Source organism: Hibiscus syriacus, unplaced genomic scaffold, assembly GCF_006381635.1.
Source record: "Hibiscus syriacus cultivar Baekdansim isolate YM2019G1 unplaced genomic scaffold, ASM638163v2 tig00110332_pilon, whole genome shotgun sequence".
NCBI classification, from domain to species: domain Eukaryota; kingdom Viridiplantae; phylum Streptophyta; class Magnoliopsida; order Malvales; family Malvaceae; genus Hibiscus; species Hibiscus syriacus.
Genome location: NW_024062688.1, coordinates 1697346 through 1769434, shown reverse-complemented (window position 1 = coordinate 1769434; position 72089 = coordinate 1697346). Strand labels below are relative to the sequence as shown.

Sequence of the window (72089 nt, the reverse complement as noted above, 5' to 3'; positions counted from 1 at the left end):
TGCAATCCTTTCCGTCCACGTGGCGCATTCAGCTTCGTCTCCCACCCTCTATTTCGGCGGCGACAATTTCCTCCCGATCAAATCGGAGTGCAGCGGATCAATCGCGGAGTGCCTGATGGTGGGCAACGAGGAATCATCGGACTTCGACGCTGAGTTCGCCATGGGATCCGAGATCTACAGGCGCATTTTAGCTAGGACCCGTTACATTAGCTACGGTGCGCTGAGGAGGAACACGGTTCCATGCTCACGACGTGGAGCGTCGTATTATAATTGCCGACCGGGAGCCCAGGCGAATCCTTACTCACGTGGGTGTAGTAGAATTACGCGATGTCGGCGTTAGATTTATTTATTTAATTTTATGTCCTTTTTACTAAAAATAAATAAATTCTGTTGCCTGTCTAATTTTAAAGATGTAATATTTTCTTCTATTTCTTCCTACATTTGATTCATAAATAATTTTGTGTATTGCTGTGGATTGTTGGGTTCCTTTTTTTTTTATCAACCATAGGTATATCTTTTCGAGTGAAACAAATAAATATAATAGGGGTTATATTTAAGTTGCTAATATAATAACGTAATTAATTATACTATCTTTAAATATATTGTATATTTATATTGTTTTTCAATTTTAGCTTATTTTTGTGGCACCAAAATTTTCAATTTTTTTCTTATGAATATTTAGCTATCATATTTGAAAGGGTAGAATCCGGTTTACATGAACATACATATTTAATTTTCTAAAATTTTATGATATATTTAACGAATTAATATATTTCAATCAGACCTCCAACTCCAAACTAACCTTTAAAACATGAAATATATCCGTATTAAATATATACTCCTATCTTTAGGTTTAATTATCGGTATCCAATCGACATAATATCTTATCTCGCTAAATTAACTTATTGATAACATATACTCGTATAAATAAGTATGACATCTCAAATGTCTATGAGAAAAACAAAGCAAAAATAAATAACTATCTACAGAAGTTGAAATCAAGACCTTTGCACTATTTTTCTCTTTTTTATGCTTAGATATTATAACAAAATTTGGATACTTTATTAATCTAATTACTTGGTGGATAACCTGAAACATAATGAGATTCCTCGAGCATGAACTCGTCTACCAAACTAGTATTTTCTATATATAAACCAATTCCACTTTTCAGGTATATGTTAATAAGACAGCTCATCACAATCATAAAATTACCATAGACTTAAACTACTAATGTCAATAATGTTTAGATAGGCTTAACCATATTATATTGAAATAGAAATTAGAGGAGACATTAGGCAAAAATATGATGTATATGTGTATGTAACTGGTTTGCCATGTGAGAAAAGATAGTGACCAAAAGAAACACAGGGTCTAGAAATACCGTGCTGCGAAGTCGGATTTAAACCACTAGGGATCTTTCGGAGACTTAGAATCCTCCTTTGGCCCAGAAGGAGACTTATCTGCATCCATCTCTGTTCGGAGATCATTGACGCTTTGCTCTAGATCATCTATCTTGCTGCCCATATCATCAAGTGCATTAAAGTCAAGGAAATCAGAAAATGCTTGCAATTTAGAGCATGGATATATGCATCCCATTCAGATTAATTGCTTCATTTTGGCTTGAGAAGCACCTAAAGAACAAGGTTAACTGAAATGGAATGAAATGAAATTTGGCAACCACCCATGGCTACTTTCCCCAACAAAAAAGGTTTCCATTTTGCTTGTTGCAAAGCGAATTCTTTAACAAAACGACAACTATTCTTTTTGATGAAGAAACTCATCCCCTCAGGTTTAACTAGATAATAATAAAAAGGATATTCTTGGTAATGATGGAGTCAGATATTGTTTGGAACCTTGATTGCTGCAATATGTAATAACAGAGCCAAATTAGCTAAATCTGCTTAAAGTTCATGAATTCCATATATAATCTAAAACCAGTTCAAAATAAAACCTCACCATCTGTTCAAGTAGATTCTGGACCTGAAAAATAATTAGTTCAGTATAATCTGGATGACAATGAATTAAACCACAGAACCGTAACGTTGAATTTTTTTTGAAACATAACATAATGATATCTCCATGAAGCAACCCATTCTATTTGAGTGCAATGTTCGGAATACACCAAAATTTGTGTGCTCTGAATAACCATGAAGAGAAGCAAACAATCATAAGCCTATCTGCAATATATGAACTTGATAAGTAACTTACAAAAGCTGCCATATCCGCATTGTCTAGTTTCTTTTCTCCAGAATCACTGCCATCCTGCTAACTGAAAGAAAAAAATGAAAACTATACAACACAAAATGCTATCAAGAGTTTCATTATCAGACACCATATAAAATCAAAACACATGATATTTGCTGAAGAAAGCAAAATTTTCTTCCATGAATAAGTTCAAGCCTAAAATTGATGATGGGATATCAACCAATGTTACTTGGACTCGGGTCTGAAGACAAATATGGTTATGTTTAATCTTTTTTCAAGTTTCTTCATGCATTTGGAGAGTAACATAGAATTATAACTTGATTAGACCCCAGAAGTAATCACTAGTTAAACCTAAAATTAAATGCCACTGCAACACAAAAATAATTAAAACCAGGACTACATTTAAACAATTTTTTCGATCGTTAAATTCAAGCTGCATTAACAAGCCGAAGAACGAGACATAATGTTATGAACAGGTCAGTTTCCACATAGTTTTAGTATTTGAATCTAATACGCGGATTCATTATCCCAAGCATTCCGAAACATTTATTGATCGTAAACAATCCTCCATTTCACATTTCTTATTTTGAGAAATAGATTACAATAGAACGGATCAGATCCAATGACGGGAAAACTCAAAACCCTAATCTAATAATGTACTTTGGATAATTACAAAATTAATGAAAACAAGGATTAGATTAAATTTAAGTAAAAAAATAGAGAAAATAATTCAATTGTGGAAAATGAAACATACCATTCTCAGAAATTTGTTGGAAGAAAGGCAATGGGTAACTGTTTGGGAGAGAGTGACTGAGACAGTGAAGCGCCAAGATGACTATAAGATTTGTGGAACTGGAATTACGATTTTCTCCCACTTTTTGCGCCGATTACATCAATGAGATATGATTGTCCAAGGATATTTTTGTACACATAAATAAATTAAAATGTATTTTCTTTTACTTAATTATAATTTAAAGATTTAATTAAAAAATAAATGTTTAAATTATATTTTTTAATTTACAATTTGAAAATGCTTCCGTAATGGAAAAGTTGGTTCTATACTAACCTCACAGGTTTAAATTTTTAATTTTTATTGCGAAAAATTATTTTTGAAGTGAAACTATTATTTTATTCTCAATTATTTAATTTTAATTAATTTTTAAATCAATAGACATACATGTATAATTATTTATTATTTATTATTTATTAATGCTTAAATTGATTGTCATATATAAACTAACAGAACTTTAAAGATTTTTTACTATAAGTACATATATTATTTTTTCGACAAAAATAAATTTCTAAATTATCACTTCGTAATAATTTTTAGTCTACATGTTAAAAATATTGATAACATATTTTTTTAACGAAACATTTCATATATAAAATATTATTACTAAGAAAAAAATATTATATTTCTAATTTACAACATAATGTCTAAAATATACATTTTATCTTTTTGAAATTATCTTTTAACATTAATCTTAAACAATTAAATTTTTAATTACACTTTTCAAAAATACATTTTAAAGTATTTTTAAATCACTTTTCAAAAGTAGTATAAAATAATGTTTAATTTATAAAAACCGTGAACTCATTAAGTGACTTCGCTGATAAAAGAAAATGATATTCTCCCTTGAGGTCTTGAGTTCGAACAGTTGCGTTTGAAGGGTGTGTATGTTATCAATTAATTAAGAAAATGTTGAACATATATTACTTTACAATCACCCTAAATTATTAAAATTACTAATAATTGTTATATAATGTTTTGATCTTAAATGTAAATATCTTGACTATAAGATGATTGGTGTCTGACATATGATGACAATAATTGTTTGTAGGATGATTCACACAAAATAATTACAAGCATTGAATGTTTGTTTCTAATAAATTATGTGAAATTGTCATATATCTCATCGTGGGATTGTTGTCATCTAAGGATTACGAGGATTACGAGGCTCCAGATGGATCCCGGGTAAAGGTGATTTTCGGATAACATTTCTAGATGATGTCTATAAAGATGGTATAACATTTGTCCCCTTAATCGAGAAACTATTATAAATTAGTATGATTCGATATTGGTAGAGAATATATCCTATATATGTTGATTTTATCCAATAACAGAGTTATTTCTGTGCTATCATTTTAAAGATAGAAGTAGCTCATTTCTCTTTTTAAAAAAGATCGGTCAATAGGCGGGATCGTCTTTGCATTGACAAAGACATCTCAATGCTTATGTTCAAATGGAGGATAATAGTCCTGAGTATGTCAATAAAGGATATGATGCGGAGGTAGCTTGATGCTATTTAATGGTAATTAATAATTTATTACTGCGGAAGGTAGACATCAGAGGTGAATATTCGATCGAGTTGAGTAAAAAAATTTCGAGTCATGCGAGTTGACGAGTCGCATTTTACAACTTGAACTTCACTTTAATTTTTTTTGAGCTGAGTTGAGTTTAAGAAATTCGAGTTGAGTTATTCGAGTTTCTATATTAATTTCATTATAATTATTTATAGTATTATGACAAGGATTTTTTCCAATTTTTTGACTTTATCTAACCATATAAGATATATATATATTATATTATTTTCACGTTAAAATGTTATTTAATCTATCAAATACAATCTAAAATTATGAAATATATTCATAATATTATATTTTAAAGAAAGGATTTTGAGGGTAAAATATTGATGAAAGTACAAAGGAGTCAATGAATTGACGGGAAGACAAAATATACAAACAATTATAGTCAAAAGAGCAAATTGAGTTAAATGCAAAGTTAAGAGACTAAATAAAAAGAGAGATATATTACATTTTTAGTAAAAAAAAAGTAAGAATTGAAGTTATATAGGTATTCTATTGTGATATATGAGCATGTTATTCAAATTTAATAAAAACAAATTTAAAATAATGATGAATTGAAGAAATAAGGAAATAATGAAAAATTGAGAGACTAAATTAGAAAATAAAAAGTTTGTTATCATAAAGAGGAATTGAACGTACATATGTATTCTACAATAGTTTAGGAGCATGTGGTTCAAAGTTGATAAAAAATGGACTTAAAATAAAGGATGGATTGAAGAAATAATGAAATTATAAAAAAATTGAGGAACTAAATTGAAAATTTGTTATCAAAAAGAAGATTGAAAGTACATATGTATTATACGATGATTTAGGAGCATGTAGTTCAAAGTTGATAAAAATTGGGTTTAAAATAAAAATTGGGTTTAAAATAAAAGATGAAATGAAGAAATAATGAAATTATAAAAAAATAGGGATTAAATTAAAAAATAAAAAATTTGTTACCAAAAAGAGGAATTAAAAGTACATATGCATTCTACGATGGTTTATAAGCATATAGTTTAAATTTGAAAAAAATACTTAAAATAAAGGATGAATTGAATAAATAAGAAAATTATAAAAAAAATTGAGGGATTTAGTCAAATTTTTAGTTTGTCGAGTAATTCAAAATTTTAAAATTTTAGCTCGATTTGAATTTAAAAATCGAATTGATAATTCGAATTGACTCGAATAACTCGACTTAAATAACTTAATTTTTTTTTAAAAAAATTGAATTGAATTGAATTTTGCTTATCCTAAAAGATATCTCAACTCTTTTGCCAAGAGAAAAGGCAATTTATCATATCCCAAGTGGACAACCTTACGCTAATAAAATAGGTATGTGCCTCTTAACATTTTTTTAAATTTTACGTTTTTGTTTTATTTTAGTCATATATCATTAAAAAATAAATAAAATTATTAGTATGATAATTTTTTATTTTTTAATGATGACATAATATTATTTTATAATGATAAGTCATCATTATTATTAATTTCTTAATTACGGTCTATCAAGAATAATGATAGGTATGATATTTTAAAAATATATTTTGATGATTAAAATATAATCATAAAAAACATGTGAGCGACTAAATATTTAATTTATGTTTTTTTTATAAATCTGCTAGGAGGCGTACGTTTCCAAAACATAAACCTAGAAAACGCAGCGTTCCAAAGTTGATTCCTTTTTGTCCATCGAAAGCAATAACGGTTATTTCCTTTGCAATTCCTCAAAATTTCCATATATATGTTCTTCCGCATTCTCCCCTTTATTTTCTGAAAATTTCTTGGCTTGTTTTAGTTTTAAGAAGAAAAATCCGATCCTTGATTTTGCTTTGAAGTATTTCGTCTTTTAAATTCTGGGTTTCAATGTTTTCACTTTAAAAGCACTTGTCCTGGGTTATAACATTAAAAAAAAACCCTAATCTCTCAAATCTAGTTTCATAGTTTTCGTTAAACGGGTATTCTGATTTTAGGGTTTAAAGTTTGTGAATTTCGTCAATGGGTGCTTTAGCAAGCAACCGTAAACGCGGGGGAGATGAATACTTCAATTCCATTTTCAACTACAAAAAGAAACCCCCGTATTCAAATTCTCTGGGTTACCAGTTTTGCAAAAAATCTAGATTGTCTTTGATAAATTAAAGCCTGGAAAAAGAAAATTTTCCTTCCAACAGCACTGTCTCTAGAATCTCTCGTTACCCAGAACCTAAGGTACCTTTCCCTAGAGGAGCAGTCCACGCTCCTGTCAGACATCTAAAATTTGGGTTACCCGCTTCACATCACAAACAGGATTTGATTGAAAGTGATTTAGGGAATCTCTTGATTTGTAGATTCAGTAATGTGAAAAGGCAAGCTTGGGATACTTAGAGCCATTTTAAGAAGGAAAAAGAAGTGATTTTTGTGGAGGATGATGAGAAGGAAGGAAAAGGGACGGTTGAAGATGATCTTATTGTTGAAGAAGTGGAGGTTATTGAGAAAGGGAAGGATAATGTGGAAGAAGTTAGGCATTTTCGGCTATCGTCTTCATCGGCAGTTACTGAGTTGAATAATGGGAATTTGAGAGTGGAGAGTCCGTTGGATATGTCGTATATGAGCGAGAAAGGGATGAAGACACTTTTGTTAAAAGAGAAGCTGCCGGATCTAAAGAGTGTAGATGTCGAACTATGCGAGGATTGCATCTTTGGCAAACAAAAGAAAGTGAGTTTTGCAAAGATTGGCAAGACACCCAAGGCTGAAAAGTTAGAGTTGGTTCATAATGATGTATGAGGACCATCTCCAGTTCCATCTCTTGCAGGCTCATTATATTATGTCACATTCATCGATGATTCTACGAGGAAGGCGTGTGTTTATTTTCTGAAGAAGAAATCAGAAGTCTTTGATACTTTCAGAAAATAGAAAGCCATGGTAGAAAATGAGACTGGTTTGAAAGTCAAGCGGTTGAGGTCTGATAATGGAGGAGAGTACAAAAATAGAAGATTCAGATATTTCTGTGCAAACAATGGGATCAAGATGGAGACAACAGTTCCCACGACACCGCAGCATAATGGCGTAGCAGAGCTCATGAACAGAACTCTGAATGAACGTGCCAGAAGCATGAGGATACATTCTGGATTGCCCAAATTTCTATGGGCTAAAGCTATTAACACTACAGCTTACCTGATCAACCGTGGGCCTTCAATTCCTTTGGATGGCAGAATACCAGAGGAAGTTTGGAGTAAGAAAAAAATAAATCTTTCACACTTAAGAGTGTTTGGTTGTATTTCTTATGTACACAAAGATTCTGCTGAAAGAAATAAACTTGATGCCAAGTCCAACAAATGCGTCTTTATTGGTTATGGTGGTGATGAGTTCGGTTACCGATTTTGGGACTATGAAAATCGAAAGATCATTAGAAACAGAGATGTCTTTTTTAATGAGAATGTGATGTAAAAAGAGAGGTCATCTGTAGAATCAAGTAGCTCCAATACCGAAGCTGAAACAAAAGAATTTGTTGAGTTCGAGGAGATTTTTAGAAATGATGTTCATATAAATCCTGAAATAGTTCAAGAAGAACCAGGCACACCAGAACTGAGACGCTCCTCCAGAATTCCTAAACCAATCCAACATTATTCTCCTTCTTTGCACTACTTGTTGCTAACTGACAATGGTTAACTAGAGTGCTATGATGAAGCAAAGAAAGTGGAGGATTTAGTCAAGTGGGAGTCTTCCATGAAAGATGAGATAGACTCACTTATGTCAAATCAAACGTGGGAATTAGCTGAATTACCACCAGGCAAGAAAGCGCTCCATAACAAGTGGATTTACATGATCAAAGAAGAGCACGATGGGAGTAAACGCTACAAAGCAAGATTGGTTGTGAAAGGTTTTTCAACAAAAAGAAGGTATTGACTAAAATGAAATTTTCTCTCCAGTCGTAAAACTGTCTACAATCAGACTGATGTTGAAAATTGTAGCTGCAGAGAATTTACATCTTGAGCAGTTAGATGTAAAGACAACTTTCCTTCAAGGTGATTTGGAGGAAGAAATCTATATGAGGCAGCCAGAAGGCTTCATAGAGGCATGCAAGAAAAACCTGGTATGCAGGTTGAAGAAGAGCTTGTATGGTTTAAAACAAGCTCCTAGACAGTGATACAAGAAGTTTGATAGTTTCATGAGTAGTAGTGGTTTTACTAGATGCCAAGCAGATCATTGTTACTACATCAAGATGTTCGAAAATAGCTTCATTATTTTATTGTTGTACGTTGATGACATGCTCGTTGCAGGCTTAGACATGCAAGAGAAAAGTGTCGAAGCAGTTTGCTATGAAGGATCTGGGCGTTGCGAAGCAGATTCTTGGGATGAGGATTAAGAGAGACACAAAGTCAGGGATTTTGATGTTATCACAGGCTGAGTACATCAACAAAGTACTCTCCAGGTTCAACATGCAAGATGCTAAACCAGTAAGTACACCTTTAGGTGTTCATTTTAGACTCTCCAAAGAACAGTCACCATAGACGGAGGAAGAACGTGCACACATGGAGAAGGTGTCGTATGCCTCAGCAATTGGAAGCCTGCTGTATGCCATGGTTTGTACCAGACCAGATATTGCTTATGCAGTGGGAGCTGTTAGCAGGTACATGAATAATCCAGGCAAGGTACACTGGGAAGCAGTCAAATGGATCCTCAGATATCTGTGGGGTACCACAAACAAAGCACTTTGTTTCAAAGGTGGAGATATGATACTATCAGACTATGTAGATGCTGACTTAGCCGAAAATGTTGACATCAGAAGGAGCACTACATGGTATATCTATACTCTAGGAGGAACCGCGGTGAGTTGGGTTTCTCAACTATAGAAGATAGTTGCTATCTCCACAACTGAAGCATAATATGTCACTGTTACGGAAGCCAGCAAGGAGATGGTTTGACTCCAAAGTTTCTTGGAAGAGTTAGGCAAGAAACAAGAAAACAATATCTTGTATTGTGACAGTTTTAGTGTTATTCATCTAGCAAAGAATCCGTCTTTTCATTCTAGGACGAAGCATATACAATTGAGATATCATTTTATCCGGTCTCTTATGGAAGATGGGATTTTGAAGCTTGAAAAGATTAGTGGAGCTCAAAATCCAGCAGACATGTTGACAAAGACGGTGACCACAGACAAATTGAAGTTGTATTCAGCTTCAGTTGGCATGCTAGAATAACAAGACTAGAAATGTTTCTGCATTGATCGAGGTGTGAAGAAAGATTAAAATCAGTCTTCAAATGGGAGATTGTTGGAAAGTCAGCAATGGGTGGCCACCAAATGTGGCAAGTTAGGCACTGAATGGTGCATTTAATTTTTGTTAAAAAAATGGTAAAAGGCATAAGTGCATTTTAGTCATTGCACTTTAGGGTATTTACAAGATTAGTCCTTAAGCTTCAACTATAAATACCCTAACCCATTTAGCTTCAAAATCATCCCAAAAATCATTTCTTTCTCCCAATACTAGAGAGCTTTCTTGTGAGTAGTAAGTGTTTTATAAACACCTTTAAATTTTCTCTCTTAGTAAAAGATCTGCAGCAGTCCGGAGACGTAGGCACAATTGGCTGAACTCCGTTATCAATTTTTTGAGTATTATTTTTCTATTTTTATTTCGTATTCTCACTAATCTGGTTATAGGGAAATTACTTGTTACTCGTTTATTTCCCAATAGGTCCGACAACAATAGCACTAGTGCACCTCAGTACCTCACTACGTCCGATGAGAGGGGACAACCCACAGGCCAATTAAACTTGCACCATAAGCCAATTTAAGACAAAGTAGTATTATAGATTGACTCTTCACACAGAGGCTTGTTATTAAAAATCACATCATTTCTACCCAACCATAAAAACCAAATGAAAAAAAAACTACATGTAAATTTGCTTACCGATACGGTTCGAAGGCGAATTTACCTATGCTATAAGGAGCGATTTGAAATCACCTGGTCAGACAAAGCAAATGTTCCACTCAGAATCCCACCTTTGTCACATTCTCCAAGCCACTATCCAATGACAGAATAAATGGTTTGAGGTTTCAGATGTTTTTTTACATAGCACACAAATCGTTGCGTCCACATTGCCAACACCACGCTTAACGAGTTCCACGAGAGAAGGGATCCTCTGCAAGGCAACCCTCCAATCAAATGCTTCAACTTTGACAGGGGCTAAATTCACCCAAGCTAGTTTCTAAAATTTATCCGACCTGGCAGTTTCTTCAACAAGGGAGCCATAGAAAGAACTTAGGGAATACAACCCAGTTGAGGAACCAACCCACCGCAATTTATTAGAATCACAACTTCTCATGGCAGCTCTATCGATCGTAGCCATGAATCCATCCTAAATGTTTAACTCCCACTCAAAAAGAAGTCTTCTAATTCCAATATTCCAAATCCAAAGGTCGTTTACCTTAGTACCGAATTCGATAACCTTCCCTGATTTTTTTTCAATTATTAGATTTAATTTAATGGTTTAAAGTGTTATTATACTTCCCAAATGCTTTTATTTATTTTTATTAATATGTGATTAATGTAGTTTTTTAACTATCATAATTGTTTAATTTGTGCCTAAATATCCTTTCTTTGAATCTTCACCTAGTTATTTTTTTTACAATAACTATATCATAATATATATACAGAATATTATAATTTAAATTTTAAACATAAATTTTGGCCCTTTTTTTTTGGGTGTAAGACCTAATTTCAATTCATTTTAATCTTACCCTTTTTTGGTTTAATTTCCTTTTAATTAGATAGTGACATAATTAATTTTATTGAATTAAATACAATAAAATTAATTATTAATAAAAAATTATTGTTAAAAATAATTAATAAAAATTAGATATATAATCATACTAATTTTATGGCCTTTTTCCCAAAAAATCACCGGTGACCGGTATATTTACCGATCTAACACCGGTCAGACTATATTTCTCGATATAACACCCTTTGCAGTAAAGCACGTCCCCTGTAGCGCGCTATACGCTAATTTGGTTCCATGTGGGGTAAGGCGCCCCCTGCAACGCGCCTTATGCTGACATGGATACTCGTGTAAACGGGCGGGGATAATTTGGTAATTAAGGGTATAGCGCGGCACAAGGGCCGCATCTTACCTGTGATTCTGACGCGTCAGAAAGGTGCGGCCCCTGACCCGCGCTATACCCTTAATTACCAAATTACCCCCGCCCGTTCACACCCACCATCCCTCCCTATAAATACCCCATTCTCAATCATTTTCATCACACCAAATCCTCTCTCAACTTCTCTCAAATACTCTTATATTCTCTTATTAAGGTATATTTTATTATATTTAGTATTTTTTAGTAATTTATTTAATTATTTAACATTTTATTTAATTAATTTTTTACAAATTTAAAATGGAAGGCGGTCTACTTTGGTTGGATGGAAATCATATATCTCGACACTTTGTTGATACGGTAACATTTTAACGTTTTAATTTAATTAATTAATTTATTTAATGCATGATTATTAGTTTAAAAATTAATTTGTGTAACTATTTATATTTTAGGAGAGAGACCGTATATTAGATCCTTTTATTTGGAACCTTAAGTTAGTTATACCTACTCGTGTAATGTCGTATTTAGTAGAGGCTGGATTCGGTCACCCAGGTAGATATCACGGTCACTGTAAGATAGAACCATACCTTATTTCTGCCTTAGTAGAGCGATGGAGGCCAGAGACCCACACATTTCATCTTCCGTGCGGAGAGTATACGATCACGCTTGAGGATGTTTCTATGCACCTGGGGCTTCCGGTGGATGGAGGTGTGATATCAGGGATAGCTTCCGGTTCTTGGACTACTTTGTGTCGGGTTAGTCTAGGACGTGTCCCGGAAAATTTTAACGGTGGACGGATACCGTTAAATTGGTTAGATGCCAATTTTCGGGAGTTGAGCGAGGACGCATCTGACGATGAAGTTAAACAGTATGCACGGGCATGCATACTGCAGCTGATAGGAGGGTTGCTGATGCCGAAAAAATCGCGCAACCAAGTTCATTGTATGTGGTTGCAACATCTTGGTGACTTTTATCTGGCCGGATCACTCAGTTGGGACTCGACAGTTTTGGCTTGCCTGTACAGGGAGATGTGTCGAGCCATTGACTACAGGCGTAATGCTATCGACGGATGTCTCCTGCTGCTGCAGTCTTGGGCATTGTATCGATTGCCCTTTTTATGTCCCGTTGTCAAGAACCCATTCGTATTTCCGCTACTCCTGGGGTAATTATAAAACTGATTTTGTATATTAATAATTTTATATAGTGAATAAGAAATTATTTTTCTTGAATAGGTGGTCTACTGATAGGAAAAATCATCAGGAGTTACATGATGATTTAGAAAAAAATAGGGTGTTAATCGATCAGAAGGCTAGCACACATGTATGAATTTTAATGTTTAAAATCGATTTTAGATTATAGTTATATAATTAGATTATTATTTTGATAAAAATTATATATATTTGTTTTAGTTTGAATGGGTGCCATATTCTACTGATGATGTGAGGGCGGTGATCCCACCTGAGTTGAGGGGCCCATCAGATGTTTGGATGACGCCTGTTATGCGACCGTCGAGTGGCACTCCACTGATCGCGTGCTCCGGCAATTTGGTCGCGGCAAGACAGATACAGATTGGCCGGTGAGGCATCATGCGTGGGTCGTGTTGTGGGAGGATCGACATCGACGCCTTCCCCGTAGAGAGCCCATTTTTGATGACCTCTTGATGGTTGCTGACGGTTATTACGAGTGGTTCAACAATAACGGGAAATCGTTTATGCTTCCTGAGGATGCACAAGGGCAGACCTTTTCGCGATGTCAACAGATACATTTACCGACACAGCACCATCGTCTCCCGACTCGTGGACGGAGAGCATGTGCATCCGGTTCATCCTCAGTTGCACTAGCAGGACCTTCACAGCAGCCACCGTATCCATCGACTTACATACCGTAGCCATATATGATGCCGCCACCGCCTTTCCATTACCAGATACCGCCGCCGCCGCCTTCACCTGCTTTTATGACTCTGCCGCCACCACCGTCACAGATGACCCCTCCTGGAGGCTATTATGGGTCTATGTTTGTAGATCTAACTTGGGGTTCATATGATAGATATTTGGCAGGATCAACCTCATCACCCATGGCCGCAACACAAACACCTCCTGTACAGTTTTCACTCTCAGTGATGTTTGGGTTTTATGAGTTTTTCCAGTTTTCACAGGCCGGTGGGATAGTCAGTCATACACCTCCAAGGTCCTTATTATATGGAGGTGCTTCATCGTCATCAGCTCCTCATCAACCTAATGTACCTACTTAGGATGACGACGACGACGACGACGACGATTATGGTGATGATGATGACAACGAGGAGTCACAACTAGTGATACGAAGAAATTTTCCTCGAGACCGACAGCCACCGCCTTGCGGAACACATTCGCGTCGCAGGCATCGATAGATTTTGTTTTTTATTATATTTGTATTTAGTTTATTGGACTTTTTAATTGTAATTTTATATTATTTCTCATTTAATACTTACTTTATTTTGTTAAATTTGTTTGACTTTTTTTTAATGTATTTCAGTTAATTTTGTTTATTACCATTTAATATCAGTTATTGTAATTTGGTTATCATTTACCATTTAATACTTATTGTAAGTTTGTTGTATTTAAAATTATTTTGAAATACCAAATTGTTCGATAACTTTCTTAAGTTTGTCATTTATTATCTCTTTTATTATAATCAAATAAAATGCAAACGTCTAATATCGTATTATTGTATCGTTTTTTAATCTTCATCAGTGATTATCGAATGACATTAACTTGAAGTAAATGCAAATTAAAGTACAAGAATTATTATTTGATGAATAAATACATCATTTCTTCATCAATTGTTACTTGATGGCAACAAAAGTTGACATGTTTTTCTAGTGTGTCATGGGTTTCTACAATGCCCACATCTTCTGTCTTGTCTAGATCTTTCTCGAATATTCATATCGTAATGAATTCGATTGGATTTTGGACGACCACGCTCCCTCAATAAACTCGGATTTGGTAAAATCGGAAGTCAATCTTGAACCTCATCAGGGCCTTTGTCATTACCTATGGGGGGAAATTCAAATTCGTATACCTTAAAAACTTCATATAGTAGGTATGCGGGATCCATAAAATGGTTATAGTCTTGACGTGTATGCGAGCAAGCTGCTATCACATGAGAGCATGAATACTTAAGAGCTTGAAAAAACCCGCAGTCGCACGTTCTGTCCCTTAGATTTACTCTTAACGACACAACTTTAATCCCTTGAAGAGGTCGCGATAACTCTGTGACATGAAACATTTCATGCCTTCTAGAGAAACTTGTTACAGACATTCCATTTGATGCAGAAATTTTTTTCTGTAGATCTGCAACTAATCTAGGGTGATAGACATGATCGCCTTGCATCCAGGTTTGAGCTTGTCCCCTGAGCTTTGCAAAAAGCGCCCCAAAACAAAAATATGTAGTCTTTACCAAACCAAAGCCGCTACTGGTAAGTGACGTGCACCCTTTAAAGTTGAATTGATTGCCTCTGCTAAGTTGGTCGTCATGTGTCCATATCGATATCTACCATCACATGCGTTTGTCCACATTTCTTTATCGATGAGGCTGATGTAATCGTATCCTTCCTCGTTCTTCACCCGCAAATCTTGAAGCATTGATTCAAACGTTCGAGGAAGTAGTTCGTAACCTGATCAAAAATGTATAACTTACTAACTTGTTTTCTTTGCAAAATTAAAATGATTGAAAGAAAACAAACTACATCAGTTTCACTTACCCATGCGCACAATTAATTGACGCTCATCATTCATCTTGTACCTTCCATGGTAGTTCGCAGCAATGTGTCAGAAACAATACCTATGTTAGACAAAGGGTGGTTGCCACATTGGACCCAAAGACTCCATTGCTGCTTTGATCCTAGCTCCGCGATCTGAAATGACACATATATTTTTCCTTGTGATAACACGTGCACATAAATTTCGGAGGAAAAAAGCCCAAGAATCTGTATCTTCTCCTTTGACAAGAGCAAAAGCAATTAGAAGAATGTTGCGATTGCCATCTTGGACAACTGCCAATAATAAAACTTGCTTGTATATTCCATTCAAGAAAGTCCCATCGATCTGGACCACAGGCTTGCAGTATTTGACAGCATTAACGCACTGTGGGTAAGTCCAAAAAACCCGGTAGAATTGGCATCGATCGCGGAGAACTCGATCATTATGGTATGCATAGGAGGTTTCAAAGTCCACAATTGTCCCAGGATTCAACCTCCGCACCAGCCTAAACCAGCCTGGAAGTTCGTTGTAAGATGCATCCCATTCGCCATGAAGTTTGACAATGGCATTTTGTTTTGCTAACCAAGCTTTTTTATAGGAGACAGTGTACCCATACTGCGTTTGTATAGCTGAAATCAACACAACAACAGTTGTATGAAAGCTTGTTTTTACCATGGGCATGATGGCTTGGCATATCACTTCAGAGTCCAAGTTGGGATGATCTTGGTTGATCCCTCCAGCACAACTTATGTGAGGACCGTTGTATACTGTTAGTTCCCATATGTTGTTTTTCCCCTTCCTCTTCGATACGCGAACCATCCAATTGCATCTGTTTTCGCGTCGGGCATAGTAGCATACATATTTTTCGGTCGTGGAGCGGTCGACTCTGGACTGAACAGAATTACGGATATTGTAATTTTTGATAGCCATCATCGCTTCTTCCTTGCTTGAAAACTCCATGCCTAAAGATAACTCACCATTATTTATTGATGAGTAATATCCATAGTCACCGAGATGAGGCATATCCGTAAATTCTGGCTCGTACATTGCATCATAATCAGCTTCATACATGTGTGCTAGAGGGTCAGTTTGTGCCACATTTGCTGGAACTTCATTTACTTCATCATCACCATTGAAGTTGAATTACGGTGATTCTGGGTGAATGAATAGTCCAGTCTCAGTACCATCCGCACCAGGCTTACGAAGCGGTTCTTCTGGTGGAGATGATAGTTCCTCCATGCTCTCCACATTTAGGTCGAAGAACTTACTACTTGCACGCCTTCCCCTTGAACTGGAAGGCATATCGACATTCAGATCAAAAAAGCTCGCAGTCGAATGCCTCCCCCTGGAGCTTGAAGCCATCGTGTCAAATGGAAACTGCACAGATGGTTGCGTCGATGGCATCTCCATATTAAGGTCAAATGGATTTGCAAATGAATGCCTTCCCCTTGAACTGGACGCGATGTTGCCATACAGATTGTTCGTCGACCCACCTCGGTACATATCGTAAGGAGTTGCGGATGAATGTCTCCCCATTATGGCATTAAAACCATTACACATTACTGTCGTCGGGCTGTTAACTTGATCAACTTGTTCAGCCAGCCCATAGTGGGAGCTTAATGATTGACCTCGAATGGCACACACTTGAATAAAATGTGCATACATCTCAATATCGGCGTCTGAATAATTACTTTGGGCTTCAACCATCATTTCAACATCATCATTGTTCAAAAGTTCGAACGCTGTATAAGTTAATGACAACAATGATGTTGGAAATCTGTACTACAACGACGACATTCTTCTACTAATTCCAACATGAATCTTCCTCGAAATCTTTGTTATCATCTCCTCAAGAGTTATATTTCTCTTAAATGATATTTTAACACGCTCATTTGATACGAAAACAACGCCGGTTTCATCTTCTCGAATTTCACTATCATAATAAACAATAGCTGAAAGTCGCGCCATTCTTTGAGTTTAAAAGTGCGACAATATTATATCTGCAAAAAAAAAAACAACTAAAACAATGCTGATTAAATAAATAATATATGAACGAAAATATAACCGAATAAAATTTTTACACATAAACGTAAATAATTTAAATAATATAATTTTATATTATTACCTGTACTGCAAAACTATTTCGACGTATATTCTCGCTTTCTAATTTTACAAACACATTAATTAATTGACAACAATTAGTATAATATTTTTTCAAATAATCATAATAAACAATAAATATAATAAAAAAAATTATCACAAAATTACCTTATAACGAAAAATTGCACGAACTTCTGAATAAAATATGAGAAAATTGTCAGAATTATTGACTCGTTGACGGAATTGTTGTATTAATTTATAAGTTGAGAGGAGAGATGTGAGGAGATGTGAGGAACTTAACCCGGGGGAGAAGGGTATTTATAGCCGAGAAAAGTTGTAACAATTATACAAGGCGCGGTACCTGCCCCACGCTATATATAATTATAAAGGTCAGGCGCGGCCCCTGACCCACGCTAAACCCTACGTGGCGTAAGGCGCGTCTTAGGGGCCGCATTATACCCACGCGTATCCATGTCAGCATAAGGTGCGTCGCAGGGGGCGCACCTTACTGCAAATGGTGTTAGATCAGGAAATATAATTTAACCGATATTAAATCGATAAATATACCGATCACCAATTATTTATTGGGAAAAATGCCAATTTTATTAACCCAGTGCAAATTATTAAATGATCAAACTTTAGTCTACCCAAATTTAGATTCTTTTGGCCATTACAAAAAGGAAAAACACGTGTCTACGTTCCTGTTGTATGGAAATCAAGACCCAAAGCCAGTAAAAAACATATGAAAACGGAGAATGCCATTCCAAAAAGGAGCCTTAACAAAACAAAACTACAAAAAGAAAACCCGTTCTTGTCAACGGCTGCATCACCGTCCCAGCCACCGTGCCACGGACTTGACAACCACCACACCGTTGATTAACTGTTCGACATAAAAGCAGACAACAGTATACAAAACAAAGCAGTACGACGTATAATTAAACAATTAAAAAGACAACTCAAATGACAAAAAATGCCCTCAATTGCTCAAATAAATTACTTTGATTAGTTGGGTATTCACGTAAAATTACAACAATCATACTACAAGAAAACAAAAATTCAAAATCTTCGCACTGCGTACAAAAAAACAAAAAAGAAGTCTTCGATAGATCGGGGAAGTCAATCGTCTAAATCGTCATCGCCGCCGAAGATGGAAACACGATTGTAGAGCAAGAACAAGATGAGGAGGAGGAACAAGGCAACTCCAAACGGAGATCCGCTGGCGCGGTGGATGGAATCGGGTTCGCCGGTGGAGAAGATGGCAGAGACGAAGGAGCCGCTGTCGGATGAAAGGAACTGGATTGTGAGGAGGAGGATAATGGGCAGGAGGAGAAGACCAAGTGGAGTTAAGAGGTCGGAAATGGCTTCGGTTATGGCCTCGCCTTGATCGCCGAACAAGAAAGGAGCTAATACTACGATGGCCACCACTACGGCTAGTATTACTCCATGGGGAGCACCGCCACCACCTTGTCTTTCCGGTGACATTGTGGCTGTTGTTTCGTATGGCCTGCCTTTTTTTTTCTTCAGGATCTAAAACGAGAAAAGTGAAGGGGCAAAAGGGCGTTGTGGGGATTGAAATAGTGCGCGGAAGAAGCGTCTTAGTATTCTTTTATGGGTTAAAATAAATATTATATTACTTAACTACTAATGAAATTATACGGGTAATTTACAGAAATTATCACTTTAGTTTAAATTTTATAAATTTTCCTTATTAAAATTAAAAAAAATAATTTCATCACTTTCATTTTATTTTAATTAAGATTTGATCACTTTTCGTTTCGTTTTAATTAAGATATCGGTTGTTAAACCTTTAATGGTTTACGTGACACGTTAAATATATAAAATTAAAATTACATAATTTCTACATAGATAATATGTGGATTAAGTTTTGATCACTTCCCTTTCACATTTATACACTTTTGATCACTTACATTATCGTTTTATTAAGTTTTTATCACTTTAAAACGAGGTACTAGAATGTTGTCGCGGTGGTGGTGGTGTGGCAGATCACGCATGTCGTAGGGTTAACGGTGATTCATAGGGATCTAGAATCGGAAAAATATTTGTTCTTGAGCAAAAACAAAGATTCGACGTTGAATATCATGAATTTTGGATTGAGTTCAGTTGATGAATTCACAAATCTAGTCGTTGGGTTGTTTGGACATATTGATTATGTTTCACCATAAGCGCTTTCTTATGGAAAAATCTCCATGAAGAGTGATATCCAATTATCGAGTTAATTTGGATACATTGATTTGTCTTCTTATTCCTTGTTGGATTCAACATTATACAATCTCTGGAAATTGAATTTTTGTTTGAATAACTGAGATTACTCAACTTTATTTTATCTCTAAATGCTTACCCTTTCATTTTTCTTTGAATTTGTGGTGTTATTGTTTGATTGAAACTTAGAAATCTTTCATTATTCTTGAAATGTAGCATGAGTCATTGAAAGAAGGCAAATGGAGCAATAAAGTAGAGATATATGACGAAGTAGTAGAGAGAAGATGAAACAATAATGGGGTTGGGAAGAAAACTTATTAAAAATGGATAAATTGAAATGTTAACCCTAAACTAATTTGAATTTACAAAAAGATCCATAATCAGCATTTTATCTAAAGTGTAGGGGTTAAAATAAAAATTAAATCATTTTACTAACGGGTCATGTCATCAAACTAACGACATTCAACGTCCAAGTGACCAAAACTTAATAAAACGATAACGTAAGTGACCAAAAGTATACAAATATGAAAGGAAAGTGAACTAAACTTAATCCATGTATTATCTATGTGGAAATGATGTGATTTTAATTTCATATATTTATCGTACCATGTCAGCAAACTGTTAAAGGTTTAACGACCGTTAATCTTCAGTGACCACATCTTAATTAAAACGAAACGAAAATGACCAAATCTTATGTTTTTTGAATTTAGTGAGGAAATGTTTATAAAACTCAAACGAAAGTGAGCATTTATGTAGTTTACCCAAATTACAAACACATTATTTAATTTTAGGCAAAAAGGCATAAGAGTCCCTTGTACTTTTGAAAATAATCAATATGGTCATTGAATTATTTTTCATCCAATATGACCCTCCAACTCAGAAAACAAACCCAATGTGGTCACCATTGTAAACATCCATGTACCATGTATCTTCACATCGTCACCGTAACGGTCAACAATGGAAAACGCTAGTCAAAGGTACACATTGAATTTGTTTTATTGAGTTGGAGAGCCACATTAAGTGAAAAATAACTCAGGTGCTAAGTACAAAGTTCTCCGATGTCTTTTTGTCTTAATTTTAAAAAAATATTAATAAAACTATAAACACAATATTTAATTTTAAAAACTTATAAATAAATAACTCAATTAAGAGAGAGACTCGTTGCTTATTTGAGTTGAATTTGTAATACATAGAATTAGGTGAATTGTAAGAATTTTTTTAGTTTAATCATATTATTTGATTTATTGTTTAAAAGATGTAATGGCTCATCTTATTAGACAAATTAATTGTTAATAAATTGTAAAAATATTATTAGTTAATGGAAGCATTAATATGATTAATGTGATGAAGGTTGTAATGAAAAAGTTAAATTTTGTAATGAATATGAAAAAGTCTGGGATGCATTTTGTGCTAAGTAATAATCCTGGTGTTAATTATTTATGCAATTGTCTTAAGGGGAAAAGAAATGAAAAAATAAACAAAAGGACAAGTGACCTCCATTCAATATAAACTTGAATTACACCTATATGAACCTTGGAATAAATATCGGCATCCCTAGTGGCTGCGTTTTCTTTCTGCAAACTAAGCTTTTACTTAAGCTAATTCTTTCCATCAATCCATGAGCTTTGTGAAAGCAATATCTGGCGTGCAGGTGATCTAGCTTATTTTTATTGTACCCAAATAAGATATGATATTGGTAAGTCACCTTCAGAGAGACTGTTTTGTAATTTTTTGCCTTTTGTATGGTGGGTGTCATAACCGGTTTTCGTCCGGGCACGAATTTTTTACTTGGCGGGAACAATAATGTGAATAAATGGGTTTTTAAAATAATTTGGGAGTCGCCATCGGCCTTTTGGATCAGGTAGGTCGAATACCTAAAAATCATCCTTTAAAAGAGTTTTTAACAAAACATCGATTAAAAAATAAACTTATCTGCGTTTTAACCAAAAATTCGTTCTTTTTAATAATAAAAAAGGATTCGTGGTCGGTTACGTTTAGGGAAGGATTAGCACCCCCCACAACGTCCAAAATTGATACTTTTTAATTATAAATTGTCTCTATTATTAGAAATTAAAAATTTAAAGATATATTTAATTTATAATCTTTTTTATTTCAAATTTATGATTTTATGAAAATATATTAATATAAATAAGATATTTATTTATTTAGAAATATCAGAAAAGGGCTTCTAGGTGCTTTAAGACAGCTCTTTTCTTTGATATAAAAATAAATAAAACATTTATTAAAAGTTAATATAGGATTTATAAAAATAGGATATTTAGTAAAAATATCATAAAACAGACTTCTAGGTGTTTTAAGACATTCATTTTCTTAATATTGAAAAATAAATATATATTAAAATATGATTATTAAAAGTAATTTATGAAATATAGGATTTTAATAGAAAACAAATAGAATAAATAAACATATATTATTATATATATATTTATTTATATAAATGATAGAAATAATAATAATGAAATAATAATTAAAGCAATAATAATAAAATAATATTGCAAATAATGATTAAAATAAAAGGAAGTAAAAATATAGTATTAAAATGTAAAATATTAAAAATAAATAGTCAAAAATGAAAATTTAATGATTAAAATGTAAAATTATAAAACTAGAATCCTAATTCGAAATATATAAAAGGTGGGCATTAAAAGTGTAATTTAACCATAATTCATAATACGGGATTAAAATAATAATTACTAAACTAGGAGGGACTAAATTTGATATTTACCTAAATATATATATATATATATATATATATATGCTGATAAGGACTAAATTAAAATAAAATAAAATTAGAAGACTAAATTAAAATAATCAAAAATTACTTTCAGTGACTAAATTGCAAGGTATACAAACTTGGAGCACTGCGGACGGGGTTTACCCTTTATGAAATTACAGAAATACCCTCCCCAAAACAGCGTCGTTTGGGAGAGGCTATTTAAATACCCGAAACGGCTGGCCCTTCGGGCCAGCTCTCTCATTTCTTCATTCCCTCTTCTCTCTAAAAAATAAGAGAGCCAGAATTTGTCTCTGGCTTCTCTCTAGCTTCCCTCGCCGGAGGGAATCCGGCAGTCGTCTGCCACCGTACACCTCCGACGCCGCCCACCGTAAATGGTGGCTGGAATTTCCAAAATTTCCCAAAACATAGATCTTGCCGTCTTAAAGACGATTTCGGTAACCTTTTTTCTTAAATAGCCCCCGATTGGAGCAGATCTAAGAAGATACCTTCGGTTTTCGAAGGTTTCCGGTGGCGTGTGAAGGCTCCGATGATTATCTCTCCGTCTTTTCCTTGCTATTTTGGTGTTTGTGGTTGCTGGTTTGCTCACTGTTTTTTTTCTTGCTCTCCGTGGCTGTGTGTTGGTTGCCCCTCTGTTTTTTTGTTATCTCCGGTTCTTCCTCTTCGTTCTTTATTTTGCAGGTGAGTCGAGGCTTTTATAGCCTCGACGAAACACTCCTCAGATCGGTCACAGAAGTGTTTCTCGGTGAGTCACCATAGCTATGGTGGTGACTCACCATAGAGCTCGACGTGGGGTGATGACGAGGCGTTTTTGGAGGCTTCTTTGAGGCGGCGGTGTCGTGGCTACAGCGGGGTGGAACACCTAGTAGAGGCGTCGGATGCTGCTGGAGACTATTGGAATCATCAGAGGCGACTGGAAGCTGAACCGTTGGCTGGGGCGGCTGGAATTTTCAGAAAACCCTAAAAGGGTTAAGGTTTCTCGGTCTGGGCCACCAAGTTTGTAATTGGGCCCCGATTTTGGCTTATTTGTAATAATAATTTAATAATAATATAATATAATAATAATAATTTTAATAATAATAATAAAAATAAAATGAAAAAAAAATTAGTGTTTACAGCTTCCCCTCTTTGCTTATTATTGTGTTAACAAGAATAGAGCAAAGACGGAAAAACAATAATTTTTTTTCATTTTTCTTCTTTTGAGTAAGACTGAAATGTTGAAAACATCATTCCAGAGGTCCTAAAAACACCATGTACTGTAGGACTTACGGATGACCCTAAGGCTTTAAAAACATCAAAAAGCTCCCGAAGGCTTTTTGAAAACATCATGCACTGCAGGACTTACAGATGACCCGAAGGTTTGAAAACATCAAAAAGCTCCCGAAGGCTTTTTGGAAACATCATGCACTGCAGGACTTACAGATGACCCGAAAGTTTGAAAACATCAAAAAGCCCCCGAAAGCTTTTTGGAAACATCATGCACTGCAGGACTTACAAATGACCCGAAGGTTTGAAAACATCAAAAAGCTCCCGAAGGCTTTTTGGAAACATCATGCACTGCATGACTTACAGATGACCCGAAGGTTTGAAAACATCAAAAAGCTCCCGAAGGCTTTTTGGAAACATCATGCACTGTAGGACTTACAGATGACCCGAAGGTTTGAAAACATCAAAAAGCTCCCGAAGGCTTTTTGGAAACATCATGCACTGTAGGACTTACAGATGACCCGAAGGTTTGAAAACATCAAAAAGCTCCCGAAGGCTTTTTGGAAACATCATGCACTGTAGGACTTACAGATGACCCTAAGGCTTTGAAAACATCAAAAAGCTCCCGAAGGCTTTTTGGAAACATCATGCACTGCAGGACTTACAGATGACCCTAAGGCTTTAAAAACATCAAAAAGATCCCGAAGGCTTTTTGGAAACATCATGCACTGCAGGACTTACAGATGTGGGAAATAGTTTACTAAGTAAAAAAACTAAGGAAATCGTTTTCTTACTTTTCAACAATTTCATTTTTAGAAAAGATTGAATGAGAAACTATGGAAATCGTTTTCTCATTATTTTTCAAAATAACATGTTGATTGGGTAACATGCCCCAATCTCAAGATAATGCTCATTTTTTGTGGATTGCGTTCATCTATTCTTCAGATGTTTGCGTGATTCCTGTATTTGTGGTTTTGAATACCTTCTTCGTGTAAGGTATTTTTTACCATGAATCTTCTTATTCTTTTGAAGATCTGTAAAACTTCATGTTTGAATGCACTCAGATGTATCAATGTAATGCATTGTCTATTGTGTAAATGATATTCTTATGAATGCATGAATGTTGATGCAATCTTTATTTGACTTCAAAGTGGTGAACTTGGTCTTCCTTCACTTCATCATTTATTACCAGGGTTATCTTTGGATATCAGTGTAGAAACTTATGCTATCAAGCTTTCATTTCTACAGAATCATCTGATCAACTTGTATCTTGGCGTCTTCTTTGTTTCGTGAAAGTCTCAGAAGAAATGTTTTATTTGTGGAACTCTTGTCGTAGTCAGAACTATGACTTTGATGCCCCATTTTATCTTTGGTAACACCGGCTTTCTTTGTCTGGACTTGTGTAGAAATCCAATAAAGCTTTCATCTTTGAAAAGAGAATATATCATCTTTAAAAAGAGAATCTATCATCTTTGAAAATAGAATCTATCATCTTTGAAGAGTGTAGATGTAGATATGCCTGACTCAGCAGGGATTAATTAGGAGAGTAGAGTCTGTTCTAATTTAACTCTTGAAACATATCACAATGAAGATTTATTCCAATTCCTTTCATGTCTCCACATCTAATTGGATCTCGAACAAAGCAACTCAAACCATATCATGTAAAGATGTTTAACAACAACCTATTGTTTGATCTTAGTTGGCTCCAATAGTTTCTTGTTGTTAAAATTTTAGCTCTCCTTCTGTGGAAAGAAATCTACATCATATCCCACTTCTAATCTTGGGGTTGAAGAAGACAAAATTAATTTTGGATCAATAAATGGAAACCATATGATCAGAACATTGGTTCAACACCATAATCATTGGTTCATAAAACATTTGACAACACATTCTTCATCTCATGTGGCTTCTGCTCAAATTACTGGTCAATGAAGCTCTTTGTATGGTGTTCAAAGTTTTTGTATGATGTCACAAGACCACTTGAGAACAAAACTCAATGGGAATACAAGTGAAATACTGGTATGACAAAAAGTTGATCAAATTCACAAAATGTGCTGGTGTCAAATTGAATAGGAGACACTAATTGATCTCGATATCATCTCGGGCAAGGGCAAGTGTAATACTGATCACGATTTCTTTTGTAATGAGCATTGTAGAAAGTAGAAACACTTCAGCTATAGGATCTATGTACAAAAAGATATCCGTGGAATTCTTGCTGCTGGGGATGAAACGCACATGATAAAACCCAAAATAGATAAAAAAATCAGTTCAGCCTGGCTGGTAATGATAACCCCAGTAACAGCGGGAATAACAGTAATATAAGTGAGTCGAGTCTACCTTTCCAATGTCATCGATTAAGCGAAAACTATTGTGAAAAACAGCTTCGTAATCCCAACAGTATGGTTGAAACTAACTGCCAGGAATCTCAAAGAAATATTTTCAATCATCACTGATACACATATTACAAAATTCAAAGCTGAGATCTTGAGGAACTAAACCCTGGATCGAGTAGTTTGCATGGGGACCATCTTTATCCATGATGTAGTTTAACACACTGTCATGTGATACATGGTTTAAGAAGATTGGGTATTTGAAACCATACTTGCTGAGTAGATATTTGTTCAACAACAAGATTCTAATGCAACTGCCTGATGAACGAAGCAATTATGTATAGTCAGCTCGACTGCCACTGTTTTATCATTTTCATTTTTCATATCTTTCTGTCTCATTGGAAATATTGTCTCAAATCAATGATCTTTAACACATGATGATATGGGCCTTCAGCATGCCCCAGCATTTGCTAATACAAATATTCAAAAATGCATCAACAATACTAATTCTGATTGAAATGGGCTTTCAGCCTGCCCTATCATTTGCTTCTTGCTGATTTGAGCCTTCAAAATGCCCCAACATTTGCTGATACAGATGTTAAAAGTGTGTTCACATTATTTCTTGTTGAGATGAGCCTCCAAGAATGCCCAAATATTCATATTGTTGTAAGCCTTCAAAATGCCCCAATATTCTATTTCTGGTTGAAAATGGGCCCTCAAGATGTCCCTCTAGATCTATATGAATTGGGCTTTCGAGATGCCTAAATATTCTACTTCTGATTCACTCTCAATGTATGTTTGACTGGAATATCATGATCCTCATGAGGTCCAATTTTGACAATGCACTGTTATGGGTACTTGTAGCTTTATTCGTGCCCCAAATTTGCTTATCTTGAATACTCTCATTCTGGTGTCACTAAACAGTAGTATTGTCAAGTAACTGGAGGAAATCTCTTCATGTTGTCACAAACTTAAGAAGTACTAAATCATTATGACAGAAACGTCTGAGATATGTTTATTCTGAATGAGGTGATCATTTTATGTATCTGGAGGGATTTAGTCAGACATTGCAGTAAAAATAACTTGGTAATCTGTTCCAGGCTGACACAGTGGCTTATCATCTTTCAGTGAAGGCCATCTCTGAAATATACTTTCCGTAGGAGAGTAACCAATTTATACAAATAGTAATCTGATGTACTGGCAAGACTACATATACAATGGTAAAGGCTCTTGAAAAATCCACACCCATGCAACATGTTGTTTCTGATAACAACTCATCTGATTATGAAGTGATCTTTCAGGATGATTTCACAGATATTGATAGTTCTTTCTGATACCGAAGAAATCCTGAATACTAATTCTGATGAGGAGAATAAACTGTTATACTTGACAAAAATAGATTCTCAGAGGTTAAGGCTTCAATAGCCATGGAGAGATGTGGTCCAGATTCATCAATTGCAGAATTGACAAATTTAATATGTGCTGCTCAAATGGCTAAGGTTGCTAACGCACTTCTTCTGATAGAAGATAGGAATCCATTATGCAATGATCCTAATTACAAGAAAAGGCAAAACTCGAGCTATGATTTTTGGAAAAGGAATAAGCAGAAGAAGCTTGAAAAGAAGCTTCTTAATGAAGACGATCATGCAGTTCATCTTTTAATTCCAATGATTGGTTCTGGGGTTCATACCGAACCAGATCAGATAACTCAAAGAACACTTCCAGAATATGCTATTTGGTCTCCTTATTTCTACTATGAGAACGTGGCACTTGCTCCAGTTAATGTTTGGACTGGAATATCACAATACTTATTTGATGTAGAGCCAGAATTTGTAGATTCGAAGCATTTTCATGATGCTACACTGAAAAGTGCTATATTCATAATCTGCCAATTGAGAACAAATTTCCTCTTATCTTGTTTTCTCCACGCACTATACATGATATTTTTCCATTGACAAAGAAATGATGGCCTTCCTGGGATCCAAGAACAAAGTTGAACTGTTTATAAACATGTACAGGAAGTGCCAAATTGACAGAAAGGATCTGTAAGGCTCTTGAAGCTTATGACAATGAGCCACCTTCGATTGTCCAGAAGTATGTTCTTGATGAGTGCTGAAAATGGAATCTGGTATGGGTTGGAAGGAATAAAGTTACTCCACTTGAACCTGATGAGGTGGAAATGCTTCTAGGTTTCCCTAAAAACTATACATGAGGAGCTGCTAGAGACAAGTTCCCCAGTGATATCAATGTCCTGTCTCTTTTCTCTGGAATCAGTGATACAGAGATTACCTTCTATTGTCTTGGCATACTTTTGAAAACAAATGTGCAAGAACTGAATGATGATCGGTTGGAGCAATTGATGAGTAGATTTGTCAAATTCGACCTTGTTGTTGGTAGCATCCCGTGTAACAACCTTAATGAAAGCACTAAACACCATCAAGATGGACTCGAGGATTTTTGTTGGTGCATTTCCTTGCAATGACTGTCACAATGACTGTCTCTTCTGCTGCTAAAAAATACACACTGCCATATCCCACTCTTCCTTAACCATGGAAAGGTTTAGTTGATGGTAAAACTGGTTATCTCAACTTTTGGAATCCTGTACAGCATACAAGTTTAGAATCTGTTCCAATGTCTTATTCTGTGCTACAAGTTCTCAATTTCAAATTCAACAATCTTCTGAAGGACATAATGGATATAATCATGACAAGGAAAATAATCGGCATGGAAGAGGCAGCAATGATGCATCAAGACTTGAACCAGTATCAAGGTATAACCAGAGTGCAGATGGTGGACTTGTTCATGGCTCTATGATGTGTTCTTCTAGAGAACATGAATTGATGGTTGGGGAAAATAATCTGTCTGGTGATGCTTATCGCCCTCAGCATGAAATAAACGATAATCTTTCCTGATGGATTGCTAATGATGTCATAGGAGAGTGTCACAAGTTCAATTCTCCAGACTTTTCCGGCTTCTTGGACCACTTGCCTTTAAAAATGTGAAGTGTTTCATCATTCTGGCCTCATTCATTCTTTTTCTACAACAGAGGTAGAATAAGCAACAATTGCTTTAAGGACCTTCCTCATTTGAGACTGTCTTGTTTGAAAATGTTTTTTCTCCTTTCTTTATTGAAGAATGAAAGAATTTTGTAAAGTATTACCCCTTTCAGGTTCACAATATAATCAAATCATAAATAATGAGTTTAATGAATATCCAATAAATCAACTACACTTTTAAATCATTCAAAAATCATAGTCCTATCGCAAGTGTCAAAACTATTGACTGATTTAAGGTGTAGGTGGATTCTGGTAAAGTAGGTTCTTTTAAGTTGGTTCAGTATGTCGCTTCGGGCTTTCACTAACTTGAAGAAATGGTTGTTATGCTCATCTTGTAGAGATGTTTCTCGTTTCCAGAATCTCAGGAACGTTTTTTAGATGTGTGGTGCTTCTTTTAAGAGCTTAAAATCGTCTCTTATGTCGTTGTTGCACCATTCAATATTCGAGCCACCTTTTTAGGTTTTCAACACGAATCCTTCTTTGGTTTCAAGATGTTTATTTAAAAATTTACATCTTGAACCCCCCTTTTATCATTTTTTTATATCATGCATTAAAGATTTTAAAAACCAATTTTTGCAAATAAAAATCAATCTTGAGAGGCGGAATGAATTCTGAAGATATTCTCTCTTAATTGGATGCCTTCAATTTTGCTTTGCTTGACTTGGATCTGCTTTGTTGGGGATTTTTCTATCATCTGGATCCCTCTAGACTGCCGAATTTTGGGTTCATTTCCATTTTCTCATATCTTCATCATTTCTTGCTCTTCTTGTTGAATATGAATATCTGAATTAATTGTACTTGATCCATCTTGTAACTTGAGGCTCCCTGGAGTCACCATCTTGATTCAATTTCTCCCCTTTTTCTTTTTCCTTTTTTTTTTCTTTTTTCTTTTTTTTGTTGGATTTTTCTTTTTTCTTTCTTTGTTGGATGAGTATATGACTTCAATTGCTTTGAATACCTCTTTTTCCTTTTTGTCCTTTTTTCTTCTTCAAGTATAATATTTCTTGACAGAATCTAAGTTTATTTGGTTTCTCAGAACTTTCTCATCCATTTTTGCCAAGATCAACGTTTCTCCGGAAAAAGTCTTTTTTACAACGTATGGCCCTTTCCAATTAGGCATCCATTTTCCCCGGAAATCTTTATGTATAGGCAAAATCTTTTTCCGCACTAGATCATCCTCTTGGAATTCTCTTGGATGTATTTTCTTGTCCGTTTATAATGCATTTGCTCATGGTAAATAGCTTTCAATTGATTCTCATCAATAAGGTTTAATTGATTAAATCGAGCTTAGATACATTCAGTCTTCTCCAATTTGTCCTTCTTTAGGATACAAAATGATGGGATCTTAACTTCAATTGGTAATAATGCTTCCATCCCATAGACTAAACAATAAGATGTTGCCCTAGTAAATGTTCGCACAGTAATTCAATATGCATATAAGGCAAAAGGTAGCTTCTCATGCTAATCCTTGTAAGCTTCAGTGATCTTTGTAATGATCCTCTTAAGGTACTTATTTGCTCCTGCAAATGCCCCATTCATCTTTGGGTTATATGACACTGAGTTGGCGTGCTTGTTCTGTGCGCGAAATTTAGTCATCTCATACATATAAGTCCTTGTAAAAAGAGGTATCTCCAGGGGGATGAATATTCAAGATTAACTTTACTTACATGAAAAAATGTAATTAATGCATGATATATTTATTTCAATCAATCATTTTCTTCTTCTTCTTTAGTATGCCCTAATCACTCGAAATCATCTTCAATGAGTTGGTCAATGATGCCTCATCTCGTCTCTTCTTGTAGTAAGATTTACGGATAATTGAAAGTTTGGTTCTTTTGAGGTCTTTTGGTTTATGATGGTTTTGTGTTCGGAAAGACAAATGTGTGACTTTTGAAGTCATGTATATGGTGGAATGTAGTATCATCAATCAACTCTACCCGAAAAGGTAAACATCTGGAGTAGGTGTCTCAAAAACAGGTGGAGACATTTCTTCGGAATCTTTGTAGTGTCAGGATTTAGTTTGAGTAATTGGCATTGGATGGGATATGGAAGATATAATTTTACAACTTGCCAAAGATCTATAACTCTTGAAAAATTAAAAGAATATTTAATCTACTTGATACTCAATAATCTCAAGGTTAAAACTTGATTCCTTGCTCATAACCATAAAAGCAACACACATTTATTTATTGCACAAAAGGTGGAGAAAGGAACAAAAAAACAAGTTCAAAAAAGATGCTGAAAATATAAAGTACTACAGTGGTAGATAACACTTCCACTTGTTTATGCATCATGCCTCATTATTCCTATAATGTTGGGTATGTAATAGGATCAGGTTTCTTTTCCTCATTTGCCCCCCATTTCTTGATCATTTCTTGTGTCAAAACCCCTTTGTCAACAAGCATCTCAATTTCTTTTAACAGTGACCTACAATTGCCTGTAGAATGCCCATTTACCCCCAAGTGGAAATTACAAACACTATCTTGATTATAGCTATGAGCAGAAGGGTTTGATGTCACTTTAGTTGGTCTTGGTGTGATGTATTGACCTTTAACCAAATGAGGATACAAGTCTGAAATGGAAGTTTGGAACACTTCCAAAGTTTTTCTTGATCGCATGACTTTCTTTGGTCGATCCGAACAGTTACTTGCTCTTTTTCTTTTGCAATTGCGAGGACTCTGGATGCGACACTCATTCACATGATCAGCTTTTGCTTTTTGATCCGTTGGGCTCTTGGATGTGACTTTTGAGTTTTCTTCATTGATTACATTCTCAATTAAATCTCCACTTGTCACAATATTCTCGAATTCCTTTGTCGGATTTGCCTGTATTAACTCGAAGAAAGGCGCTGGAAGGGAATCACGAAACATATGTGATATTTCTTCTTCTAATATGGGAGGTTGAACTTGTGCTACCACTCTTCTCCATCTTAAGGCATATTCTTGAAATCTTTCATTGGTTTTCTTCTTTACTCTTCGAAGATCCATACGTGTTGGAGCTAAGCCTTTAACATACCTATATTGTTCCAAAAATGCATAAGCTAAATCAACCCATCTCTTAATCTGTTCTTGGGTCAACTGATTGTACCAGACTACTGCTGGGCCAATAAGACTATCATGGAAAGAGTGAATTAACAGATCATCAGAACTTAAATATCCTTCCATTTTTCTGTAAAACATTCTCAAATGGATTAAGGGACAACTGGTGCCATCATATTTTTCAAAATTTGGCATTTTGAATTTATGGGGAATAATCAAGTTTGGAACCAAGCTGAGTTCTCTTGCTTCTAGTTCTTTGTATAAAGTATCAACACATTTCATATTTCTGATTGCTTCATCCATCCTCTTGAATCTTTCCTCATGTTGTGAATAATGAACAAGGCTATTCTTTGGGTTCAATTGGGATGCCCCAGAGTATGTTATCTTTCTCGACTCTTCAATCTAATAGCATGGTTGCTCTTTATCAATTATCTCTTCTTTATCATATGCCATACACTGAATAATTTGATTTGATCCATCTGGTACTGAATCTGATGTTTCTTTCCTTATATCCTGAGGTAACCCTGTCAATTATTCTGGCCACTTATCTTGTAGTCCCTCATAAGATTGCTCCATTGTTTTCATGATGATGGTAAAGTAAAATGAATGAATGACCTTGGTTTTACTGTTACAAAACCTTTCATTAATTACTTACATGTTTAATGTATATAACAATACTTTAAATAAAAAAAATGTAATGTAAATGCGAAAATGCATAAATGCCAAAAATAAAAATGCAAAATGTGCAATTCAAAGATATAAAAAGTAAGAATACAAAATGAAAATGCACAGATACAAAATGTAAATGCATGTATGAAAAGGTGTTACTCAAGAGTGATAATCTTAGAATAGATTTCATTGAACACAAAAGCTTCGGTACATCAAACAAAACTTTTACATGTAAGGGATAGCTTTCACTCCTAACTTCTCTATTTCCCTTAAAAGCCAAACTAACTTCCACTCATGCTCAGGTGTGGAGTTCTCAATCTGCTTTAATTCTCTCGTGAAACTAGCTAAGTCCACCAGCTTATAAGCCACATTGTTTGCTTGAGCAGCGGCTTCCTTCATGATATTGTCTTTTTCCTTCATCTTTTGCATTAACTCTCGAAGTTGTAAACAATATTGTTCATTTTTTCTTGTGAGAGAATCTTTATGTTCAAGGAGTTCTCGTACAAGATCTCCATAATCATCTACACATTTCTTTAATGTTTTGTTCTTGGCCATAGTGGCTTTTAATTCAGTATCTATCTCAAGTTGATGAATCTGATATGATGCTTCCATGTTGGTCATAGCACTATTCAATCTTTGATTTTCGACTTGACATCTTTTCAATTCACTAACAGACGTATTGCATTTCTCTTCTGCAACTCGTGAATTATGATAAAACTTCTTGGCTCGTCCTTCATGTATGTTACAGTTCTTCTTCAGTTTGGTGACCCCTGTTATCTACTCTTCTGGGGTGTTCCCTATACCAGCATTTTGAAAGGCTTGACTGACCTTCTGGAAATCTTCCTGTATGATTTCGGTGCTCAATTTATCGTTTTGATCATTCAAATGACATATTTGGGCTTCGAATCTCAGCAAATCTTCTTCCTTCTGGACGTCCCTACTGATGCTATTACCTTTGAATACATTTGGTGTTGATCTGGCAGGATCTTCAATTACCAAACTAGGTTGATCATTTATCATAAACTGCAAGATTCCCTGATCCAAAAGACTTTGGACTCTACGTTTGAAGGCAAGACAATTTTCAATGGTATGTCCTTGAGCTCCGGCATGATATTTACGATAAACATTGATGTTATACCAATTCGAATACGGATGTTGGAACGGTTTTATATAATATGGATCCACTTCTCGTGTTTCAAGTAACTTCTCATACAACTCTTTATATGATATGGGGATAGTATCAAGATGAGAACCACCTTTTATCTTGGATTGAACCTGAGTTTTAGACGTCGGGAGCATACCAAACTTTGATGATTTCTGATTACATGATTTCTTCTCATCTTTAGGAGCTTTTATAGTGGTCACCATTTCTTTGGTATCTCCAGACGATTTGTGAATACAAATGATGATTGTCTGCAACTTCTCAAATTGGTTAGGATCAGAAGTCCATTGCATATCTGAAATTGCATGATTATCTTCATTAAGCTTTCTCTCTTTCTGTGCAGGAATCTCTTCTCTTTTGGCCAAAACAGATATTCTATCCATCATCTTGGACATCTGCTCTCTTATTTCTCGTATCTCCTTTTGCTCTTCAAAGGGCATACGATATTTGAGTGCATAGCTCTTCTCTATCTTCAGAGTTCCCTCAGGATATCTTTTCTTAGCCGCATCATATTTTGTTTGATCATAGAACTTTTTGTCCATTTACGATTTCTTTCCAATATGATGAACAGTCTTTCAAGTAAACACCTTTTGGTTATGCCATGATCATGCAATGTAAACAAAAGAAATCAATATGAACAGATTAGAGCAATGTAACATGCATGAAAAAAAATAAGAAAAAAAATAGAATAGTTAGTACCAACTAATGGAAAAAATCTATCTATCAAGGTATAAATCTTAACCTCATGCTTTATAGTTCCATGCTTTGTTTGGAAAAAATTAACCTAACCGCAAGATTTCTAGTTCGCATGCATTTATTCAGAAAAAAGAAAAGGAAATAAAATAAATTAAAAGCTAGAGCTTATTTCTCCTTTGTGTATACCTACTGACAAAATTTCGGCATGGTTTCAGATCGGAGAGTTTCTAGGGTTTATTATATGCAGGTTTTCAGTTCTAGGAGTAAAGGTACTCAAACTGTCCTTGTTGATGCCCCCTTGGGCTGTCAACCCTCAATCCTAGTCCATTACAGACTTAAGTAGACCGAGTTCAATTCGAGGGGACACATTTCTCTATGCCTGACACGGAGAATAAATTCTCACGAAGACATAGAACATATGGACCCCGAAAGTTACTTGCTAGGTCTGACACGGAGAATAAATTCTCACGAAGACGTCGCTTTCACTCCCACTTAAAATGGACAAACTCAATTATAGAGCTTTATGTTATGCAATACAAGTGTTGTGTGTGAGGAGAAATGTTCAAACCTCTAACAAATAAATAATAAAATTTAATATTTGAAAATAAAGCATTAAATAACATATAAATATTATGAAAATAATAAGTATATATATAAAAAATTTGAAAAGAAAGAATTAAAAATTAAATATATGAATTTTTAATTTTCTAATTGATAGAGACAATTAATAATTGGTTTTAAAGTTTGACTAATCCCCAGCGGAGTCGCCAAGCTGTCGTAACTGGTTTTCGTCCGGGCACGAATTTTTTACTTGGCGGGAACAGTGATGTGAATAAATGGTTTTTTAAAATAATTTGGGAGTCGCCATCGGCCTTTTGGATCAGGTAGGTCGAATACCTAAAAATCATCCTTTAAAAGAGTTTTTAACAAAACATCGATTAAAAGATAAACTGATCTGCGTTTTAACCAAAAATTCGTTCTTTTTAATAATAAAAAGGGATTCGTGGTCGGTTACGTTTAGGGAATGATTAGCACCCCTACAACGCCCAAAATTGGTACTTTTTAATTATAAAGTGTCTCTATTATTAGAAATTAAAAATTCAAAGATATATTTAATTTATAATCTTTTTTATTTCAAATTTATGATTTTATGAAAATATATTAATATAAATAAGATATTTATTTATTTAGAAATACCATAAAAGGGCTTCTAGGTGCTTTAAGACAGCTCTTTTCTTTGATATAAAAATAAATAAAACATTTATTAAAAGTTAATATAGGATTTATAAAAATAGGATATTTAGTAAAAATATCAGAAAACAGACTTCTAGGTGTTTTAAGACAGTCCTTTTCTTAATATTGAAAAATAAATATATATTAAAATATGATTATTAAAAGTAATTTATGAAATATAGGATTTTAATAGAAAACAAATAGAATAAATAAACAAATATTATTATATATATTTATTATATAAATAATAGAAATAATAATAATGAAATAATAATTAAAGCAATAATAATAATAAAATAATATTGCAAATAATGATTAAAATAAAAGGAATTAAAAATATAGTATTAAAATGTAAAATATTAAAAATAAATAGTCAAAAATGAAAATTTAATGATTAAAATGTAAAATTATAAAACTAGAATCCTAATTCGAAATATATAAAAGGTGGGCATTAAAAGAGTAATTTAACCATAATTCATAATACGGGATTAAAATAATAATTACTAAACTATGAGGGATTAAATTTGATATTTACCTAAATATATATATATATGCTGATAAGGACTAAATTAAAATAAAATAAAATTAGAAGACTAAATTAAAATAATCAAAAATTGCTTTCAGTGACTAAATTGCAAGGTATACAAACTTGGAGTACTGCGGACGGGGTTTACCCTTTATGAAATTACAGAAATACCCTCCCCAAAATGGCGTCGTTTGAGATCGGGTATTTAAATACCCGAAACGGCTGGCCCTTCGGGCCAACTCTCTCATTTCTTCATTCCCTCTTCTCTCTCAAAAATGAGAGAGCCAGAATTTGTCTCTGGCTTCTCTCTAGTTTCCCTCGCCGGAGGGAATCCGGCAGTCGTCTGCCACCGTACACCTCCGCCGTCGGCCACCGTAAATGGTGGCCGGAATTTCCAAAATTTCCCAAAACATAGATCGGGCCGTCTTAAAGACGATTTCGGTAACCTTTTTTCTTAAATAGCCCCCGATTGGAGCAGATCTAAGATGATACCTTCGGTTTTCGAAGGTTTCCGGTGACGTGTGAAGGCTCCGGTGAGTATCTCTCCGTCTTTTCCTTGCTATTTTGGTGTTTGTGGTTGCTGGTTTGCTCGCCGTTTTTTTTCTTGCTCTCCGTGGCTGTGTGTTGGTTGCCCCTCTATTTTTTGTTATCTCCGGTTCTTCCTCTTCGTTCTTTATTTTGCAGGTGAGTCGAGGCTTTTATAGCCTCGACGAAACACTCTTCGGACCGGTCACAGAAGGGTTTCTCGGTGAGTCACCATAGCTATGGTGGTGACTCACCATAGAGCTCGACGTGGGGTGATGACGAGGCGTTTCTAGAGGCTTCTTTGAGGCGACGGTGTCGTGGCTACAGCGGGGTGGAACACCTGGTAGAGGCGTCGGCTGCTGCTGGAGACTATTGGAATTATCAGAGGCGGCTGGAAGCTGAACCGTTGGCTGGGGCGGCTGGAATTTTCAAAAAACCCTAAAAGGGTTAGGGTTTCTCGGTCTGGGCCACCAAGTTTGTAATTGAGCCCCGATTTTGGCCTGTTTGTAATAATAATTTAATAATAATATAATAATATATACAATATTAATAATAATAATAATAATTTTAATAATAATAATAAAAACAAAATGGAAAAAAATTAGTGTTTACAGTGGGTACCTAGTAGTGCTAGTGTTGCTGTTGAATTTTGGAGTCTAGTAAATGTAACATGTTATGCATTGTGCACTTTATGCACCTCTGTGGACTGTTGGTTTTAAGAATGAGTTGGAGCGTAATATTACTATCAAGCTTGGATATGCAAATGCAAAGATGAACGATGCCTTCGTCCTCAGTGCTACAAGTTGGTTGATATCTAGTAACTTTTTTTCTTAATGAATTTCCTGAGTCTTAATAACAACTGCAGCTGTGATCGACATTTTGTTGTTGTAGGGCTTATGGAAGTGGAAAGGAACATGGTCCTCTTTGCGATGTGTCTGGCTTTCAAATTCCAGGATGAAGTTGCTGAGGCATGTGTCCTCCTCCGTAGATTGCCCGGTAAGGTCCTAAGTGGTACCCTGTGGAAATGAGGTGATTATGTTTTAACTTTGCTGACTCATGCTTGCTCAGCCACTTTTGTTTTACTTCTCTAAAAGGGATTAGACATTTTGCATTTTGGATTTCTAAAATTCTTCTATATAAGAAATTTTTAAGTTTTCTTCAATGGTTCCAACAGGGTCATGATATTCTCATGACTACTATGCTTAATGGAGCGGCAATTATGAATGGTGCATTACTTCTCAAAGCTGCTAATGAAAGCAGTCCACAACCTCATGCGACTCCAGCATATCATAATTCTTCAAAGCAAGGTTGATCTTATTCAAGAGAATGTAGCTATCAAGCAGCATGAAGCAATTCAGAAGTTTATTCAGGTTGTCATTTTTTAAATAACAATTAAGTAGATGGACACTTCATTCTTTTCTTCTGAATCTTTTGGCTAAAGATTATTCATTGCAGGGTACGGTTGCTAATGGTGCACCAGTCGTACACTCGTACCGATTTCTGCGCAGCTAAAGTATAATATCGATGTTGTGTGTGAATACATTGCTAAGAAGATCCCAATTCCAGATAGAAACTTCATCTCCCCCCCCCCCCAACACACACAACATGATTGTCATCCGATCATTTGATTTCAATAAGTAAGGGTATGAGGTTATTGTTTGTCTTTATTTGGAGATGAATCGTGAATGTTGGGTGCTTATTTACGATTATTGCACAATTTAACATGCTAAACACTGGATGCCTATCTTACTTTTTTGCTTGTTTTTAACACTTTTAAGGTCAATTTTCCAAACAGCACATTTTAGAGAATGTGAACTTCTATTTTTTAATAGTTGCTACAGAATGGATTAGAGTGACCTTACGTTGCTTTGTTTTGTTAATATTTGTTTGGTCCAGGGTGTGAACCAGTTTATTGAAGTTCGTCCTGAGATTGTTGTTAAGGATGAAATTGGAAACAGAAAATGCACGCCCATATATTCCAGAATAGTCTCACTGTATGCAGAACAAAATGAGCTACAATTCGCTGTTCCGGGAGGTTTAATTGGTGTTGCAACATTGGGTGGATGTCAACCGGGGCACGAGTCGTAGCTGTAAAGAATGATTCGGATTGCACCAGCAAGGGAGAGAAGATTGCTCTGAGCAGGCGTGTCGAGAAGCATTGGCGTCTAATAGGATGGGGCCAATTCAAGCTGGAACAACCCTTGACGATCCACCTTGCCCTCTCTGAGCGCCTGTTTAGGAGATGTACACATAGCAAAAACATCAGTAGAACAAGGCAGGGAAATTTTATTATTTTTGTTGAAATGTGGGAGCCAGGCAATACCTTGGTTACTACTTTTGTAACTGTCAACACACCTTTTCGTCATACTAGAATTCAAACTCCTAAAGATAGGATAGAATTTTGCTAGGATTCAAAAAATAGGATAGAGTTCTACTATTATTTAAATTCCTAAAGATAGGATCCACAAGCACTATAAATAGCCATTGTAGCTCACTATTGTAACACACGATGGGCATACGAAATTACCAGAAAAAAAATACGAGCAAATAGATTGTTTTGAAGCTATTGTAAACAATTCAGGAGCAATAAAAGGTGAAAGCTTTTACCTTTCGCATTCTTTTCTTCACTTGCATGTGTTGTTATTCGTCTTTGTGCTTGAAAAAAACAGTTTTGGCCGAGGAAAAGGGGTTGTCGTTCGAAACTTTTCTTTTAGATCTACACAACCCCGAGACCGTTTTGGAAAAATACTAGAATATTTAAAACGATGGAAGAAAAGGCTTTTAAAAATCAAATTTTTTTCGAGGTTTGCCGCCGATGAACGGTCACTTATGTATTATTTTCATATTTTTATTTATTTCTTTTTGATAATTCGTATTATTAAGTATATATATATATATTAATTATTTTTATTCTAATATTATTTTAATGTTTTTTAAAGTTATTATATATATATATATATTTATAACTATTATATTTATTATTTTTACTATTAACGTATAAATATATTTTCTCTTTTGCTACTATTATTATCATTATATGTATATTTTTTATTATATTTTATATTTTATTTTTAATTTTTTTTAAACATATGCATATATATACATTTAATTATATTTTTATATTTTATACTTCTTTATTTTTTTTTGTTTTCATGTATTTATATTATATTACATTATTATTATTTTACTTTATTAAATTATTTTTTTTCGTTATTATATTTATTATATATATATATTATATCATAATATTTTTTTGTTTATTCATTCTTACTATATTATAGGGATACATCACACTCATTTATTAACTACGGTCCTACCCCTTATCGTCTTTTTTCTTCCCGACAGTTATACTTCACCAAACCTTGACTTTCTTTTTTTACTTTCTTTTGGTGTGATTGCGTTTTTTTATTTTACTACTTATTATCATTATTATTATTTTGTACTTAATAATTATATATTTTTATTCCTCTTTTAGTTTTTCATCATTTTTTTTTATTTTTTCCCTTCTATTTTCTTTATTTCATTTACTCTTATTTCCTTTTTCCTTTAACGCGTTTCTCGACTTTTTAAGGGTACTCTTTCAAATTGATCGGAGGTAAGTAATTTTGGATCATATGTTACCTTTAAATTTTAACTTTCGATTTTCTTAATTAAAAACAACTGGAAATTACGTAGTACCGAAAGGGCGGTTCAAGGGTGCTAATCCTTCCTTGACCGTAACCGACTCCCGAATCCGACATATCTTTGGTAAGACGCAGATCAGATAAGATATAAGGTATCCGATTAACCTATTTTTTTTTAAATAAATAATCGGTGGCGACTCCAATCACATTTTTCAAGTCGAAGCCCAATTCCGTGGCCCAACCGAAAGACGGTTACGACAGCTTGGCGACTCCGCTGGGGACACATATAAGTGAGTCAGGCTAAGGTAATTTCCAGTTGTCTTTTTAACGAAAAGGGTAAGTTTAAATTTTAAGGTAACATTTCGATCCTTATTACTTACATTTGATTATATTTTTTTGAGTAAATAGTTGAACTGACCGTTTTCTAGTGATTTCAGCTTTCCAAACTTTTTCATTCAAGGCTCTAAACCCGAGCTCCGAACCCGTTTTAAGTGGGGGTGAAAGCGACGCATTCGTGTGAATTTATTCACCGCATATGCCAAGCAAGTAGCCTTCGGGATTCATATACCTTATGTCTTCGTGTGAATTTATTCTCCGCATAGACATAAGGGAATGTGTCCTCTCGAGTTTAACGTAGTCCACACAAGCCTGTGATGGGTTTAGGACTAAGGGTCTGGTAAGCCCAAAGGGGCACCAGCAAGGAGAACTCGGGTACCATTTTTTTTAGAACTTAAATCGGGAGACTATAGAGAATTAGAGCCCACCCCAAAACCTCACTTCAAACCCTAGGCTATTTTATTTCATGCTTTACTTTCTGTTCAAAGCATGCGAACTAGACAAATATGCGGTTAGGATTTGTTTGAAATTAGCATACGGGATAGAGATCATGTCCGGGTAGGAATAATAAGCATGTGGGGTAGATATCATGTGGGGTAGGACTTTCATTTTTATGATCGTTTTTGATTATTTTTCACCTCACTAACTCTTTTCATCTTTATTTTATTTTATTTTCATCACTTGCATCATTAAAAAGAGGTCATTGATCCACTAAAACGTGTTTGTTAAAACTCGAATAATCTGAATCCATGGACAAAGGTGTTGTAATACAAGAGATGAAAATACAGGATAGTCTACAAGGCGACTATGTGTCACATTCAATCCAGAAGACGTGGTGCCCACAATTGAAGAGTATATCACTCTGCTGCATTATAAAAGACCCAAAATGAACCGGGTCTACATCAAGCACAATGAAAGCTTATCTTTGAAGACTGACTGGCAGAGGTTGCAGGGGCAAGATGAAGGTTATGTATCTCGGAAGTCTCTTTGAACACAACAATGGCAAAATGATAGCTGAAATTGGAGACCATTATCGGCGAATTCAAGAAACAGATTAATGAACTTCACATAGTTCCTATCAATTAAGGGCTCCAATGACGAATTCGTTGGGAACAGGCTCAACAAAAGTAAATGCTCGAGATGCGATCATTCGAGACTTCTTGGACCAGTACAAAAAAACAACTCAACATTTTCACGGTTCATCCAGAGAGGCCGGAGCGGTTCGACAGGTTATTCAACCGGTGAAAGACGAAAGCAGAAGACTAGTCAACATGTCAGAAGCTGTCAGGATATTTTTTTCTCTTAAAAGATAAAACATTTTTGTCCCCAATAAGGATTATTCATAATAACAGTCACATTTCTTGGATCAATGCCTCGAACATTTCATGCATTCTTGCATTCTTGCATCTTCATCTACATTTTTAAGCATTTTTATAAACATGAAATTAAATCACGGAGGATTCGATGAAGTGGTATTAACCACATTACACCACATGGAAGCTAGATTTTAACAATTAAAGAAAAACTGAAATCAGTACAGGGGGAGCTGGATCAGCTGATTGTAGGACTAAGCCTGCCAGGATGATCTGAGAAAATAGTACCCATCTCCTAAGGGCTACGATGTTGAAGTTGTTGCCACATAAGGATTCCCAAACATTCTTCTAAAAACTGTAAGGCGTTTGCCGAAGAAGGGGGCATGGCATATACCATTTGCACTTAGAGGATTATTTTGTTTGAACACATCTTTTAAACGATTGAATTCATGTTACTTTTTAAGGTGGAGCAATTGAACAAATTTTAATCTTTAGTTCTTTGAATATTAAATGAATTAAGGATTCTTTTAATTCTTCAAGAATTATAGATTTTTGACATATGACAAGATTAGACCTTTCTTACCCTGTCTCAAACCCTAGAATAAAACACATTGATTCTTTACCCAAAATAACTCATGGTCATTATCAAAAAACCAAATTTTGACATTACCTCCATTTGAAATTCTTGAACATTACCTTTATCTTTTTGATACACCCACATCTTTCTTTGAGTCAATAAGATCACACAACTGTCTTTTTAGACTCAAAATTAACCTTTTTTACCATTAAAACCCAAGGCATTGAGTTGTTCATTTGAACATGAGCATTCTTTCAAGATACAGTTTGGGGCATCTCGCTAGGAGCCTGAACATTGAGACCTGTTGGGAGCAAGGAGCAGAAAAAATAATTCATTCGAAATAATTCTATCATGCATTAATTGCACTGTTTTCATGTGAATAGAATTAATCCTGAAAATCTATCCCCCTGGGGATACCTCTTCTGTGAAGACTTATATGTATGAAATGATGAACGGCTTTCTTTCTTTATCCCTTCACAACAGGAGAAAATATATATCCCTTGCGTCCCTTTTTGAGCCTATAGTATTTTTTTTCTTCTGATTCAACCCTAACCAATGATCACCCTCTACACTGGGGGGCAAGGTGGAGAAAATCTGCTCACATGAGTGAAGACATTGATTCAGATGAGATACCGAAAGGTGAACCAAATGTCAAGTGCGATGATTCAATCAGAACAAAAAGGGCAAAAAGAAAAAAAGAAAAGAAGCAAAAAAGGAAAAAACAAGAACAAAAAAGAAAGAACAAAAATAAAAAAAAGGGGACAAAAAGCACATGCAAAATTCCCTAAAGAAAAATAGTGCATCAAGCTTCAATGAGATTGATCAAGCACAATCATTCCCGAATCACTGAATCCCTTCACTCAAAGATCATAGAGCATCAATAGAAAGAGACATTTTGAGCAAGACAAGATTGATGGCATCAGAATGAATTGATCCTTGGTTCAATACCCTGAAACACTTATTTGGGCCTATTTATCCTTTTCTTTCATAACCACGAACCCTGGCCTACATTACGTGCCTTAAAAGTCCCTTCTAATCATACATGGATTTCTAAACAGAAGAGACTATCTTCAGATTTCATCCCGCCCATCAGGATTAATCTTTGTTTGCAAAAAAACAATGTAATTAATGTATGGTAGAGAAAAATAACAAAGGGGGGTTCAAGACATAAATCCTGAATAACGTCTTGAAACCAAAGGAGGATTCGAGTTGAAAACCTGAAAAGGCGGCTCGAATATAAAAATTGTGCAACTGAGGTGATCACACAAATTCCTTGATAAGGCATCGCACAATCCAAGTGTGACAACGAAGGTTGGGAGTCAGAGAACACTTCCAGTAGAGAAGCATGCAAGCTACCCCATCAATCCTTTGAGCATCAAATACCAAACCTTTGAGCATCAAATGCCAAACCTTTGACCAAACACAATGACCTGAGACTTTTTATCCTTTCCTTACTTGACCATCTCTCAGAGATAGCTTTGATCTTGACACTTGTCAAATAGCTATAATTTATTGAAGGATTAACATTGTAATTAATTCTTTGATATCCAATGAACTCTAGCTTTATGATTCGTCTCAATTGTAAAACCGTGAAAGGGGAAATATTTTTAAAACTTGGGATTAAACATTTTTTGAAACTCTTTTAATTGATATTTTCATGACTTTGAAAATAAAAGAGAAAGAAAAACATTTTTTTTTCAAACAAGACAGTCTCTCTAGAGTGGATCTTGGTAAATGACATGTGACTCTTAGACACAAAACTCATGCTCAGAATCAATGCTAAAGCAAGAAATGAGGAACATTTGGGGCATCTTCGAAGATTCAACATGAAATATTGGAGCATTTTTTTGGGCATCTTTGGGGATTCAACATCCTAATGCGAATTATCAGGCCTTTTTCAAGAGATAAAATATAACCAATTCATGTTATATGCATCTTATGCATACATTTTAGAGCATCATTTTTTCCCACATACATAATTTTTGCAGATTTTAGAGTCAAGTTTCGACTTCAAGACGAAGGATACTCGAATCAAAAGCACCTTTAAAGATTTATGTTGGTTGCTTAACTCAGCAGCAAGAAGCTACACTTCAACCAATTTGACATATTGAAAGATCGACAGATCTTAGAATCAACTTCAGACGAGTTCGAGAGATAATTCAGAACCGATCCAGTTCGTATTTTCAAGTTGGATTTCAACTTCACGACGAAGGATATCCAATTCCTGGCTCAACTTCACGACGAAGGGGCCACCCACGATTTCAACTTCATGACGAAGGGAATCGTGCTCACCATTGTCTCTCTTGAGACAGTTTCCCTTGAAACAAACTTTGTCTCTCTTGAGACAGTTTCCCTTGAAACAAAATTTTTTCTCCCTTGAGACAGTTTCTCTTGAAACATAAACATTGAAAACATTTCCCTTGAAATGAGTTTTGTCTCTCTTGAGATAGTTTCCCTTGAAACAAAATTTTTTCTCCCTTGAGACAGTTTCTCTTGAAACATAAACATTGGAAACATTTCCCTTGAAATGAATTTTGTCTCTCTTGAGATAGTTTCCCTTGAAACAAAATTTTGTCTCCCTTGAGACAGTTTCTTCTGAAACATAAACATTGAAAACATTTCCCTAGAAATGAATTTCGTCTCTCTTGAGATAATTTCCCTTGAAACAAATTTTGTCTCCCTTGAGACGGCTTCTCTTGAAACACAAAACCTTTGAGATTGTTTCCCTCGAAACAAATTTTGTCTCCCATGAGACAGTTTCTCTTGAAACACAAAATCTTTGAATTTATCTCCCTTAAAACAAAATTTCGTTTCTCATGAAACAACATATATCTTTGAAATCGTTTCCCTTGAAACGAATTATGTCGCTTTTGAGGCAATTTCTCTTGAAGCGTCATCTTTGAATATGGTTTCCTTGGAACTAATTTCATCTCCCCGTGAGACAATTTCTTTTGGAACTAAGTTTTATCTCTCTTGAGACAGTTTTTCTTAAAACAAAATTTTGTCTCCCTTAAGACCGTTTCCCTTGAAACAACAGATATCTTTGAGATCGTTTCCCTTGAAACAAATTCTATCTCTTTCAAGACAACTTCTTTTGAAGCATCATCTGAACTGTTACACTCAGCTCAGGCACATACTTGAGATGGTCGAGAAGCATTTCTCAAATCAAAAATAGAATGTGCACATCAGATTTGAACATTTGAAGAATTCAAGATCAGGGATCAAAATTTGAAGATTCAAGAATCAAGATTCCAGACAGGCAACTGGAGATCGAGATTTCTCTCCAGAGCCCCAAGATAACATATGTTGCATATGCATTTTAGGCACACCTAAGAGCATTGCATCCATAGCATCACATATATGCATAACTTTTTCAGGTTTTAGCTAGAGTCAATTTCAACTTCGCGGCGAAGGATATTGCACTCAAAGCGACACAATTTGCTCGAGAGTGGATTTCAACTTCACGACGAAGGATATCTAGCTCGAAGCTAAACTTCACAATAAAGGGGTCTCCACGGTTTCAACTTCACGGCGAAGGGAATTGTGTCCACCCGCAACATACAATACTTGGATTTCAACTTCACGACGAAGGATATTCAAGTCAAGGCTCAACTTCACAACGAAGGGGTCATCCGCGATTTCAACTCCACGACGGAGGATATCGTGGCACTCGAGACAACACAAGTTCAACTTCACAACGAAGGGACGGCTGGTTGTCAACAAACAACTTCTCAATTTCAGAGCCAATTTCAACTTCACAACGAAGGATATTGGACTCCAGACAACGCAAGTTCAACTTCATGACGAAGGGACCGCTGGTTGTCAACAACAACTTCCCAATCTCAGAGCCAATTTCAACTTCACAGCAAAGGATATTGGACTCCAGACAACGCAAGTTCAACTTCACGACGAAGGGACCGCTGGTTGTCAACAACAACTTCCCAATCTCAGAGCCAATTTTAACTTCACAACGAAGGATATTGGACTCCAGACAATGCAAGTTCAACTTCACGACGAAGGGACCGCTGCTTGTCAACAACAACTTTCCATTCTCAGAGCCAATTTCAACTTCACAACGAAGGATATTGGACTCCAGACAACGCAAGTTCAACTTCACGACGAAGGGACCGCTGCTTGTCAACAAAATTTCATTCAGATTCAATTTCAACTTCACAACGAAGGATATTGGACTCGAGACAACACAAGTTCAACTTCACAACGAAGGGACGGCTGGTTGTCAACAAACAATTTCCCGGTTCCATAGCCAATTTCAACTTCACGAAGGAGGATATTGGACTTGGAACAATGCTACTTGGATTTCAACTTCACGACGAAGGATATCCAACTCAAAGAAAGATTATCTGCCACCAAAATTGTCGAGTTCGACTCCATTTAGCTCGATGGCACATCAATCACACTACTTTCTGGTTGCAGTCGAGGTTTTCAAGTCGAGAAGAGGACCTGGGTTAGCCGTGCCTTAGTGACAAGCAACCATTTTCAAACAGCATAGCTTAAGTCAAGAAAAAGCTATCTGTCAATGAAGATTTCTGAGTTCGATTCCGATCCAAGGTCTTTAAACCGAGAAGAAGGCCGAAGGGTAACGGGAAGCCACGTGCTGATTCAAATTCCGAACTATGGCTTTAATTTCATATCATTTCAAGATGAACTCGACTTCACGATGGAGGAGTCATCCGTAACTCAATTCGACAGGGAGTTATTGAAACATCAGAGTCAATTTTCAACTCCACCGAACGAAAAGTGTGTCTTTTAATCTTTGCCCTATCCTCGTTACACGACTATGGGCAAAGAGGGGCAGCTGTCAACACACCTTTTCGTCATACTAGAATTCAAACTCCTAAAGATAGGATAGAATTTTGCTAGGATTCAAAAAATAGGATAGAGTTCTACTATTATTTAAATTCCTAAAGATAGGATCCACAAGCACTATAAATAGCCATTGTAGCTCACTATTGTAACACACGATGGGCATACGAAATTACCAGAAAAAAAATACGAGCAAATAGATTGTTTTGAAGCTATTGTAAACAATTCAGGAGCAATAAAAGGTGAAAGCTTTTACCTTTCGCATTCTTTTCTTCACTTGCATGTGTTGTTATTCGTCTTTGTGCTTGAAAAAAAGTTTTGGCCGAGGAAAAGGGGTTGTCGTTCGAAACTTTTCTTTTAGATCTACACAACCCCGAGACCGTTTTGGAAAAATACTAGAATATTTAAAACGATGGAAGAAAAGGCTTTTAAAAATCAATTTTTTTCGAGGTTTGCCGCCGATGAACGGTCACTTATGTATTATTTTCATATTTTTATTTATTTCTTTTTGATAATTCGTATTATTAAGTATATATATATATTAATTATTTTTATTCTAATATTATTTTAATGTTTTTTAAAGTTATTATATATATATATATATATATTTATAACTATTATATTTATTATTATTTTACTATTAACGTATATAAATATTTTCTCTTTTGCTACTATTATTATCATTATATATATTTTTATTATATTTTATATTTATTTTTAATTTTTTTAAACATATGCATATATATACATTTAATTATATTTTTATATTTATACTTCTTTATTTTTTTTTGTTTTCATGTATTTATATTATATTACATTATTATTATTTTACTTTATTAAATTATTTTTTTTCGTCATTATATTTATTATATATATATATTATATCATAATATTTTTTTGTTTATTCATTCTTACTATATTATAGGGATACATCACACTCATTTATTAACTACGGTCCTACCCCTTATCGTCTTTTTTCTTCCCGACAGTTATACTTCACCAAACCTTGACTTTCTTTTTTTACTTTCTTTTGGTGTGATTGCGTTTTTTTATTTTACTACTTATTATCATTATTATTATTTTGTACTTAATAATTATATATTTTTATTCCTCTTTTAGTTTTTCATCATTTTTTTTTATTTTTTCCCTTCTATTTTCTTTATTTCATTTACTCTTATTTCCTTTTTCCTTTAACGCGTTTCTCGACTTTTTAAGGGTACTCTTTCAAATTGATCGGAGGTAAGTAATTTTGGATCATATGTTACCTTTAAATTTTAACTTTCGATTTTCTTAATTAAAAACAACTGGAAATTACGTAGTACCGAAAGGGCGGTTCAAGGGTGCTAATCCTTCCTTGACCGTAACCGACTCCCGAATCCGACATATCTTTGGTAAGACGCAGATCAGATAAGATATAAGGTATCCGATTAACCTATTTTTTTTTAAATAAATAATCGGTGGCGACTCCAATCACATTTTTCAAGTCGAAGCCCAATTCCGTGGCCCAACCGAAAGACGGTTACGACAGTAACGTAGAGAGAAAAACATAGTTTGGTTCAATACCATTTAACAATTGAACTTTGTATTCCTACATGCATGATGTTCGAATCTGATACTTCAAGGGATAACAATAAAAAATCTTTTGATCACTGAGATTACTTGCTTCGTACAGTTCGTTTCATTCATGTCAATTTTGATCTAATTTGGAAAAAAAAAAAGAAGAATTGCAAATTGGTTTGAATTTAAAATTAACCTGGAAATTTAATGCTAGAATTAATTCATTACAAAATTAATTATCAATGGACCTATAAGACGTTGAATTATAATAAAAGTTCAAGGAAACATAAATAAAAATAGGTTTTTCTAAACAAGAACGTAGAGATATTTTGATAGAATATTAGTTGAATGGAGGAAACTACAGGGATTGGGGAAGAAACCTACGAGATTACATCGAAATATAACCAAAACCTGCGTGCCACTCACAATTAATCAGAAACCTGATTCAAACTTCCTCCTATAAAAATGCTAATTTTGGATGCACTCTCGCAGCACTTGTATTGAAGTTCCAAGCGAGAAAGCTCTACCGCTGCACTGGATTGAGTGTTTTTGTTGAGTATTTCGATTTTTAAAAGTTATAAAATAGTCCTTTAATTATAAGACATTGTTTTTTTTTGAAATATTAATTATAAGACATTGTTTTGTTGAGTATTTCGACTATTAAAAATTATAAAATAGTCCTTTAATTATAAGATATTATTTTGTTGAGTATTCCGACTATTAAAAGTTATAAAGTAGTCCTTTAATTATAAAATATTATTTTGTTGAGTCTTCCAATTATTAAAAGTTATAAAATAGTCACCTGATTATTTATATGTTCCAAACTTGTCATTTTCTATTAAAAATGATGGTGTATGAGCTTGACGTTAATATGATAACTGATATATGATAAAATCTTATCCTAGAATCACAAACAACTATACAATTCAAACGATTTTGGAATAAGATTTCATCGTATCTCAGTTAGCAAGTTAACATTCAACTCAGACGATCGTTAGTTTTTTTAACGGAAAATGATGGGTTTTGAATATATGAATAGTCGGAGGATCATTTTGTAATTTGTAATAATCGAGGGACTCAACAAAGTAATACTCATAATTGGGGGTCCATTTTTGTACTTTACTCTAAATGTTTCTGGTTGAAACTTTCAAACCCGCCAAGCCTGCACGCTGTATTGGTGACTGCTAATTATCTCTTGCTGTTAACTTTCAACTTGAAAGTTATATAACTTTGGTGACTGCTAATTATCTCTAATTAAAGTCTTTGGACCACATGGGCAGCGTGATTCTTGGGTTTTAACCTATTACAAGTTGGTGTAACAATCTTAGTCCATTCAATTAATAGATCTGGTTGAACCTTGTCCAATTATGAAATTACACTAACCGACTGAATCAACTAACGTTGATATGCTTATATTGATTTCTCACTACTAGAAATCTATTAGTAGCATTGCAGGTAGGGGTTGACTATTTAAGACCTTTCATAACGAGATTTTACAAAATTCAACTAAAATCGTCGATCAATAGATTGGTTGTTAAATTAAAAAAAATTATAAACCACTTAGCAGGGATACACCACCATCGAGAATATGAAGAAACAGTAGGATTTTGCCTAATGAATCCAAATTGAAGATGAGTGCTGTAATGGACCACTGGACTGGAGAGGGAAGGCAACGGTGCTGGAAGGTCTTTAGTCTAATGGTTGAAAGTTGAAGCCAAATTAAGAAACTCATTCCAAGCTTGTCCCCATCTCAATATTCTGCCCTAACCCACGAGGAAAACGTCTTGTGGTAAGAAAAGATTAACTCATTCCAAATCAAAGAAAGAATGATATAAAGGGACCAAGCTATAAACTTTTGTGAATCCAGTTGGTACTGCAGCTTCAACTTCTATATAGAGTAGAAATCCCCCACACTGATTTTGCGATAGAGACAAAGAGACTGGAGAATCATTCTATCTCGAGTGAGGGAAGGAGATACTCTAGGGAAAGAAATGAGAGTATTTTTTGTCGGTCTAGAATCTATGACCTAAAAGAAAATAATAGAATAAAGATTAGAAGCTTGACTAACTGACCAAATGTGTTTGCTCCAAGTTTATATTATATTATATCTTTAACTTAGTTAATACTACTATTATAATATGATGATATATTTGGATTTGAGTGTATTTTGATGTGTATGTGTACATTGTTAGTGATTAATAAAAATTATGAATAAATACTACGTTATAATCAATCTTACAAATAAAAAATAAAATAAAATTCTCAAGACACTTTGGTGTTACTTTGTAAATTCAGTTTTCCAAAACTAAACTTTTTCCAACATGTATAACCTCAACCCTAAACAAAGGCCGGAGTGTAGGGGGGCAAGCTTAGCCCCCAACTTGGGTGAAGCCTGCAATGGTGGCGTGCATGGTGCTGATAGTGAAGCCCTCAACTTGTGTGAAAATTGTTTGGAGCAACTTGGCCTCTAAGTTTCCTATAAATACCACTAGGGTTTCCAACAAAATAGCAGCAAGTGAATCATCATCTTCATTGATTTAAGTGAGTCAATTAACCCAAGCAATGGCCATGGCCATGAAAACCCTTGTGTTTGTTTGTGTCTTGGTTGCTGCAATGGCATTGGGAGCTCCAATGGCTGAAGCTCAACTCGGTGGACTCATTAGCGGCCTCCTTGGCTTGATTAAGATCCAAGGGACTCTATTTTGCTCTTTCGATGGCAACATGGGTGCAAACGGCACCGCAACCCCAGTTTTCCCTAGTAAGTTTCTACTTTTCTATAGTTGTATTTTGAGCTAATTGCATCACATGCTCTCAAAGTATGACACTCATTTTAAGTTGGCTTCTAAACTCTTAAATGTTTCAACTTCAGCCCTAAACCATGACTATCATTTAAATTAGTCCTTGAACTTTTGACCATTTAAATTTCATGTCCAAACTATAGGCATATACTAATCACATCCATTGTTAATAAACTAAAATATTCAAAAGTTCAGAGGTCAATTTAGAAAGAGGTCATAGTCTAGGGATGTAATTAGAATGTTCAAAAATTTAAAGACTAATTTAAAATAATGGTCATTGTTTAGGGATGGATTTCAAAAGTTTAAAATAAGGGATGTAATTAACTCACGTATTTTCCACATAATTTGGTCCCTCTACTATGTTCAAATCTGAGAATAAATCCCTATACTTTGATTTGAAATAACTTTATTCCTTTACTTCCATTACTAACGTTATTCGTTAATCCGGATAGATAACGATGTTAACTATGTGAACTAAGTGATGAAATCATAAAAGTAAACTAACCAAATTATAACAACTAAATTCCAAATGTGAGCATAATGAAAAGAAAGTCGTAATTTTGGCCTATTTCCCTGGAAAATGATAACAAATGATAAGATTCAAAAGCTGAAGTTAGTATCATCTAATGTATTTGTTTCAGATGCATTGGTGCAACTTCAGTGCGGTGGAAGCGTGGTCTCGAGTTCAACAACAAATGGAAATGGCATATTTTCCATCTTATTGGATCCAATGCAGTTTCTTGTCCCTTCACTGCTCAACAACTGCAACTTAGCCGTCAAGACTCCACTCTCCAACTGCAACGCCTCGCTCCCATCAGTTGGGGCACTGTTTTCGAACTTACAACTCGTTGGAAACACCCTTATCGGACTCTTGAACATCACCAACATTGTTCCAGTCGGATTTGGGCTTTTACGACCATAACTGAACTTGAAAACAAGAAGGAGAATATCAATTGAACTAATGATAAATAAGGTGATGGTTTCTCAAATGTTAATGCCCCCCTAAGGTCGCTCTTTATCATATGATTATTGTTGGCATATAATTGGTTTATGATATAGTATTGTAGTTGTAAAATGCATGGTTGTAATGATATTTGTGATTCCTAATAGAATTTACCTATGTCATGCATGTAAAGTTCCAGTGTAATTCTATTATGTTTCAAGGAATAAATAAAGTTTGTTTTAGTTGCGTTGTAATACATAAACTTCTCATATATTAGTATGTTTAATGAGATTCATGTACTCATTTCTACTCTTATTTATGTCATTCATGTATGCATAATCAAACATTGAATTGTGACCTAGAGTTCTACGTAAGGACATGTTTTATCCAATAAATGAAATGAGAAAAACATATATTCTTGAAAAGGCGTTCGTTAAAGTACTGATATCGCCAATCCATTGATAATAACGAGGAGTGCCCTAAGATTTAGCGATGTTCTTCCACACCCAAGATTTATTGGAAGAGCCCATATTCGCTAATTAATAATAACGAGGAAGCCGAGTTCTCATACTTTGCACTAAGAATCTTGAGCCAAAGACTACTCTTTTCCATAATCTCCATATCCATTTATGAAGTAATGCCCTCTTCTTTAATTTTAAATCTACCAGCCAAGGCCACCCGAGGATTTCAGCTAACACGTTCTCCCACATGACCCAATGAATGCATCGGATATAGGAGGAGCATCGAATAAATATATTAGATGTTGACTCAAATTTTAATTAATAATTAAATTGAATTTTATTGTAATTATAATAATTGAGGAATACTTGATGATTAAGCTTATTTAAATTATAATTCTTATAATCGAAGAATATTTGATTATTAAGTTTATTTAATAAGTAAATATTTATTTGAGGTAAAAAAAAACCTTATAACCTTCTAGACCCAACCCAAATATTCTAATCAGATCTCATTAGTCACCTATTCTATCCAAGAAAATCTTATAAATATCCAGCTATTCATTAAATAAATTACATAGTATGTAAAATCCACTTAATAAAATCCATAATGATATGCACATAAGTATATTGATAGTAAAAACTATATGAAAATACCAAAGATAAAATTTCAGCAATACAAATATGCTTAATCAATTGTATAAAAACACCAAATATAAAATTTCAGTAATACAAATATGCATAATCAATAGTAAAAATTCATGTCACTAAAATATAACATAAAGGATAAATAAAAAAACTACAAAAAAAAATATAAAAATGAGAAACAATCAATTCTCTTGATATCAGGTCAAATAATCTAATGTCCAATAATATATGAAAAGAGTAAAACTATGAGGTGAATTAAAAAGTTCGGTACCCCTTAAGGTGTAAAAAACATATAAATGTTAAATACATCAGTAAAACTTTGTTTGTAATACAAATTTTAAAAATATAATCATTACTTCTATTAACTACACCAAAACAGATTTTTAACGGCGTTTTTTTAATCCTATAACGTCGTTTATAAGTGCCGCTAAAAACTTTCTCGGCGCTTGTAAAAACGCCGCAAATAGTGCCGCTATAACGAGCGCCGCAATTGTTAGTGGCGTTTTTTTTTAAAATGCCGCAATAGGTCGAGACATATAGCGGCGTTTGTCTTTTTAAACGTCGCTATTGACTGTGTATTTAGCGGCGTTTTTCTTTACAAACGCCGCTATTGACTGTGCATTTAGTGGTGTTTTTTTTACAAACGCCGCTATTGAATGTGTATTTAGCGGCGTTTGTCTTTATAAACGCCGCTATTGACTGTGTATTTAGCGGCGTTTGTCTTTACAAATGCCGTTATTGACTGTGTATTTAACAACATTTTTCTTTACAAACGCCGCTATTGACTGTATATTTAATGTCATTTGTAATTAAAAACGCCGTAAATAAGCCCATTATTAGTGGCATTTTCATCTAAAAACGCCGCAAATATCACTATTAGGAGTAGTTGCATAAAACACCATTAAAGACATTCTTTACACCCACAGTAATAATCAGTTCTACAATCAAAGCATATATTGCAGATATTAAAATAACTGTATTAAAATGTATCAAATAATTTAAAAATAACTAAAATGTAGCAAAAGTTACAAACGATAAATTAATGGTTACCAACATTGTATCGATATTTATCAAAATAACATAAAATGTACGTTCAATGGTTACAATGAATGAAAATGCTTCAAGTTCAATGGCAGATTCCCAGTGATGTTCACAAGTTCCACATTTCAAGTACTAAATGACACAAAGCTTACATCTGCGACAAACCAGTTGGTAACGAGCGAAATTATCGAATCATCTACTACAGCTTCTTTATCCCGGGAAAAGAAGGTAGAAGTGCGATGAGAGCATCGCCGTATCCAACGGAATCTGTCGTATTAAGCAAAGAAAGTTAGAATAACTGACCATGGGACACTGTAAAATACCGTAAGTTGAAATGTATATTGAAAAGATGGCAAATACATACCACCATCCTCCCTTAGAATTTTCCAGCTAAGTCCCTCACAATGTATTGCCGAAATCCATCAAGCTAAAACGGAGGCAGCAGAAAGAGTAGGAATAAATTTCAACATCTGCAATTGCTTCGATTCAAAACAAAACAATTCAAGTAGAAAATTCATTCACATTAATCAAGATATTTATGGCACAATAATCAAATCCACCTACTTTCAGTTCAAGCTCTGCAATAGAAGTTGTATCACATACATCTCTGGTTAGAGATTCCACCTGCAGTTAGAGATTATAAACAACAAACTTTTCAAATATAACTCGAAGTATAAGTTCTTTCATTCATTTATTAAAGAAATCTCAAAACATGAAATATTAACATATTTATTCCAAATTTGTAAATTACGAGTAGATCAAAAAGAAGAAAAATCAATTACATTCTTTTTCTAATTTCCATATATAATTTCCTCACAGCTACTTCAAACAGCTACTGTGCAGTAACTTCAAAATCTACTGGTCAAAACATTTTTATAATTTAAAGGTGGAAAAAGATACCAATAATGACTTGACATAACATATATAGCTTCCATTAATGTTTTAAAAGAACATATATGAACTCACCCCAGATGGATTTGGAATAAGCTGGCTAGTCAAACCAGCCGTTTTAGTCTCTTCAGCTTCTTCTGCTACATTTATAGTAGCTGCAAGACGGCAACCAAAAGTGTGTGGATATAAGCTATATAATGACAAAATGAATAAGATTGAAAAACAAAGGAAGAAATAACATGTAATATGCTTTCAACATCATTTAAGTTAATAGAACTCAAGCGAAAACAGAGATGAAGAAAACTTCAGAATGTCCAAAATTACACACTGGGATCACTAGGTACTTCATTTCCAAGTTTGACTGAGGTTCCTGTAAGTTATCAAATAAAGTGAGCAACAACAATGGGAAAGAAGACATATTTTCCCTATTCCAATAATCTTGAGTGGACAATAGAATCGGAAAGAGAGATGAAATCAATGTTATCAACTTGCGCCATAGAAACTATCACATTATCCTTCAAAGTAAATAAACTAAAAACTATTTTTCTAGTTATAAGGTATTGCATAGTAGTGTGTGTATCCCTTCTGTTGTGCATATGCACATACAACTCTGCATAAATAGATGTATTTATGCATTATGTACTAAATAATTTCCAAAGGCTTTTAAGGGAAGATTAGTCTGTAATACTATCCAAGGGGTAAAATTCTATTAAATCAAAATACATGTAAAAGACGACATAGAATAATTGTGCTCATGAGACTGCAACAATGTGAAATGTATTTCTTTAAGAACCAGAAGAACTATTAGCGAAGGCATACTAGTTTCCTGTCTCAACTCTCTATATCGCCATACCTTACTGCACAGTGAATAAAGTTGATCAAGTGGGGATTTATCCCTAGACATGATATGTAATAGAGAGTCTTGGCTATAAAAGTAAAATAAATAATTAAAAAAAAAAAACTTATTAGCATAAATTACTTACCTTGGGTTTCCACAGTTGGACCTCAACCATGCTGAATGCCATCTCTGGGCGTCTAACAGGAAAGAAGTTCAGTTCCGAATTCGAATTAAAATATTTCATAACAGAAATTATGTACATAAGAAGTGAAGTCAATATACCAAGCAGCTAAACCAAAACAAATAAGACACACACAAATAGGAAAAATGACTAGCACATTAGGTTGAAAGCAAACTTACCCAAAAGCAACACACAAAACTAGATTGCGAAGTAAATCAAAACTGAAGGATGAAACCAGAAGTGAACAAGGAAAAACCTGAAATACCCAAAAAGGAACTAAGAACAAAGGAGCAAAGTCAGATCAGAAAAGCCGAATTGAGAATAAAAAATCAAAAGAAAATTGAATGAAGGTGAAGAATGACGAAATGACTACCATTTTTTCTTTTTTCTTATTTGTAATCAAATTCAAGATTTCAGAAAGAAACAAAAAATGGAGCGAACAGAGCGACATTTGCATTGCAAATAGACAGACAACGATCATACCTTTTAGGAAAGCCAAAATTGGGAACTGCACCTGCGATGGAGTCTTCGGTTTGACATCTAAAAATAAAAAAAAAATCAAAATAAAAATGGCACAAGGAGAAGAAGTAGCGGCAGCGGCCATTGTCGAGAGAGAGAGAGGCAAAAGGCACAACAGGTAAGAGTAAAGACTAAATGGGTAGGTTTTGAAAATGACAAGGTGTGAGATTTGAGGGGAGTTTTTTATGGCGAATGCGATAATTTCATTGAGGGAGGAGGATAAAATATGAACAGTTGGATAGGCACAAACATAATAAAGACTAAATATTTAGCGGCGTTTGTGCTTAAAACGCCACTAAAGTACGAGTCTTTAGCGGCGTTTGTACTTAAAACACAGCTAATGTACGGGACTTTAGAGGCGATTGTGCTTAAAACGCCGCTAAAGTACGAGTTTTTAGCAGCGTTTGTACAAAAACGCCGCTAAAGTATAGTAATTAGCGGCGTTTATATAAAAACACCACTAAAGTACGAGTATTTACCGGCGTTTGTTCAAAAAACGCCGCTAAAAGCCCATTTTGATGTAGTGATTCGATCACAATAAAAATATGTAGGTTTCTCATAATTTTATACCCACTTGCACATCTAGTGAGGACTTCCTACATAGAACATAAGAATATGTGGTAATAACTTATATTATGCACAAAGCAGAGGAGTCTATGTAAGGTCTTATAAGTCATAGATTAAGCTTGAAATACTTACTCTCATAACAATCAACATAGTACTGTAAAAATAAATATGCATTTATTTGAGAGAAAATGATAGTATGATTTATGCAGAATCATTTCGATAAACCAAGACATATATACAATTTACAAAAAAATATTATAATTAGAGATCATATTTTTCATGTTTACTTAAATAAATAAAATAAAACATTAAAAATGAACACTAATAGAAAAACATATATATTGATTTGAGAAGTCTGACACAATAATATACTAATGAGTTTACCTATTACAGTCCTCATTGTATTAGAACCGACGTACTAAAGGAAACTAGATTATTACCAGTATAAAAGTAAATATAAGTCTTACTCTATTAATTTACGAAAATATATGAGTAACCCTCTTAGTATGAGAGTCGTGTGGGTATACTGAACGAGAAGCATCGGTTCTAGTTGACATCTGATCAGGAGAAATATAAGAACTTTTACAAAGCTATGATTCGAGATCAATTTTATATTCAAAATCTATTAGTCATATTGAAATATTGAAATTACAAATATAGTCCCGAGTTAATGGACTTATTTCAAGGTTTTTGATTTTTTTTTGAAAATGTTCGAAAGTTTTATATATCATTAAGCTAAATAAATATAATTTTCATAATTAAGTACAATTAATTAAGTGAGTGGTAAAAAAATTTCATGTTATCCATCTTTTGTGAGCTCGAATATGAATATATTCTTTTAAAAATGTAATATCTTTCTATTTAATAAAAAAATAATTGAATCCTACTATATATATATATATACACGTCATCATTGTTGTCATTTTCATCTTTATTTTTTTGTTTTCAATCTGACTAGTGTGAGTACTACTGTGGTTGCTAATGATTCGTTTATTAAGTGCGATAATTTTTATTTTTCTCCTTCGTTGTTGATTTCATCTCATTGATTATTGCTTTCTCTGCTGCATTCGATGATATTTCCTACTTTGATAACAAGTGTTGATCACATCAGCCTCTATCTTCTCACTGCATCATTTCATTATGTGACAACATCTCCTCTGTTTTACATTCTTCACTCTCATCGTTTGTTAGCCTTTCGGCTTGACGCTCCATCTATACCAATTGTTGCTCATAATCTTTATTGGAGTGTCATTGCCAGACAAATCGTTTGCTCTCTACTCCGCATGTCACACTGAAGATGATGAAAGACTATATGAAAGCATAGAGAAAAAAATTTGAATGAAGAATACTTTCGATTCATGTTTGAATTGTTTTATGTTCGTCCATCACATTGAATCATATCTGTTTTTCGACAATTAGCTACAAAAAAGACACTAGTTCAGAATGTGAAGTGAATGTTAAAATATAACTAGTAAATATAGTAGCTTTTCACTGAGGAATGTGAGTCTACTATTAACATGAGAGAGCGGAAAATTATACAAGGCACTTGATAACTCAAATTTGCAAGAGAATTTTCTAAAAAAAAGATCAAAGAGTGGAGTTAATGCAACATTTTCAAGAGGCTACAGACCAAACAATATCTTTACAAAATCATACATTGGCCTGACATTAAAAATGTCATATAAGAAACCATTCACAACTTTGGAATGACGACCATGAATAAAGGAGAAGATTGTCTCTGTCTCTTGGAAATATGGAGGATAAGGGAGAAAAACAACTTCTCTTAGTTGAATTTGTGTAGTGATTGAAACAACAAAAGTGAGAATTGGAAGGGGAAATATTTATCCCATGCTACACAAGAAGTGATGATTAAGGCAATGCGATCCTATATACCAACTTAAAAATACATTGTTTTTGTTTACCAATTTTTACAATAAAGTTTGTTGATGCACAATGTAAGAGTCGCTGGTTTTGGGCAATTTATCTCGTTTATTATAAGGTAGAGAGTCACTTGGTGGTGGTGGTGGTAGTGGTGACCCAAACTTAGTGGCAGTGGAGGACCAAAATGGCTCCCTCACTATTTTTGAAAATTAGTATTTGGTCTGTTAAACTTTTAAATTTTAATTTAATCCCTTTAAAATTTTAAAAAAACCGTTAACAATGGTTGAATAATAATAATAATAATAATAATAATAATAATAATAATAAAGTAAACAACAAAGAATAAACCGTTTCATGGTATGAAACCACTGCCTTAAAAACTATTTCGCCTCGATGTGTGTAATCTTTGCATTAGGCGTTCATGTTGGAAATGAATACTACAAAATCACATTGTTAGCACTGACATGACAAATTAAAAATATAATTTGTAAATGAACTACTGAAACCATGTCGTGGTGAAAACCACTGTCTTAGAAATAAATTTGCCCCGATGTGTGTAATCACTGCGATAGGCAGATCATCTCCCGAGGTTAACATAATCGTTATGAGAATTCGTACACTCAAAATTGGAGTGGACTGCGGTGGTACTACTCTTCTAATAGAAGCAAAGAAAGGAAGCTCGTAATGCCTTTTGATTGAGAGAATATGAGAGAAATAAGAGTGAATTGAGAAGCTTATGATGCCTCTCTATTTATAGGCTGAAGTAAGGGACAAAAACGTCCAAGTATAAATTAGAAATAAATCTGATTTAATTTTTGAATTTAAAATATGTTTGACATTGTTGTCATAAACGAATAAATCAGACTCAAAGCAGTCAAAATTCGTGGTTTAATTTCTAGTCGTTTGTAACTCATGTAGTTACACTTGTAACTCTCGTAATTACTTTGAAATTGGCACACTAAATAACTCTTTATTTGTTCTGAACATAGCTGAAAAATCATCCAGATACATCCAAACGTTCACAGAATTAAATTCCACAAAATGATTGTTCTGATTTTAATTTGCAGAAATCAAAAGATATCTAATAAATCAGTTGTTACCCTCTGAAATTTAAATCAAATCAGAATAATAGTTTTTCACAATCTTTTATGCTCAAGAAAAATCCTTATGAATTTTCTATATAAAGATAATATTCTCGCGGATGTGTCGAAGACACGTATTACCATGCATAAACCATGCCCTCGACCTCGACCACGAGACAAGACAAGACAGACGGACGGCGACGACGCGCATTATCACTCAACAAAGGAAGGAATAATGAACACTATAAATACCCAAGTCAGTGGTATTTCTCACTTAATGTAGGATAGTGTTTTATGCATTACCAACAGTTCATCCCCGAGGTTAACACAATAGCTCCGAATAATTACACACTAAAAAATCAGAGTGGACTGCGGTGATATTGCTTTTCTCTTAGCATCAAAATTATAAAACAGAAGACTTTAGAAAATAGTAAGATGGTGGGTGTTGAACCTATTTTGATATAACAATTTTAAGGGCAAAAGTATTTTTGGAGTAAATTTAAATTATTCAAAGTTTTAAAAAATAATTCAAAGTCCATAAAACTTGAATTTGAACACAAAAATGATTTTCTAGAAAAAAAAATACCAATATTGTTCTTACAGTATCGATACTACATGAATAGTATCAATATTGTTCTTGTAGTGTCGATACCCAAGGTAAGGGAAATATCAATACTCTCATGGTAGTATCAATACTACCTATTTGTTAGAAATGTGTTCAGATTCCAGTAGGCATATTTAGTATCGATACTCAAAAGAGTATCGATACTATTTTGTGTAGTAGTATCGATACCATGACCTCAGTACCGATACTCTCATCCTAACGGTTGAAAAGTGCTAGTTTTTATTAGTGCAATATCAATACTCCAAGCTTGAGTATCGATACTCCCTAGTATGGGCAGTTTTATTTTACTACAATTAAATCCCCAATGGATCCAAAACATTTCAATGGCTAGAAACGGTCACAAATACATTCCAACATATAAAATAAAGTTCAAGATACTTGAAGAAGATTACACAACACCTATCCAAGCATTGATCATCAACATGAAAGCTTTCATTCTTTATTATTCATTTTCTCTTCTAAATAATGTGTTTTTAACGAGCTTAATTTGTAAACATCTTCCTTTAAGAGGTTTCTTGTTTACATTCTTTTTATCCTTTTGAAAAAGGGGTTGGTTTCTAGTTTAGCCATTGAAAATTAAGGAGTTGTAAAAGGTTACTCTTGAGCCTAGAAAAAGAAAGAACAAATTAGTGAATTTGTTACAAATCCTTAGTGTGGAGCTAAGGTAGTGGATGTAAACTTCATTAAGGAAGATGAATCACTTTAAATACTTGTGCAAATTTTCTATCTTTTCTCTCAATACTTCCAAAAATTTTATTTAGCTAATTCACTCCCCCTTGGCATTTTTTTCGATTGATCGATAGAGCATCATAAATCCCAACAATTGGTATCAGAGTGGGTCTCAAATCGATGGTTTAGAAACCTTGTGAATATACTTGAAGCTCTCTATCAATTCTCGACGCAATCGAGAAGATGACTTCAACATCTGGCGTATATTACCTTGAAAAATCACACTCCATTCATATGCCTCCTATCTTCAATGGTGACAGCTACTCCTATTGGAAGAATAGGATGATGTTGTTCATCCAAGCTACCGACCTTGCAGTTTGGGATGCTATTGTCGACGGTTCTCTTATTCCTTCAAGAAATCAAAAGGATTGTACCAATGAAGACAAGAAGCTTGCCCAACTAAATGTCAAAGCTATACACTTCCTTTTTTGTGCTCTTGGCCCAGATGAATATAGTATAGTATCTTCATGCTCTAATGCTAAGGAGGTTTGGGACAAGTTGGAGGTGACTCATGAAGGAACAAGCTAAGTGAAGAAGTCCAAGATTGGCATTCTCACTCTCAACTATAAGAACTTCAAGATGAAGCTCGATGAAGACATTAAGACGATGTCCGATTGGTTTACTTCAATCATAAATGAGTTGAAGAACTTTGGGAATGTTTATCTCAATGAAGAAGTAGTGAGAAAGATACATGCCTCATTGCCTACATCATGAGAGGGTAAACAACCACCATTGAATAAGCCAATGACTTGGAGTTGTACACCCATGATGAACTAATCGGTTCTTTACTCACTCATGAAGTGAAACTCCATAAGAAGAAGAAAGAAAAAGATGAGAAGAACAAGAAAAAGAATGATATGAGAATCACCTTCAAATCCATCAATGAGAGTAATCAAGACTCAAGTGAAGAGGTGGATGAAGATGAAGAGATGTCCAAGCTCTTCAAAATATTCACAAAATTCATGTCTTTCAAATGAAAATAAATGAAGCATGAATCGATCAAGAAGAAGGGTTTACCGGTGTGCTTTGAGTGCCAAAGAACGAGACATGTCAAGTATGAATGTCCTTCACTAAATAAGAAATGATGAAGCAAAAAAAAGGCATTTGTGGCGGCTTGGAGTGATGAAGACAACTCCAATGATGAAATAGCCAACTTATGTCTCATGGCCATTAAAGAAACTTATGTCCGATGATGAAATTAATTTCAAATTTTAAAGTTGAAAATGATTTTCTTTTGAAAGTAAAAATAGATTTTGAAAAACAAAATAAAAATTTGAAAAATGATTTTGAGATTTCAAAATTCAAAATCAATGATTTAGAAAAAGAAAATATTGATTTAAAATTTAAGCTTGAATGCTTAACAAAAGAAAAAGAAATAATTTCTCAAAACAATTCATCATGTTTAAAAATGGCAAAATGTTCACATTGCCATTTTCATGGTCACTTGGAACATACTTCTCCTTTAAAACTTAGAAAACATTTTAAAATTAGACAAGTATGGGTTCCTAAGAGAACAATAGACTTTTGCACTAACATTCAAGGATCCAAAACAATTTGGATACCCAAAGCTATATATATGTCTCTTGTAGGTGTGTGGGAGTAATGGAGTCACAAGTGAAGAAATTCAAATGCTCTATCCACACAAAATGTGGAATGGGTAACCTTTAAGCTTAATATATATTTTTTGTTTTTATATATTGGTTTCCTATTTTGTTTTATGCATGCATGAGTTTTGAGCATAAATGATTATATGTTGTTTTTCATCTTATGTATGTTAAAATGCGTTATGGTGAACATTTTAAAATTTCAATGATTTTTTTATCAAATTTTAGTTCATTGTAATGTTTTTGGTCAAATTTGCTTTTAATGTTTTGTTTTTACAAAATTTTATTTTTGACATTAAATTTAAATGTTTGTGCATGTGGTTTTATTTCAAATGATGTCTCTCTAACAATTGATATCAATTTTTCAAATGCACAACATTTTTTTATAACTTTTTGCATATGAACTTTAATGTCTAATGTTAATATTGTATAAAGTAGTATAGATTTGGATTTATTGAATTTCATGTGTTACCAACATATTTGCTCATCTTTGTTAAAATTCAATAGTTTTTAAGTGTCAAGCTTTTAAATTCAATTTTTTTAATGCATTTGTTGAGGGGAGCTTTTGATTTTTCAAATGATCTTTATGTTAAAAAAATTTACTTACTATCCATTATTGTTTTTGAAATTAAATGTTTGAATTATTTTTTTGATATAACGAAAAGGGGGAGAAATATATGTTTGAAAAATTCAATTTCAAGAATAAAAAGGGGGAGCTTTAATATATTTCCAACACATTACTCTTTTTCATTAAATGTTTTATTAAGGGGGAGTTTTGCCAAAACATTTTTCAAATATTTTGTAATATAAAAAGGAGATGATAGCTGAACCTATTTTGATATAAAAATTTTAAGGGCAAAAATGTTTTTAGACTAAATTGAAATTATTCAAAGTTCATAAAACTTTAATTTTAACACAAAAATAATTTTCTAGAAAAGAAGTATTGATATTGTTCTTATAGTATCGATACCATATGAACAATATTGATACCCAAGGTAAGGAAGTATCGATACTCTCATGGTATCATCGATACTACCTATTTGTTAGAAATGTGTTTAGATTTCAATAGGATTTTTTGGTATCGATACTCAAAGGAGTATCGATACTACTTTGTATAGTAGTATCGATACCATGACCTCAGTACCGATACTCCCTGGTCTGGATAGTTTTATTTTGCTGCAGTTAAGTCCCAATAGCTTCAAAACATCCCCTACGGCTAGAAACGGTTACAAACACATTCCAACATATAAAATGATGTTCAAGACACTTGAAGAAGATTACACAACACCTATCCAAGCATTGATCATCAAGAGAAAAGTTTTCATTCTTTATTCTTCATATTCTCTTATAAATAATGTGTTTTTAATGAGCTTAATTTGTGAACATATTTCTTTGAGAGGTTTCTTGTTTACATTATTTTTATCCTTTTGAAAAAAGGGTTGTTTCTAGTTTAACCATTGAAAACTAGGGAGTTGTAAAATGTCACTCTTGAGCCTAGAAAAAGAAAGAACAAATTAGAGAATTTGTTAGAAATCCTTAGTGTGGAGCTAATGTATAGATGTAAACTTCATTGAGGAAGTTGAACCACTCTCAATACTTGTGCAAATTTTCTATCTTTTCTCTTCATACTCCCAAAATTTTTATTTAGTCAATTCACCCCCTCTTAACACTTTTTCGATTGATCGATATAGCATCATAAATCCCAACAGTGGGGAGCTTTTGAAAGCATAGAACAATTTGTGTTTTTGATGATGTAAGATGTTGAAATGAATAAACTATTTATAGGATTCAAGTAGGGTAAAAACATCAAACAAAAATCTGTAATAAAGTCTGATTTAAATGTTTTCGAAAAACAACTAATTTAATAGATGTAATTTCTCTGTTGTGACTGGATGAATCAACTCACAAAGTTGTCCAGATACAAAGTTAAAATACTTGTTTCAACAACTATTTAATCAACAAAGATTACGGTTGTCATTAAGCGCTTGTTGTTACAATTAAACAACCGTACAAGACTGTAAAATTGTGTAGATACATCCTTATCAATAGCCAGATAATATCTCTCTATTTAGCTGTCAATTACAGTGATTAAATTAGCGTGAAAAATGTTGTTAAAAACAATATTAAATAGATCTTTCGTATTTCAAAGACATTTTTTCAATTTATAAAACCAAAATTAAAATCTATTATTTCTTTTAGTAAATACAAAAATAAATTCTTACGAATTTTCTCTTGAAAAAGCAGTTACGAATTTTCTCTAGAAAGAACAGGACACGCGTGAATGTGTAGAGGACACACATTACCGTTACCATTAACAAAACCAAATTGAACCGATTCAAACCGACAGATCGAACAATAGTGATAGACGCATGCAAGGGAATTTTCTTGTTTACAGTCATCAACAGAGAGAAAAAATCTTTAAATACTCTTCCCAAAACGAGATCTCCTCCAAATATGAGATACAAAACTCTTACACCCTTCAGGGACTACGAATTATCTCTTGAATCCAATCCCTCTAGTAATTTTTCCTATCTAAGGGTGGCTATTGGATGTGATTGGGGGGACTCTTAATAGATCCAACCACCATTTATCTATTATTAATATATAATAATAATTATTATTAATGTATAGCAAGGTAACTTTTTCTCCTATTGGGGTGAGAATGAGAAAAGGAAGGTTTATTGGATGCTTTTGGGACTACTAAAAAAACATTCAAGGTTTACTGGAACACGTTTTCACGACTTCCATGATTTTGAAGATCGGAGACTGTTGTTGAGTCAACAGCTTTGCGCTCATGAATGGATCAAGGGATTTGACGATAAATTAAATTATCTTCTTTAAATTTTATAATTTAATTTCATAATATTTTACATCACTCCTTATTCATGGACAAATATTATAAATTCTTCGTATTTCATGGTAAAACTATCCTGCTTTTGGGTTTGAAAAGGTATCCAAGGCATTCAATTGCTCAATAAAGGCTTGCTGTTGTAATAGGATAATCATACTGGTGTGGGAACACAAGCGGGTACCATCCTACAACGCCCTTCTGCTAAATCAATTTAGAGAGCTTCAACCCTTCACTATGATTCTTCAAGGAATAGGTTTTTAGCTTCTTCGACTTGTGGATCCATCTTTATCATTCCATACTCGAAATCCGGATTATGGTTAGTAAAACTCGTTCGATTCAAAAAAATTAAAATTTTGATATGGTTTGTATTTATAAATACAATTTTACTCAATCATAAGGCTTGCTTTGTGGACTCGTTGGGCCCTTTGGAAGAAACCTGTACCCTTGACCGATTTATATTGCTACCGAATGAATTGCTAGCTCTATGGGTCTTCTAGTTGATGAATTATATTTCATTGTTAAACAAGACAAATTTTTATTACGTGAAAGGCTCATAAAGATAATGTAAAAAACAAAAATATCTGAAGTAAAATTAATTTAATAATATCTGAAAAGCTCAATCAATTGAAAGAAAAAAAACGAATTGACCAATTTATTAATGAGTGAAGAACATATGTAAGGATAAGACCAAAGTACCTAATTTGTTTAAAGATTCAAAAAAACAAATTAGATCCTTATCGTTTTAACATCAATTGGATTGGTCCAAACAAGACAGCATTATTGAAGTTCATCTGTTACGATGAAACGCGTGTCATCCCTACGAAATCTCGGGGGGCTACACTCGACTCACGAGTCGCGACTCAGTTGAAAAAAAAAGGCCCAACCCAACCAAGAACATTGTCCCTCTCATACGCTATAAATACACACTCCTTCGAACCCTGAACTTCGCCTTCCTAGCCAATGCAAGAAGGAAAGAAGACAAAAAGAGACAAGCAGAGCCGCTTCACTTTTCATAGCTAAGCTACTGTGGGAGTTTTTCTTCTACATAAGAATTGCTTCTGCAGTAGCTAATAATATCATTATATAAAACCTTTTAACTTTTATATACATATATATAAGCAACTACTAATAAATGGCTCGCTCTCTTTCTTCCTTCAAGCTCCTCGGTGCTTCTGTTTTCGATGGACTTTATGTCTCCATATCCAGGTGATTAACTAAGTTTTCTTTTTCTCTTTTTTTTCGTTTTCAAGGTAGTTTTTGGTATTATATTTGTTTCTGTTTTTGTTAACGATTTCGGTTTGGGTTTAAAGGAGAGGTTACTCGGCTGCGCCGCCGCAGGGGGCAGTGACGGCTAGCTTCGGTAGGCCTGGATTGGTGGGGGAAAGTGGAAGGAAGAGATACGATGAAAGGTTCTATGATGAAGACGAAGGTATCTTCTGCTTGGGCGCCTGATCCTGTGACGGGGTATTATAGGCCGGGGAACAGTGGGGCTGAGATCGATGCGGCGGAGCTCCGGGAGATGTTGTTGAATCATAGGGCTGGGCCGCGGTAGAGTTGTTTATGGGTGTTTTTTTTTATGAGTTTCGAGTATTGGATCTTTATCATTAGTAGTGTTTTTTGTGCTGAAAAAGAATGTACGAGTGTGCTTACCTTTGAGCTAATCATGATATTAATTATATTTCCAGTTTTATTTTAAAAAAACCTATTTATATACGATTTCTGAACATTTGAGTTTAAACACTGAAATTATTTACCAATAAATACGATCCAATCTACTTTTTGTATACTTTAATCTAATGGGTGAAATTTGAGATTTAACTTTTTAATATCATTATTCTTAAGATTTAAAATATAAATATATTATTGTTCACTTAATTTCATATTTAGATTATTATTTTAATTAAATTTTATTAAAAGTACTATAAGAATATACTCCCAACATATAATTCGTTTTAAAAAATCAAATGATGAAAAAGGATATGCATAAGGGGTAAATTGTGAATGAGGTTCTTCTGTTAGAGATATGAAGCTGTTTGTGTTAAAATAAAGAAATTAAATTTTAAAATTTAATAATAATAAAGGATTAAATCAATGATTCGGTGATACACAAGCAGGACAAAATCCAGTGAATAGAAAACCTTATTCTTGTAACCAAAAAGAATATTATGAAAATCATGAGATGTATCTTCAACCTTTTTGAAAATACTCACAAGTATAAATCAGAAATATAGCAGGGAGAAATTATTATATAATTTTTTATTCTCTCATTAATGACTCCAAACCAATTAAATGAATATATATTACCTTTATTTTTTTATATCATATATTTTTATAAATTAAAATTTTAAACTTATTATATTTTTTTTATCTCATTCTCTCCTTATCTAATTAGATCTTTCAGTTTTACTCTATTCTTCCCTTAATTCATCATTATAATCTAGATTAAAAATCTTTCAATTTTTTTCTCAAATCTTACGTATTAAAATTATACTCTTTCTTTGATTCACCATTATAATCAAGATTTAAAATTAGTATAAAATTTTATTTTTTTTAATTTATTATTCATTATTATATATTTATATTATTTATTATTTTTTTAATTAACAAATTTTCTTTAAAATAATATGATAAAAATAATGAATAAGCTAAAATCAACTCAAAGGAGACGAAATGAGAAATTTGATGCTAGTGAATCAAACTCATCAGATGAGTTCATTGAGTGATTACTTCATCTGTGATTCTTTTTAATGTCTTGACTATGTGTTATTGTTCATTCAGACCAAAAATGCTAGATAATTTCTATTTGCAACAATATAAACAAGTATGATAAAAATCATATATTTAAAAAGAATTACATATATATATTAATTTTTAATATTGTCGTAACCGTCTTTCGGTTGTACCCCGGAATTGGGCTTCGACTTAGGAAAAAGTGGATTGGAGTCGCCACCGATCATTCATTTAAAAATAAATGGGTTGACCGGGTACCTTATTTCTTACCTGATCTGCGTCTTACCAAAGATGTGTCGGATTCGGGAGTCGGTTACAGTCAAGGAAGGGTTAGCACCCTTGAACTGCCCTTTCGGTACTGTGTAATTTCCAGTTGTCTTTAATTAAGAAAATCGTAATTTTAAATTGGAAGGTAAAATATCGATCCGATTACTTACAATTGATTGACTTGAAAGTGAACCTTTTAGGAGCCGAAACGTATATTAGAAAAGGTGATGAAAATGAATTAAAATTGAAAGATAAAGAAAACGAAACAAAGAAAAAATAACAATAGTGATACACCAAAAGTAACATAATCGTCATGGAGATATAGAACATGAAGGAAATAAAAATGAAGACAAGTATGACAACATGTGATAAGATAAAAAAAATGAAAGAATAAAGAAATAAGAAAATAAGACCCAATAAAACGGAAAAATAAATAAATAAATAAAAAACATAATAAAGGTGAAATAAAATAATATACAAATGTAAAGTGATAAGAATTAAATAAATATACATATGTATATAAAAAATGTAAATAATAGCGTATAAGGTAAAATTAATAAAAAACATATAATAATATTAATTCCATATATATATAGCTAAATATGAGAGAGAGGGAAAAATATATAATAATAATAGAAAAATTAGAAATGTAAATAATAGCGTATAAGGTAAAATTAATAAAAAACATATAATAATATTAATTCCATATATATAATAGCTAAATATGAGAGAGAGGGAAAAATATATAATAATAGAAAAATTAGATAATAATTACAGTAATACAAAAGTAAGGAAATAATAAGATAGAATAAAACATATATATATAATAACGTTTAAACAAGATATTAGTAAAAAAAAAGATACAAATGAAATGAAAATAAACGAAAAGAAGTACAACGATAATATATACGTGTATATATAAGAAATAATGAAAAATGGTATAATATAACATAAATAAATAAAACACCAAAAAGATAAATATATTTTAGTATGTATATATATATAATAAGGATTGAGATGAAACGAAAAGCAAATCAAGTGGCCAATTTGAAAGTAAATCGGAATTTAAAATCGGATTTGGGACCAAAATAACGAGCCTTTAAGGAAGGAGGGACCGAAAGAGTAGTTTACCCTAATTTAGACAGAAACACGCGGATGTTTAAGCATAAAAATCAAAATTTTTTAGCAAAATACACATTTCTCTCTTCTCCAAACCGAGTCCTTCCCCCTTTCTCTTTTTTCTCTGCTTGGTTCATGTGTTCTTGATGAACACATGAACGCCGCCGTAGTTCCCAGACTCCGGCCACCGTATGCCGCCTCGTCGGCTACCGCGAACGGCGCTGGCCGCGGTCCTCGGCGGCGAAAATGAAAAAGCTTTTGTTTTTTTGAAAGGTCTTCTTGCGTAGGTTACAAAAATCCAACTAGTTTTTTTAAACGGGCCTCGGGGTCGCGTAGATCTAGCAAAATAGCTTCGAAAGCAACCCCCTTTGGTCCTCGGCCAAAACGTTTTTTGTTGTTTAGAATCAAACCAGAGTGAAGGAAATACATACATACAAAGTAAACAAGAAAGGTACGAAACTTTTACCCTTTATTTTGATACGAAACGTTTACAAAATATCGATCTCTGAAGTTACTTTGCTTGTATTTCACTAATGAACCCTCGTAATGTTTGTATGTGCGGGCTGTCGTGATGATCTCGTATGTTCGTCCAGTTAAAAAAAAAACCTCCCCCTGAGTGTTCTAGTTACCTCTATTTATAGTGAAAAAATCAGCCTATTTAGTGTTCTAATTCGAGTAAAATACTAATGTGGGTTGTTGATGATGGTTGTGATTCTTGCGCCGGAGGACTCGGACTGTTGGGGACGTGAGGGAGGCGTGCGAGAGAAGGACTGCTGCGCTGGTGGAGAGAGGCGGCTGAAACCCTAATTTGCCATAGGGTTTCTTCACATGGGACTTGGGTTTAGTCCACTGTTGGGCCCTGAAAAGAAACATGTAAATAAATATATAATATAATTTATAATATAAATATATATTATATAACATAAGGACGAAATTTAGTGTATTCAGCTGCCCCTCTTTGCTCATTGTCGTGTAACGAAAAGAGAGTAAAGATTAAAAGACATAAATTTCGTCCATATCGAATATCCTCTGTCGTAGAGTTAAAATTCGATGTTGAAACTGGTTTTTAAATCACGAAATGATTCCCTTGTCGTGAGGTTGAGTCAAAACTGGAAGATTCTGAGTATGAGTCATTCGTTGTGAAGTTTGGCTTCGAGTTAGATATCCTCCGTCGTGGAGTTGAAATCTACTCTCGAGCAAATTGTGTT

General features: G+C 33.9%; 3 protein-coding genes, 1 long non-coding RNA gene and 3 pseudogenes across 4 annotated transcripts in view; 5 read left to right on the top strand and 2 right to left on the bottom strand.

Annotated features, from left to right (window-relative positions):
• The window catches only part of LOC120119826 (protein RALF-like 33), a 504-nt gene extending 66 nt beyond the window's left edge, over positions 1 to 438 (top strand). Inside the window, exon 1 of the mRNA XM_039139629.1 lies at positions 1 to 438. This exon is cut by the window's left edge and continues 66 nt beyond it. Within this exon, the coding sequence (XP_038995560.1) occupies positions 1 to 340 (340 nt within the window). The 3' untranslated portion in view covers positions 341 to 438.
• A 1380-nt stretch (positions 439 to 1818) lies between these two features.
• On the bottom strand, positions 1819 to 2265 carry LOC120119980. Its single transcript, XR_005515875.1, has 3 exons — positions 2209 to 2265; positions 1957 to 1980; positions 1819 to 1861 (listed from the first exon to the last, which is right to left on the bottom strand). It is a non-coding gene; the product is annotated as an uncharacterized LOC120119980 (long non-coding RNA).
• Positions 2266 to 6304: 4039 nt separating this feature from the next.
• Positions 6305 to 10323, top strand: LOC120119222 (annotated as a pseudogene).
• Positions 10324 to 18547: 8224 nt separating this feature from the next.
• LOC120119442 lies at positions 18548 to 18997 on the bottom strand. Its single transcript, XM_039139258.1, has one exon. It carries the CDS (start codon positions 18943 to 18945, stop codon positions 18580 to 18582), a length of 366 nt encoding a protein of 121 aa, XP_038995189.1. The 5' UTR covers positions 18946 to 18997; the 3' UTR covers positions 18548 to 18579.
• Positions 18998 to 37554: 18557 nt separating this feature from the next.
• LOC120119221 lies at positions 37555 to 38967 on the top strand (annotated as a pseudogene).
• A 9364-nt stretch (positions 38968 to 48331) lies between these two features.
• Positions 48332 to 68466, top strand: LOC120119889 (annotated as a pseudogene).
• On the top strand, positions 51628 to 52844 carry LOC120119888 (phylloplanin-like). The gene is made up of 2 exons (XM_039139685.1): positions 51628 to 51867; positions 52549 to 52844. Exons 1-2 carry the CDS (start codon positions 51672 to 51674, stop codon positions 52827 to 52829), a joined length of 477 nt encoding a protein of 158 aa, XP_038995616.1. The 5' UTR covers positions 51628 to 51671; the 3' UTR covers positions 52830 to 52844.
• Positions 68467 to 72089: the final 3623 nt, after the last annotated feature.

Bases quoted from the DNA above. Each gene is read 5' to 3' on its own strand.
- LOC120119442 (XM_039139258.1), bottom strand. From the start codon at position 18,945: ATGTCACCGGAAAGACAAGGTGGTGGCGGTGCTCCCCATGGAGTAATA.
- LOC120119888 (XM_039139685.1), top strand. From the start codon at position 51,672: ATGGCCATGGCCATGAAAACCCTTGTGTTTGTTTGTGTCTTGGTTGCT. The intron at 51,868-52,548 runs GTAAGTTTCTAC...TATTTGTTTCAG, and splicing joins CGCAACCCCAGTTTTCCCTA to ATGCATTGGTGCAACTTCAG.